The 72,089-nt window shown below is 38.1% G+C and overlaps 2 protein-coding genes across 4 annotated transcripts; one reads left to right on the forward strand and one right to left on the reverse strand.

Annotated features, from left to right (window-relative positions):
- The first annotated feature begins 5,863 nt into the window (after positions 1-5,863).
- LOC145980620 (dnaJ-like protein 60) lies at positions 5,864-44,588 on the forward strand. 3 transcript variants are annotated; one of them, XM_083113656.1, is made up of 6 exons: positions 5,864-6,300; positions 10,734-10,827; positions 16,469-16,662; positions 25,547-25,723; positions 36,677-37,093; positions 44,326-44,588. In XM_083113656.1, the coding sequence occupies exons 1-6, from the start codon at positions 6,206-6,208 to the stop codon at positions 44,483-44,485; spliced, it is 1,137 nt and encodes a 378-aa protein (XP_082969782.1). In that variant the 5' UTR covers positions 5,864-6,205; the 3' UTR covers positions 44,486-44,588. The 3 variants fall into 3 exon arrangements, with proteins under 3 accessions (XP_082969782.1, XP_082969783.1, XP_082969784.1); XM_083113657.1 differs by having other exon boundaries at positions 5,865-6,300; positions 36,677-37,083; positions 44,326-44,460; XM_083113658.1 differs by lacking the exon at positions 36,677-37,093 and having other exon boundaries at positions 5,868-6,300.
- Positions 44,589-57,998: 13,410 nt separating this feature from the next.
- Positions 57,999-58,654, reverse strand: LOC145980883 (arylalkylamine N-acetyltransferase 1-like). Its single transcript, XM_083113966.1, has one exon. The coding sequence runs from the start codon at positions 58,650-58,652 to the stop codon at positions 57,999-58,001; it is 654 nt and encodes a 217-aa protein (XP_082970092.1). The 5' UTR covers positions 58,653-58,654.
- Positions 58,655-72,089: the final 13,435 nt, after the last annotated feature.

Here is a 72,089-nt window from a genome sequence, read left to right on the forward strand (position 1 = left end):
TATGCAATACACATGATCTTGTATTTGATTTTTCAAAATAACTGGCCTAAAAAGACGAGCGGCTAGGGGCAGCATTAGCACCTTGGGAAATACATGCTAACAACACCAAACCTGGCCTGCCTAACCTATCCACGTAGGCATATAATAGCATAAATAAGCATGTAAATAGGTTTGGCAAATTATAATTTGTTTATTTAAGCTATTATATACATACGTGGATAGGTTAGGCAGGCCATGTTTGGTGTTGTTAGCACGTATTACCCAAGATGCTAATACTGTCCCTACCTGCTCGTCTAAAAAGGACCACAGCTTGTACGTATATACAAGGTATATTTTCCTGGTGAATATTACTGTTTTTTGTAAAGAAATATATACGTTCTTGCATTGCACTAGCATATAACGTTGCACGAAACTACCTATCTGAAAGTATATACAGCCTGGAGTTTCTTCTTTTTTCTTAATAAGAATAAAACATGCGTACATACATTACTATTTTATTTTTCCTTTTTGTGCTAAGATGATTCCCAAAATGTACCTTGTACATGGAACCGTTGATTATCGATTTTTTTTGTGCTATTCGAATTTGTTTTGAATACAAAAATTTAATTTTCATCTGCATCGTTATTACTCAACCAACTTTCAATATTAATCTTGCACAAAAGCTGCATTATAAATAAAGAAGAAACCTATAAGATGGTCAACGTTGATAATACTATACCCGCTATTCGCTAAAGAAGGGGTTACGAATTGATAAATTATTAACAGAAACGAATGATAAATTAGTAAGAGCAGAATAGAAGATTGCTCTTCTCATTCCGTATATTTACACAAACTCAGATATGTCAGCCTTGCACTAAAAATTGAATAAATGTAACTTGCATTTGTTACGACTTCGTAAAATTTTGGTCACTGTTTAGTAGTGTTTAATATTTTTAAAAAAGTGACCGTATGTCTTATGCCCCTATCACACGGAACTGGATTTCTAGTTAGTTGGCGATGAACTAACTTTCTGGGTAGTAATCATGGCCGCCTGGCTGACTGCTTGACTGGTTTTGAGGAATAGGACATGTTCTAATTGCTACTAACTTCTTCGACTAGATTCTGTGGAACAGCCAATCAGAGCAAAGTTTGGCCATGTGAAGATATTCTGTGAATTTGTAAAGTAGCCTTTTTTTGTCTGTGGCTTCCGAGTGCATACAACACGAAAGGCAAGTTTACAATTGAAAAAGCTAAAATATTCTTCCATACGTGTATAGTAAACGTTGTAAAGTACGTATTTTATCAGCGCCGTTCTTCTCTACCTAAAACCATTTAATGCGATGCGATATTCCTCTCGGTTGGATAGTTATCGTATTTTAAAAGTGTGAAGTGATACGTTGTTTACATCTCGAGTGGCCGCCATTATGGAAACGAAAGACTATCGACAAGTACGGTATAACAAGTACCGTGTGAGGCGAAAACTAGCAAATGGGTAGTCAGTCCAGCGTCAACTAGAGCATTCCTACTAGAAATCTAGTTCCGTGTGATAGGGGCTTTACTGAAAGATAAGACGAGGAATATTCTTTTTTGCATTATGTTAATTGGAGTACGTGAAAAATAAATTGAAAATTTTGTAAGCTTCCCACTACTTCGAAAGATTACGGGTTATATTGTATCATATAACATACATTTGAATTATATGAGAGTACGACACATGTATTACCTACTTCTATCAGCTGTTTAATTTTATTGCAATAAATATTTAGTTTTTTTAAACATATTTCAGTTGAAAAAGCATGCATTTGGAATTGACAAGCAAACATTAGCACGTAATAAATAAACAAAACACAATCGAAAACACAACTTTCTCCAGTTTCTGTTGCCAGGTCGTACGGCAAGCAGGAGAAAGTTCCACCTTACAAGGCGGAGGATAAAAATGCTTGGTGCAACCCACCGCCGCCTAAATCTCCCGCCTGTCGTTATCCAGCACTTTGTAAAGTGGCAGATTGAGTGGCGATGGTGCAACCGGCCCTTAGTTGGGAACTCCCCCTGTAACGCGTCGCTTCGGTCTCAGCACCTTTCCTTTAAGGAGCTTTCCGACCGAAGTAACAAGTAGCACGCAAATACACCATATGAACGTGTCGTTTCCTGTTTGGACCCTCATGTGCAATGAATGCTATTTTACAGTCTGGAAGTGTGTGTCACTAGTGTGACAGTGTGAACATCCCATGTCGCTTGTCCCATTGGTTTGATAGTTTCATTACACTCATGTCGATGGCACTAAGAAAGATTTGTGGGGTTTCCGTTGTCGTTTCATGCAATCATCGCCGCGATTAGTTTAAAGCGGAAGAAAAGATACAGTATATATCAAAAATACAAGGGGTGTAAGGGATGACCTTCACGTAGTACACCCAAATGTCAACCTCACTTCCACGTTAGTGCACCCTGGAGTGCAGACTAACGAGGCTCTGGCGACTGACCCCATGGCCAGTATAATTTTGTTTGTATTGTGCTGTTCTTTTGTCCTTATGTGTGCTGAGTGCCCCTTTACAGCCTCAGCTTTTAACAGAAGTCAGAACATTTTAAATTTTTTTAGTTATGCAACGTTAGAGTTGTTATTTGTAATGGTAAGGGGCTGGCCCCCTTATAATGTGACGGGAGCAAAATAGCCTAAGTGCTGACGCTCCCAAAATTTTAAATTCAATTCAATTCAATTCAAAAATACAAATGCTTCAGTGTGTATATCTTTAAAAGAAATGATGATGATGATAATAATAATAATGAGCCTAATTCATACACAAAAATTTAGTTGCCAAGAGCATTCCACAGGTACTTTTTCTCCCGTATTATTAACGGAAGTATGATGATAACAGACGTGGTCGACTGTCTAGAATGTTCGTTAATATCTTCGCGACCACTGTACCAAATATAACAATTATCACATTCTGCGCAGCTATAATGGTTTGAGATCAGTGGCGATTTCTCTGGGAGTGTAAGTCGTGTGTCAACGGCCAAAGGAAAATGAAATAAAGAAGAAAGTATCTGTACTTTTATAAATTACGATTTTGATCGTTTTTCTTTAATTGTCAGTTTCGAGCGCCCGGTAGTTTACGAACGCGGCGCAGCGCGCAGTGGTTGTCAGGCAGGCAGATCGGTCCCAGACTGCCAGGACGTTGCAGAGGAAATCCAACGTCTCACTGCCGAAACATAGGATGACCGCGCATGCGCATCCTGCCACCCACCACCATGGTTAGCTTCTCAAGGCGTTGTATTTCTTCCCAACGGTTTGGCTTTCATTCTCCCCGCTTTCCGCGTTGTTTTGCTCGTGATTGTTGTGCATTATTTTTTAAACGTGTGGTGTGAAGTGATGTGATTATTTTAAGATGGAGAATAGTGAAAGTGTTGTGCAAAACTATTTAAATGATTCCTATTCTTCGCTTTCGTATTCAGAGAAGAAACAAGTGATTGACAATGGTCGACCATGTCCGATTCTCACGATGTCAACATATGTTAAAGGAAAAAGTGGTGCTGGAAAAGGTTTTGAGAGACATTTTCGAAAAGAACTCTATGAAATTTCAGACTGGCTTTGCGGGTGTGATGTGGTGAATAAATTTATTGTTGAACATTTTTATTATTCTTAGGGGAGTGCGGGATCCCGAAAAGTCGGCACCGGGATCGGGAAAAAAATTCCTGTCCCGATCCCGACTTCGGGAAATGACTTCCCGACTTTTTCGGGATCCCGACCAGTCGGGAAATACCGAATGGTCATTGTAAAAAGTTGTTAATTCTCGATATTTTCGGCATTGCAAATGTGTGGAACTTATCGGAAATTCTTAGTTTTTGTATCAGAAATGCAAAAATAATCACTTAAGGTGAAAATGACGTGTAGAATTCGATTTTTCAAGAGGTTCGGAAAATTTCGAACATTTCCCGCACCGAAAGTTTCCCGACTTTGTCGAGAAATTGAGAATTTTTCCCGTCCCGAATGTCGGGATTTAAAAAATATCCCGTCCCGACTTTCGACTAAAAAAGGTGTTTGGAATTATCAAGGGTATGCGGATTTGAATCATCTCAATACTGCAGTGAAAAAACACAGTGAGTCGGAATTGCATCTTTCTAGTTTCTTTAAATTTAGTAGTTTTGTTGCCACCCCTACTGGAATTGACGGTCTTTTGGATACTCAACGAAAATCTGAAACAGGACTACACAATGAAAAAGTAAAAAAGAACAGGGAAATATTAAAGAGGTTGATTAACGCCGTCTACTATTTAACAAAGCAAGAACTGCCATTCCGAGGCCATGAGGAAAATGCAGCATCTCTAAATAAGGGCAATTACATGGAATTCCTTATTGCAACTGCCGAGTTCGATCCCTCAGTAAAAGAACATTTATTAAATTCTACAGTTTTTCGCTGTACTTCGGCAGGCATTCAAAATTATTTAATAAATTCAGTTTCGATGTTCTGAGAGATGAAATGTACAATGAAATTCAAAACACAGACTTTGTGGCTATCATGGTCGATGAAACATCAGACATTAGCAAAAAATCTCAGGTGTCAACAGTGTTACGTTTTTTTTCGGCCTCACAGAAAAAAAGTCATAGAAAGATTTCTTGGATTTCATGACATGAGCGCCGATAAAACTGCAGGAGCTCCTTTTAATCACGTGACTGAAATAATGGATAAATATAAGTGTGGGGATAAATTAATTGCCCAGACATACAACGGATCTTCTGTAATGAGTGGTCAGTTGAATTATCTCCATCGAGAAAGAATTACTTTATAAGCTAAGTGAAGGGGATAAATCCAAATTTTATGAGGCGGTGATCAGCGCATTTCTCTTTAAAGAAAGAAGAATATAGCTGGAATTCAAGTAACTGTAAGGAATGAGCAGTTGGTTTTTCAAAATTTACTTTTTGGAAGGATAAATGAAGGGTAAGGGGAAAAACCGGGAATGTGCATTTTAGCGATTTTTCAATGAACGGGTCATTCTTATGTCCACGGTGTTTTTTTTAGGGGTGATAGGAGTTCCACCAACCCCTCTGGTTGCAAACTGCTGCTTTAAAAATTAATTGTATGGCGAAGTATTGAACATTAATTTTCTCGTTTAAACAGTCCTTGCTTGTCCTTACCCTTCAAAAATATTAATATTTCAAATGAAGTATTTACTTCATTTAAAATAATTTATGTAATTTAATGTTTTTCTAAATATTTCTAAATTTACACCAAAAATGTTCGGAGAAAATGAGTAATATTGGGTCACAGAAATGAGAGGGGGGGGGGGGGGTTAACATTCCTTCTTTGACAACGCCTTAAGTTCAGGGTCAGGAGACGCCACTGTTTGAGATGAGGGATATTTTCCTATACATTGCTATCTGCGGAGCAGTTAAGTTAATTCTGCACTTCAGAGATCCATATGACAAGTTACCCGGGCCCCTCTGGCTGAGACAAGACGTCATTACATGATATTACTGGGAACCAGATTTCTGTTTCGCAAATCCATCTTTTTTTTTATTCTTTTTTTTACTAACTGAAATTTCTGCTCTTATATATAATTTCAGGAGCACATTGCGGGGCCTCTATACCCAGGGCATTAAGGGGGGACGGCGGCAGCTACGCCACTGTTGGTAGTTCATAAACTATAATATTTTAGATGTCTGTATTTCTTATATAATCAAAAGTAAAGTACCATTATTTTACATCTCTCAAGAAATTCCCATGACATAGGGGTTGTTACGAACCCTATTTCAGGAATGATGAGAAAAATTAGGGTGATTTCGTGCATAAACTGCTGAACACAGCTCTGCCCTTCGACTTGTGACGGCAGAACACGGGAGGGAGCGATATCCCCGACCAACTGGCAACTACGCATAAACAGCTGAGATTGTGATGCTCGCTTGTTTTACCTTTTCGAAAAAGGCACAGAACAGCAGGACAGTGTTCTTTTGTCTTTATTTTGAGGTTATTACAAGGACATGTGAACAAATAGTTTTAAACTAATTCGTGGACCTTGTCCACTACAAGTAAATCTACAAGTACATTGTGGTCCGTGCAATTGCACCCCTTACAGTCGTGATGAACGGTTGGATGCAAATTATTTATTTTAGTTTCGTGTAAATACCATTATTTGTTGTTTTTGAAGTACTTGAGAATGACAGCCGAAGCCACAACTTGCGGATAATTCAGACCAATGGCAAACGAGCTGTAATTTGTTGCTCGAAAGAAATCATGTTATCAATTTCTTACCAACTACGTAATAGATGCTTAATACTACACCGATTGGAAACTCGGAGTAGAGTCTTGTTACATGATTTTGGTTCAAGGTAAGACGGATGTAACAGTATTATTTTTGTCACACTAATAAATTGTAATTACCTGTTTGCTACTCTACCAATGTTGTTTAACTCTCTGCAGATTAATATTGTGCGAAATTGAAATTACCTTAACTTTCTATGCCTGAAAGTTGTGTTCGACCTGCACACAATTTGTCAGCCACTTGAAGTGCACACCCTTCCAGAGTTTTATTAGGGTATTATCCATTCTGACATTCTGCCTGTCACACTTTGTTGTACAAAGAAGAGTTATCATATCATTTTCAGAAGTATTTTTTTCTATACTGAATTTTATACCTAGTATCACAATGTTTGACGCATTTAACCCGTAACCGGTGACGTGGAGTCTGGGAGACTCCTCAAGAAGAAATCGTTTCAATAATAATTAAACGGTTTCACTGGCGGCAACACGTGACCTAGTACCTTCCTAGGAGTGGGGAGAGTCGGTCTACATGTTATTAGCTCCAGTCTTCGTTCAGCCGTTTTTGACGAAAACAGCACTTCGGAGTCTGTAAGACTCCACGTCACCGTTAACGTAGTGTTTTGCGAATCTGTTGCATTTGCTTTTGGTTAATTTAGAATGACTTCTAGAGCAAGTACGTCACGTAGCATTCGTGTAACGTATCCTGGGTTCGAGGAAGTAGTTCTCGCTTGGTATAACAGCCTAGAATCTGAAGACAGTGATGCAGGTGGTGATTCCGACTGTGAAATAGAAAGTTTTTGTCATGCTTGACATTATAGTTTTTTACTTTATAAAAATTAGTTGTTCTTTGATTAGTCTATTAGGATCTGAATGTTTACTTGGTACCAGTTTCATAGATCACAGACACATTAAAATCTGATATTTTGTGTTTCGCTTGGTTTGTACTTACCAATTGTGTATTGTGGAACATAGTTCAAGGTGCCATTATGTTTTTTTTAAATGCAGGGAAACAATTTTTCACGTAGAGAGTAATTTCTTTTACTTCTTTTTTCGCTTCCATAACACAGAATATGGCGGGCAAATCTTAACTACCATAGTGGGCATGCAGTGTTTCTAACATCCTTCACCGAAACATACCTACTATCTTGTTCGTCACTCGTGCAAATTGTACATTGTGCACAAGTAGCTGAAGGATAGCCCAGGGTGGCTGACGGATAGCCCCACGAACCATTATGCATGGTAGCTGACCGATAGCTCCACGAACCATTTCCGATAAGATTAGGTTAGGTTTGGTTACGTTAGGCAAGCATAGTAAAAAAAAAAGTGGTTTGAAACACTGACTGGGGCTTAAGTCATCAAACGTAAGCAGTATCCGGTTGTCGTAAGGCAAGCAAATGAAAGCAATGGCAATTGTGCGTCAGTGAGATATTTCTCTTGAAAAATACATGATTTCCCGGTCAAATATATTCCACAATGAAAGAAAATACCTCGACGAACGTTCTAAATCTTGGAGAAACTCATTTCCGTAAGTAGTTTCTTGTGTAAAATTGAAGAAATGTGTCTCCGATGTATGAAACTGTTACTGTTTACTTTTCTTATCCTTCTTAATTGTGAGACTCCACGTGACTGTCTACGACACACAAAATGGGTCGTAACCGGTTAAGGGTTAAGGCAGACTGTAAAATATGAGTTAAATTTTATTTCGAAGAAAATGCCAGAGTTCATTCTTTCCATACAGTTGATGGTCCAAGTTCTGCTTGTTTAATTCCAAACTAATGATTGTACACATGCATGTTTAAAATGATTCTATTTCTATTCATGCCTACACATACACACACACACTTAATTGTCATAGTGATTATTTATTGTGGATTTGTGGAGAATGATTTATCTCATCCATATGCTGTAGAAACTTCTTTGGGATAAGCCATTCGTTGAATGCCATTTTTGATACTGACTGCTGCTGTCACCTGCATGGGATTTGAAGTGGTTTTCTGCTTCAGACTTGTCAACGTGTGATGTTTTCATTATTATGTCAAGATGCTTGCAGATTTCGGATTTCTAAATCCTTTTGTTAATAGGTTAGGTGGATCAAGTTTAGGGTTCTTAGTAGGGATGTGACGAAGCTGAAAATTTACCGATGCCGATGTACTCACCGATAATTTTTGGAACCGATACCGATGCTGATATTTAACAGATTCCGATACATAAGATTATTAAACAGAAATGGGATGTTATTTTCAGCATGACAAAAATAAATTTCCTATGTACATTTGTATTGCATATCATATGTATATGCATATATATTCTCAAGAGATGTGAATGTGCATTTGCATCTACAAAATGTTATGTGAACCTTTAAGTAGAACATGGATTCTCAAGAGATTAAATATTAGTACACAAGCAGTTCTTTGAAATGCAAAATGAATTCCTGTTCTGCCAGATTCAACTTCAGAAAGGACGAGATTTGGAATCACTTCAGGAAGTAACCTACTTCTTCTCTTATCTCAAATATGTTCAGCAACACTGAACACTCAATCACTGAATACTGATGCAGCAGGTATGCCCAAGTATTTTCTCAGGACTTGCTTCAGGTTTGAATAACCATTTGTGAATTTCCAATACAACAGCAGATCCTGGTTCAGCAATATACCATTTTATTTCCGATTTTTAGTTAGGTTGATCCTCTGAATGAGAGGTTGCAATAATTTTATTACAAAAACTCTACAATAATGACGAATCATAACCAAATTTTCAATAAATCTTATAAAACTAAAATATAAAACTTATTAGAAGGTAAAAACTCTAGTATAATCTGTACCGGTTTAAAAATCGGATTTTTGTCGATGCCGATGTGTCAATTTTGGCCGATTTTCATACATCTGTAATCGGCTTCGGCACATCCCTAGTTCTTAGCCTTAAAGATGTCCCTTTCTGTAAGATTAGGCAGGCCAATTGGACTCTTAAGCATTGAAATAACATCCCCAAATGCTTTAAGGGCTGTTAATCTACTGTACCCCCTTGAAAATTATGTTGAATTTTTTTTTCAGACATATTATGATGTCTTACGCAATGTAAAATTGGTACCAGCACGTGGAAAACACAAATAACAGAGATATTTGATCCCAAAGCAAGGCCTCCATATGTAAAAACCTGCCAGTACTTTTGCAACTTTTTATTTATAAAAACTGTTTGTATGCACAACAAAATAGCAAAAGAACATGTTGGAAATTGCTATCAACTTCAAATCTAACACTCCTAACCTAACAACATAAAATTATAGTTGCTGTTGTGGAATTCATTTCTGCAAAGCCTTCGGGCTGTTTTGCTTCATGGTAAGGTAACATGCTTAGATAAGGAATGAAAGTCACGGACCCTTCTGGGTTGTAATGATTCCATTGAAAGTCAGTGAATGGCTTTGTTACAACCCAGAAGCATGGACGTCGGCAAAATTGTTTCCAAGGAGGGGAAAGCAAGGTATTTTTTCCAAGGGGGGTGGAAAAGGCTTATTTCCCCCTGTAGTAGTGTTGCCCCCTCAAAAACCACTCCTTCTGATTGAAGTTATCATGTTTCTGCAACACCATAAATTACTGTGACTGAAAAAAAAATATGTGTGTAATATGTAAGTTTATGGTTACATCAATCTTCCAAAAAGGGGGGGGGGGAGCTTGCCCCTCACTTCCAGACATCCATGCCCAGAAGTGTCCACAAATGTATTTTATTTCAGAATAATGCATCTCTGCAAGTCAAAAACAATGGAAAACATTCATAAACGACACAATCTTATTAAACTATGCAAAATATTTCAGTTTCTCGAGGGAGTACAAAGGGTCGAGGGTTTCCATGCTTTCAACAGCTGATCATGTGGTATCTTCTCTTCAAGCCTCACATGAAACTCTGACAGTAGTCAGTAGGAGTGTGCAGGATCCCGAAAAGTTGGGACCGGGATTGGGAAAAAAAAATCCTGTCCCGATCCCGACTTCGGGGAACTGACTTCCCGAGCAGTCGGGAAGTACTGAATGGTCATTTTCTGCATTCCAAGTGTCTGGAACCTATCTGAAATTATTTGTTTTTATTCCAGAAATGCAAAAACTATCGCTTAAGTTGAAAATGACGTGTAGAATTCGAGATTTTCAGAGCTTCGAGAAATTACAAATTTATCCCGACCAAAAAAATTCTGTCCCGCACACCCCTACTAGTGAGTGACAGTAAAGGACTGATGGCTGGGAAGCGTGGATTCTTCTTTTTATATCATATTTTCTCCGATAACTAGTACTTTGTGACTAAACTGCACTAATTACTTTCTCACACCTTCCAACACCTCATATTGAAATCGTAAACATGACATTTGAATTAAGTGGTGTGAGGATGGATTTTACTCTTGTAACCATAAAACCCTCACCTGTAATTATTATTTTTATTGGTGTATCATTTTTGTGTTTAGTGTTTTTGAAACTTCTATTAAATTTTGATCGTACTCAAAGCTCAATACTTTTTTCAGGTCTAAACGAAGAACACACTATGAGGTCTTAGGCTTAGAAAAAGATTGTTCAAAACAAGAGATTCGAGATGCCTTTATCAAGTTATCAAAAGAGGTACGTCTTAAATTAGAAAGTCATGTTCCGTGGTTCAATTCCTATGAATTGAGAGGTTTAGGAGGCATAGAGCTATTGCAAACGTAAGTATGTAACTACAAATAATATGTTTTTGCTTAACAATAGAATCTCGGTTTGGCCAACTCTCATGGTGGAGTCCTCGGTGTAGCATGCTGCGAAACCGATGAGCAAAACTATTTTATATGTACAAGGTTGGACTACGGGAAATGGTGCAAGAGGAAATGCCGATAATTCAAAATGAATATAGGTACACAAAATGTACTGATGGACACATCAAACATTACGTCTATACTTTGAAGACAACAGGCCAATGACCGCCATTGGTGTAACCTTATCTCTCCTTGACTTTAGCTGCTGCAAAGTTGTATGGCTGGAACTGTAAATCACATTTTGGAGGCTGTTTACCCCCTTGAGAACTATATTGATTTTTTTTAAATCCACAGATAGCAATGTTTTACATAATATAAAATTGGTTCAAGCACCCGGAAAACACAAATAACAGAGATATTTGATCACAAGGTATGGCTCGCATAAGTAAATACGTGCCATCTCGGAGTACTTTCACCACTTTTTATTAGTGAAAACATTAAAATAGCGAAAGAACATGTCGGCAATTACTGTCAGCTCCTAACACTACTAACCTAATGACATGAAATCATAGCTGCTGTTGTGGAATGTTGTGTTGGGTGCTATATTCACTTGTGTGAAGCCTTCGCGCTATTCTGCTTCACAGTAAGCTAACATGCGAACATAACAGACATACTTTACTTCACAATAACACATTTCCATGAGCAAAAAACAACTGAAAATGTTCATGTAATCTTTGCAAAATATTTCACTTTCTTGAGGGCGTCAAGGGTACCACATTTTGCAGTATGATGCAGTGAACCGCTACTAATGTGCATTGTAAAGGGTGGTCCATAAAGAAAGCTGGATTTGATGTTGCTATAAATGAAATTTATTTTTGAAAAAAACCCAACACAAAACACATACCATTCTCTTCAGGAGATATTAAGGTTTAAACACGAAAACAATATTGGGCATATGACCCCCTCCCCCCTACTAGCCCTACATGCCATCACTTGGTCCATGAAATTCACCATGACCCGATCACACATTTCCCCATCAAGTGTGTTGAGGACACGTCGAATTTCTTGCTTAAGTTCCAACAAATTTCGGGGTTTGTTCTGGTAAACTTGTGACTTGGTGTACCCCCACAAGAAAAAGTCGCATGGTGTCAAGTCACAAGATCGAGGTGGGAAGGTTTGGTCTCCTCACAGCGAGATTATTCTGTCCGGGAACTTCTCACGCAGCAGATTGATTGTTTCTCCTGAAGTGTGGCAAGTTGCGCTGTGCCGTCTTGTTGGAACAATACATTTTCGATGTTCATTTGATCCAAACGAGTCCAAAGAAAATCAGTTAGCATTGCACGGTAATGGATTCCATTCACTGTCCTAGCATTTCCTTCTTTGTCTTCAAAAAAGTAAGGACCGATCAAACCCCCACTCCAAATCCCACATCAAACCGTAACTCTATGAGGATGCATTTCCTTTTCCTGAATCACTCTTGGGTTCTCAGATACCCATATTCGGCAATTCTGCTTGTTTACGAACCCGTTTAAATGAAAATGAGCTTCATCGCTGGAAATGATGCACTTTGCGAAACCCTCGTTCTCTCGTTCCCTTTCAGGGATCCAGTCAACAAATTGCCGTCGTTTTCCATGATCCGCTGGTTTCAGTTCCTGCATTAACTGCACTTTGTATTCTTTGTACGTGTGCAAGTGCAGATCTTTCGTCAAGATTCTTTGCATTGTTGTTGGCGCCATATGCAGTTCTTGAGCACGATGGCGATACAATTTTGCAGAACTCACAGCAACAGAATCACGCACAACAGCAACGTTTGCTTCACTCCGGCGACTTCGAGGGCATCCAGGGCTTTTGATGTCTTGTGTTGATCCAGTTTCTTCAAATTTCTTGATCAACCTACGAACAGTTGATTCGTTCGGTGCATGAAGATGACCAAGTATCGTACGGAGTTTCCAAACAGTCACTGCAAAACTTTCACCATTCTTGTAGTGCGTTTTGACAATCAAAGCTCGCTGTTCCTTACTGTACCTTTCCATGGCGTTAACAACACACACAAAGAGTAGAACAACTGAAATGCTTCTCAACACAAAACCTCAATGATAACTGATAAGAACAATCGCACAAACAATGCTGCCAACCAAACAAAAAAAAAATATGGCATCCTTTTCAAATCCGGCGTTCTTTATGGATCACCCTTTATTTGTGCAATGGAGCAAACATTGTGGGCTTTGCTGCAGAACAGCATGTTTTCAGGCATACAAACAGTCATCTGAGCTTCATGCTTCCTGTTGGTGACAGGACCTCTTTGTCATCACTGTTTCACGCACCTGAATATTGTTCTTCTATCTGGGATTGGACAATGGTAAACCTTTCCACAGTGTTGTAGGTTTTAATCATTTAGTACATTTTTCAGCTAATGATTGTGTATATTCATAATAATTAACAGACTTATATATTCAATCGAAAAACAAGGTTACAAGCAACAATCATGATGATATTAAACATGTCTGGAAAAATTTAATTTTTGGACTGGAAAATTTGGAAATGTTAGGGAATTTCATAATCAAAAAAATGTATCAACCCTGTAAATGGCAGACCCTTGTGTTTCTCGTGGGCACAGTGGTTTCACCACCACATCACACTTTTCCTTTCTGAAAGGCTACCACTTGTTATACTATTTTTTCATTGCCCACCCAGTATTAAAGCATTTCAAAGGTAGAGGGTTTGGTTTGTGTGGTGGCGTTAATTTTTGGCTATTGTTTCTCATTCTACAGCAGGGTTGTAAGGGGTGACCTTCCACGTAGTACACCCAATTGTCAACCTTACAGCGCATTCGGTTTAGCCTGAGCTCTGGCATGCGCAAAGTGGGAAATGTTTGTCCTCTGCAGAAGACGTCACGTGACTCAAAGGAGCAGTGTTGCAATTCGGGCAAGTTACAATTCCACTAGACATGAAACTGGCAAAGGCTGTATGCTATACTGTGTGCTGAGTGCCTCTTTACAGCCTAAGCTTTTAACCGAAGTCAGAATATTTTAATATTTTAGTTACTACAGGATGTTACAGTTATGTTATTTTAGTTCTGGTAAGGGGCTGGACCCTGTATAAAGTGACTGTTCGGACTGACTGACGCACCCAAAATTTTAAATTAAAATTCATGCTACAGCCTTGCTGGACCTTCCCCATGGCATATTGGTAACGTCACCTTATAATCAATGGGTCCTAGGTTTGATTCCTGATGGAGTAGGGTGACCATACGTCCCATTTTGACCAGGATAAGCCCGTTTCAGAGGCGTGTCCCGGTCATCCTGTTGATATTATTAAAAAAAACAATACTTGTCCCATTTTATAACAGTCTAGGAGTTAGCTTTAGAAACAAGTCTAAATTTGTAGAAAATTAAAACTAGGAATTTGAAACTAGTGTCATAGCAACACTACTGTGGCCAAACAGCCCTGTTATTTAGCTTCATTTTTTAAAATGCATTTTTAACATAGAATTGGATTTTATGGGCCTTAGGCATCAGGAGGGACCTGTCATCTCTGGCCCCCTGAAAAATGGCATCCTTCATTTCAAGTTACAAATAAGCAGAAAACTTGTTATTTTTTATTGCTAATAACAGAAATGGAATTCATTAGTTAGTATCCAAGCAGAATAACCAAAGGAAAAACTGTAATAGATCGTAAAAATTGAATGAGAAATACAGTAACCAGGTGGTATGTCCATTTTCTATCATTTAATAAAAAAAATGGATGGTTCCAGAGTTTCCAAAATTCGAAAAATTATAGTTTTAGGAAAGAAGTCATAGAACTAAACCTTATGAGTAAAATTTCCCCCTAACTTTTACAGGATTTCTTTCAATAAAGTATGTGAAAGTTAATAACAAAATACAATTATGGTGAATTTCAGAACACTCACTACCTGTATGAACTGTAAAAAGAAATATGAAATATTAGTTGTGTCAGATATTCACTTGTCGACTGGATCGAATAGTAAATATAAACACAGTCAAAAAAGTTTTACATCACCCGAGAAATGATGAAAATAGCGTCCACAACATGCCGAAGCAGACAAGAAACGATGAAGCAGAGCTCATTGTGTGAAGTAACGTGGTCGACGTGCAATACCGATCACCACAGACGATTACCGGAGTCGGCAAGCGCATGCGTGTGTTCGAGCGTAGCACCATGGTAGTCGCGAAGGTTAGTTAGGTGTTCCTTGTGTCCAGTTAGCGAAGGCGAGCGAGTGCAGCTATGTTCAAGGCATGCCTAGGCATACGATAGTGCTGTTTGATCGGGCCAGGATCATCACGCTACTGCAGACTGGCATGTCACAATGGGCTGTAGCTAGGGCTGTTGGGCGTTATGTCAGAGACATTCTCTAGACGACTGTGGAACCATTTCATCAGGAAATTGGTGATGAATTTGTCTTGGTGGATGACAATGCCCATCCACACCGCGCACAGATGGAGCACGATTATCTGCAGACAGTGAATATCCGTCGCATGCTCTGGCCAGCGCAGTCCCGACCTGAATTGCATCGAACATGCATGGTCAATGCTAAAAAATGCCATTGCAAACCGTCCTGTGGCTCCCACCAATCTCCCACCAATCTTCGTGAAGTCCTTCTTGGGGCACAGGATGAATGGGATTGTTTACCGCAAGATCACCTTGATCGTCTCATCCTCAGTATGCCACAGCGTGTTCAAGACCTTCTTGCAGCCAGGGGAGGACACACCAGATGGTAGACAATGTTTCTGGTGGATCCGCTATGACGAACGGTCTTCTTGTGACAGTTCTTTGTTTTTTCGCCTCCCATCATGAATTGTGCAATTTTCATTTTAAACACATTTCTGAGAAAATTGTACGTTTTTTGTTCCCTTTTCATTGAACATGTCTAGTTCTTCATCTTTTCTTTTGTATTCCCACTGTCACTGGCAATAAACCTTGTGCTTCATATATGTTTTGTCGTTTTCCGTTCTGATGCAAAATTTTTTTACTGTGTTTATATTATATAATAGTAATAATAATTTGGAAAAAAAATTGTTTCTTTTTATTAGTTTATAATATTTATTATTGTATAATAACAATTATATGTATTTTAAATTTTTTATATATTTTTATTGTCGTACGTATTTCTATTTTTCAAATTTTAACATTGGCCTGACCTCCGCCCCTGCAAAAACATCTGTCGACACTCATCGTCTTAGGGAGATTCCACACCAAATGGACAAGCGATACAGGTCCCTTTAGTCTAAAGCAAAATATTGGCTGTGCATGCGCAAACAGACTGAGGTGATCCATGCAGCTTGTCGTGTTGCTTCATTTGGGAAGATTGTGTTTATTTCTGATGATCAATTTCCAAGCAACATGTGTCACGTGTTGCTTCAGTCTGAAACCTCCATAAGATTATCCACCCTGATTAGTTTGATAAAAAGTTTTTCTTGACATCAAAATATAGGAAGAAATATCAGTAAGTTTGTGTCGTCAGTGGCAATAAACTTTCCTTATCACATTTTAAATTCCATATTATTTTCTAGATTCATCCAGATGTTAATGACAGCAAGGTGAAGAATCATAAAGAATTTGTCAAGATCAATGAGGCATACAGTAATCTTATCCGGCCAGAGAAGAGGAGGGTTTATGATGAAAAACTCAATGCATTTAAACAACGGAGGTATGCAACTTACCAAGAGGAAACTTGGGATGGTAGAGAATCATTCTACAGACCCAGGTATACAATTTTTTCTAATTTATTTACATTTTTCTTGTTATTTTAGTTGCTGTTTATTATTCTATAGCAGTGCCCTCATGGGGTGGTTGGAATTAATTTATTACTTTTTAGACAGAAAGTAATGAAATGAATAGTTACTTTTCTGCACGTTTCACCAATAATGAACAAAATTATGGTTTGATAAAAAAGATGAAAGTAACATTTTAATCTTTATGCATTCTCTTGTTACAGGCAAATATTCTGCGTAGTGTAACTGTGTTGTGATACATAGTTGCGACTAAATCGTCAGATGCACCAGTAGAGCAAAGAATTTAAGAAATTTAATGGCGAAATTTTTTTGTCTAAGATCAGAAGGGAATATAATTTCACTCATCTACCTCACTACGTCATCGATTAATGCACACAAGCTCTGTCTTTGAAGAGGATGCATTGTAAAGAAACGCTTCCACTTTATGCAGATTGTATACACTGGTTCAGCAGTTAATCTTACTTACATAACCTATAACTGTTGTTTCTGGTACGAACACTGTACACATGTACATGAGTAAAACGGCCAATGCTTTCCTGCACTTTTCCCCCGTGCCCCACTTATTGTGTGCTTTTTCGTTTTGCATGCCACAATGAACTCAATCACTCTGCTGGTCAGTCCTGTGCACACCATCCACGTATGTCTGCTTCCGGTGTCTCTGGCACTTAGAGGGGAGACAGGTGTAATTAGGGGCTGAGTGATCGAGTCTGCTAGAGCAGTCATTCTTTGCTGTTGCAGCTCTCCCCCTCCCCCCTTCCCAAAAGAAAGAAAATTTTGGCATGTTGGATTAATGCAAGTTCAGCTTACTTACAGAACCTTCAACTACTGTTTCTGGTATGAACACTGTACACATGTGTATTTCTCATTGACTGGAATGGAATACTCACCCACTAATACAAGAAATATTTTTTAAGTAAGGTCCGTTTTACCAATAATAACTGCATTGGTAGTGAACATTTATTTCTATCAGATTACACATGCCTTGATCTATTTTTCCACATAGTTTCCGTGGTTTTTAAAACATTTGTCATATGATACGATGAGTTTTTGTAGCCCTTCCTCACAAAAGTCAAGGCAAGCCATTCCGCAACTCCCGTTTTCACTTCTTCATTGCTGCTGAAATGTTTCCCGCTGAGGAACTTCTTTAAATGCCGGAATAGGTGATAGCCACTGTGAATCAATCGTCTGTATTCATGAATTTTGGTGTCTACCGCATGCACCAAATTGTCGCTGATTAAAGATGGCCGACCTGAGCGTGGCTCATCATGCACATTTCTTGAACGTTCTCACCCATTTCCACACTTTGCTATCACTCATTGCATTGAGGCCGTACGCTTCACAAATCTGGTGAAGAAATGTGCTGCTGCCAAGAACCAGATCATTGAATGTATCTCAGTCGGCAGACCACTCGATCATCTTAAACATTGCAATTGCACTGTACAAAGCACACACATGGACAAAATGCCTCCAAATGGTGTCTGCTTCTATGCAAGAGATGCTGGGAGTCCGTGCGCAATAAGTAATGGCAAACAGGCCTTGCTTAACCCTTAACCAAGTGCACCTCTTTCACCACCTTAAGTAGGCACGTTGGGATAAATTTGACCCCCAAATATAAAATATTATTTGTAAGTCAGATACATATGCACCAAAAACCAAAAAATACTTTTATACGATTAAATTGACTATTTTCAAGAATTTAAAGTAGTTTTTGAATATAGAAAAGAGGTGCAATTAATTTTCAAAAACAATATGGACAAACATTGCATTTTCAACATTTCAAAACCCTTTCTTGCCATAGTTAAATCAAATGATGATAATGAGGAAAGTGTGGAATAAGCAATACAAAAATTACTTTTTTTTTTGTAGGGTATGCACTTAAAATATTTGCGTAAATTTAGCAATATCCATTTTTTTAAAAAATGCAAATATATATTTTTAGTAAGTTTTTCCATGAAAAACATTGAAGTTCCAATACATATCAATTTTCAAAATCTCAACTGTTTTTCACATCTAACTAAACGGGACCATTGTTATATCTTTTTTTAATCATATATCATGTCAAGCAAACTTGTCTTGTTTTTAAAACTTCATCTTCATCGGCCAATTTGGCATTTCTTTCGCTTGCAGAATATATCCGTATAATTTCTACGTACGTATTGGTATTTTCCACAATGATTGTCACATCTATGAAAAGTGAAAATCTTCGATAGCAGATTTGACATTTTTTGCAGTTGCAAGTGATCCAGGAAGACGTAAAATAATGTTTATACTTATTTTGTGAACATTTGAAACATGAGCAGGGATCTTCATTCTATCGAGTTATTTTGTCTTTTCCCAGGAAATAAGTTTCATCCGGGATATCATTCTCATCATCATGATTTCTCTTAGAATTAGTATAATGTTCTCACTCAGTAACATGATCTGATTTGGAGTCAATTAATCATCTTGAAGCACTTCAGAGCTTTTGAACGATTTCTTAGAAAAATTAAACACTCACTTTAAAACACTGTCACACAACACAAATCAAGTAAAAACTGTTAAAATATTTCACTCACGAAGCACAGTAAGCGAAAGTTCTAAAAAAATGAACAACAAAAATCACATATGTAACTAGGTGCGCAGGGGTAAATTTGACCCCCATTAACTTTCGAACAGCTTCACCTTGCTACAATTACTCTCAATGAAGGAAATGACATCAATAGTTGAATCAGACTGTTAGGTAGGCACGAAGGTACTAGATAAGCTAGCACCGGGGGCAACCAACAAGTGTCTGGGTGTTAAGAAATACCTACCTGGGGGTTAAATTTACCCCCAGTGCCTAGTTAAGGGTTAAAAATATGCCTTGTCCTAATCAATATTTTGAAAAACTTTTGTTACTATAATTTGCCAGCATCGGTATTGGTGGTAATCTGTAGGAGTATATGAGTAAGCCAGTCGTGTTTGTGGAAGCACTAAATATTTCTAGCGCGAGCAATCAGTGAAATGTTTGCTACTTTATATCAAATTGTTGCAGTGGCATAAATACACGGTCTATTTAATTTGTGTACATGACAGATTATCTCCTTTAAAAGGAAACATCATACTCAAATATTATACGCAAATAAGTTCACGAATTTTGCTTTTAAGCAACAAGGTGGCATTTGTAAATATATCAGATTAGTAACTGTCTACAATTTTACTGATGTGTTGATATGGTGTTACGGAGTTTGAGTTTTTGTTTCAAGTCCATTTTGAGCACATATAGGTTAATCGGGACTGGACCTACAGTCTAAATTGGGATCTGAACCACTATGGGCCTCCACTGTGTATTGAAACCATGACCCCTCGATTACAAGGTGTCGACATTATCACTACACCACCCGAGAGGCCCATGGTGCAGTTGGCTAGTAAGACCACTACTGCTAAATCGTCTTTAATCGTCTGTGTCAGGGGCGCCGACATGTCAAAATTATTGGGGGGCTCTGATCACTGAAATAAATTAATGAATGACTCACTCCCTCCCTTTAAGTTTGGCCCCGGTGTTCGGAATCTCGTAAAAACCCACGAATTCCTCAAAAATATTAAAATTTTCATTTACAGTTCGAATCAGAATGTCAGTTGTTCACGGATGGATATGTCACAAATTTTGTCAACCATAATAGCAAAATATTCCCGACTTTTAATATCTGCTACCACGGAGCGCAAAACAGATCTCCCTTATATATCGTGTACCCCGAACGTTCCATCCACTCTCCTAGTTCATGCACATCTTCTTTTGAAACTCTTTTTAGTAAAAATGTTAATACTTAGTATATAGTAATAAGTGATGTGTTTTGCTGTATCTGGTCATAGCCCCCCCCCTAAAGTTGATGGTCTAGAACATTTCAAATGTGTTTTTAAAGTTAAGTTCATGTGGCACAATTCAGAGTAAACTTTACAAGAGAAGCAAGAAGCAAGATTACATTAGATTCTCTTAAGTAAAATTATTTTGGGGCTCCGCTCCCACATCGTTAACATTGGGGGGGGGGGGGGGGCTCGAGCCCCCTCAAGCCCCATGGAGTCGGTGCCTATGGTCTGTGTTAATGTGAATCTTTCAACTATATATTTCTAGTGTACTATCTCTGTAAGGTTCCACTATAACTTATTGGAAAGTTGTGTGAAACTTATAGCTCAAACTGGAATCGAATTTCAGTCACAAATTTATGTAGAAGTTTAAGATGTGGAGATTATGTTGAATGATTTAGTTGGCTGAGCATTGGCATGATATGAAGGGCTCGGGTGTAAAACATGGTAAGTGACAAAATGCATTCGAGATATTGAAAGTTGATGTTTCAAAAAATTCTGATTTACAAATTAAAATAAATTTCTAAATTATTTACAGCAAATATGATTCACTTGTATGTTTTGAATCATACAAGCATGATATTTCATCCGAATTATTTTTTTCGGTGGTGCTACATGCGATTTGTTTGAGGGTTGTTCAGGGAATTGTTGTAGTTACCATGCTTTCATGCAACAATATTATCAAAATGAGAGATCAGAAACTGCTTTATTCAAGCTAACTTGCGATGTCAGTTCAATAATAATATTTTGACATTAGACTTTTTATAGCAACCATAACAATTTATTCACAAAAATGAAAGCCTTTAATAATAATATTTGTATTCAATAAACAATAACTTGAGCTATTTGTTGTAAGAAGTTTTTGCTTTCCTATGTGTATGACTGAAATGAACACCATTAGAGAGTAGATTTCATCGTTTTATTATGTTAGTATTTAAAAAAATAAGTTCTGAATGCTTGTGATTAAAAATATATTTCTTGTATCTATATGGAGATCAATATTTGTAAATATTTTCAGCTTCACATATCTATTTCACACACACAGAGGCTCTATTTATTACCTCAGCATGGCAATCAGAATGCGATTCACAAGCCTCTCTTGATACAAACTGTGTTACGTAGACCACCCAAATTGCATACAATGGCAATATTAGGTTTTTGTGATTCAATTAGCAATTTATACATAAAATAGGGATGGCCTCTTTTTTTCGAAAAAATGAAAATCTAAAAATTATTTTCCCGAAAGTCAAAATTGGAAGTATGAATTTTTTTTTGAAAAACGAAAAACAATTTTTTTTTTCGGAAAACAAATTTTTTAAAAATGATTGTTTTTCCAAAAACTATTTTAAAAAAACTTTTTTTGAAAAACCGAAAAACGAAAAATTTTCGAATATCGAAAAACAATTTTTTCGAAAAGGCTATCCCTAGTTTAAATCTCTATCTCAAGATAACAATTACCGGCCCCCGTGGTGGAGTGGTCAGGAGTCCCGGCTTGAAATTCCGGCCTGGGCATGGATGTTTTTGAGTTCTTATTCATCAATTTCATCATGTCATCACTCATCTCCATCTTCGCAAATAAGCCAAAAGTGACAATTATGACCTTGTAACTTTCTGTTGTGTTTTTCTTAAACTTGACATGTTTGTCAAGAATGATTTGAAATGTATTAAGTTTTTAATAGTTTTCACTGATATTTAGCTCTTATGGATTAAAATAGTTATAATTTCGAACGAAGAAGAAGACATATGTATTTGCAATATCAACAATAAAATAATTTGCTTTCATCAAAGTCACACATATCATAAATACGAAAGTTAATTAAATTACAAATACATTATAAGGTCCACCATAAAAATATTATAACTTTTAAAATGTGCATTATAGATTTATGAAAGAAATATTTGATATGATTCAGATCAAATTACATATTCCTTAAGTGTAGTACATTTTTGATGTTGCTTGTAATGCATGGTATCTTAAAGCAGCCTTGATTGGGCATACCCAGTTAAAAATCAAACGATTTTCTATGTGACTACAGTTATTTATATCCAGTAGAAGAAAAGTATGTGCTTCTCTACTAGATCACAGTTCAAATCTAGATATGAGAGTAAAATTATTTCAAAACTGCCATTATGAGCACTGCTGCATGTAAACAATGGTATCTACTGTAGATACCACATTTTACATGAAATAGAATGTTCGTGGCCATGCCCAGTTTTTGTCGCATTTTTGATTGGCAACCTCTTCATTCTTAGTTGGTGATACATATTCTGGGTCATTATGGGAATCATATGCACTTTCTAACTCGTTCTCATCTTTGCTGTTGCATCAATACTCACGAACTATCTGAGACACGTTGCAATTCAGTAACTGCTGTTTCACCTCCATCTTTGCTACTTACCACCATACTTTACATGAAACAACTGGTAGATACCATAACTTTCAACACGTCTAGCTCTGTCATCTGTTGACGAAACGAAACACTTCGAGTACGATTCGACTCCATTTACGATGGACTACACGATGCACATTGTAACTCCAAAATGACCAAAATGTCACCATGTTTTACACCCGAGCCCTTCATATACTATGGACCAAGGTTCGATTTGGTTGAGCCACGATTTGGATTTAGTTTTACTATTTTTATGCATTCCTTTAGTATATTAAAGTTTGCGATAACTTTTAATTCCTGCACTTAATGGGTGCATACATGTGTATAAAATTAAAGCTAACGTAAGTGGGCATTTGAGAGGTTCAGAGCACTAGTAGTGTAACTCCATTTGTCATGTTAATGGAGTTACATGTATAGAACTGTGAAGTATCAACATTTCAGTGCTAGAAGTAAGTATCTCCTAAGTTTCAAATTCTTGCTTATAGAGGCACCACTATGTTTGTGCTCCAATAGCTAAACATAGTATACTACGTTATCTAAATGTGCATTTTTCTCAAAACTGTCTTGAATTAAGTTACGCCACTAAACCCCTCATTTTATAACATCACCACTCACTCTCTCACATTCTTAAACCCAAAGGTTTATAGCTGCAGCAACACAAGCCTTCCATTTATCCCTATCCTGGGCAAGATCAATCCAATCTTTTCCATCCTTACCCATTTCCTTTAGGTCCATCTCAATGTTATCCCTCCATCTTCGTCTTGGCCTTCCTGCAGGTCTCTTACCATCAGGTTTCCCAACAAGAATCCTGTAAACTCTTCTTTCCTCTCTCATTCGTGCCACATGGCCTGCCCACCTAAGTCTTCTGGGTTTAAGCATTCTAATAATATCTGGACATGAATGCATATTGTGCAGTACTAAATTATGTAACCTCTGCTCACCTGGCTCCTCATCCCTTTTAGGCCCATGTATTTTTCTAATGGATTTTACAGATTGATTCATATAGAACCAGCTTGATGAATTTGCTAACAATGCTGCAGATGAAGCACTTACAATTACTAGATAATAATCTGTGGGCCGTGCTGAGTCGAATGGTGTGCAGATGGTCCTACAGGTGGCAGCACTAATGCTGCAAAGTTCAAGGACACGTAGTGGTGCATGGATGAACGTGTTTGCAGTGCTCAGGCATCAGTCATGCAGTACACTGTTGAACAGCAAGTGTTTCTTATGTGCACGTACTGGGTGACAGGATCGATTGCTAACACACAACATGTCATGTATAAATAACATTAATCCTTTCGGGGTGAGGCCTATAGATGTCAGAAGTAACTCAAGGACGGATGACAAATATTTTGTCAAACAAATATTTTGGTAATAAAAGTTTAATAAACAGGAAAAACACACGGAATCTTTTTGGGTTTAATCTCCAAGCTTTCACCTCACATCTGCCGTCATCGCTGAGTAGACTCTGACTTCATTCCCGTGTCGCCAGGCTGATTGTTGTGGTGTCGTATTCGCCTTCATATAACTTGGGGCAATCAGCGACTAGTGGTGGTTTGCTCTGATCGATGGGTGCATTTCTGCTGACGTCTCTGCGGCCAGTTGTGATGAAAATTCTCCTTGATTTTGAGTTTTTTCTTTTTTATATTAAATTTACTATTTGTATTATCGTTTTGATACTACGTATTCACCTTTATATAACTTGGGGCAATCAGTGACTAGTGGTGGTTTGCCCAGATCGACGGGTGCTAGCGGATGGGCTTGATTTTGAGTTATTTCTTTTTTTATATATATAAAATTTACTATTTGTACTATCGTATTTGAATTTATATAACTTGGGGCGACCAGTGGCGGTTTGCCCTGATCGATGGGTGCATTTCTGATGGAGTTTCCGGTCAGTTGTGATAAACATTCTCCTTGACCTTGAGTTTTCTTCTTTTTTTAAAAAAAATACTATTACTATTATCGTTTTGATACTATGTATTCGCCATTACATAACTTGGGGCAATCAGCGACAAGTGGTGGTTTGTCCAGATCGATGAGTGCTACCGGAGCTAGCCAAACTTTGAAAAAAAAAAAAAAAAAAAAAAAAAATGAAATTCCTCTGTCTGTTGCTTCCAAAAATGGGTACACATTGACATGTTTACCTTACCGAACGAAAGCCTTGGAAGTTCTGAATAAAAAGAGCCCTCATTGGCATTTATCGTGTTACTACAACTTTTTTTAGAAAACATTTTCCAACATGTTACGTTTTGCTTAAAATGAGCCCCGTCCTTAGGGAATTTCCATGGATGACGAATATTTCGTCATCCGCCTCGAAAGGGTTAATATCTGTGGAATATTTTGTATTACATCTCGTTTTGTCGGGCTGGTTCTATAAGAATCACCCTGTGTTTTCAAATACTCTTAATTTGTGTTCCTCTTTTAATGTAATGGACCAAGTTTCATATCCATATAATACTACATGCAAAATTACTGTTTTGTATATTTTAACTTTTAGTTTCTGAGATATTATACGAAAAAATAAAGTAACAAAAGAGTAAATTTTTTATAAATGATTTTTTTGTGACACCCCTTTCATTCCTTCAACAAGAGTAAAATTTTCTTAGCGAGTGTGATTGATTAGCATGTATTTTTTTGGCAGGCCTGGGAGCTATGAAGACCCTTTCCATGTGAGGTACGATAGAGGAAATGTGTTCTATGAGGGGAAGCCATTTGATGGTAGGAAGCGGCCTATAAATCAGTTCAAGAACTCTCACATTGTTTTGGGATGTCTTGCTGTTATGTTCTTCGGTACAATGCTGCAGTACTTTACCTTGTCGTAAGTAATGATTTTTTTTTAAAAAAAGTAATTTCTTTCATGCTGTTATTAATGCTGTTAAGATTGTTTTTTCTTACCAAAAGTGGATTGCAGTTATTTTCGAGTATAATTTGTAACCTTCATAATGGCATATCAATATCTGAAAATACCGGGTCACATTTATTCACTGTTGCTTTGGAGTGAGGGGAGGTTCTGTTGTATAACATGATTTTACGCAGCGCTTGAAGTGGAAAGTGTTAGCTGGGGGGATGTTTGGTTGAGCTTGGTGTTAGCTGGGTGGACGCTCCAATAGTTTAAAATGGTCACAATGAGACAGCTGAGAGGATGCTTTCCAAAAATGTTGCTAGCTGGGGGATACCGCTCTTTGCATCCCCCCCTCACTTCGAGCACTGATTTTACGAGTACAATACGAACATGCCAAGTGTGATGGGGGAGAGTGCAAATGTCTGTGAATTAGTAACATTAAATAAAGCATGTAAGATTAGCTTCCTGACCATTTATCAAATGAATGAGTTAACTTTTGGGTTCTTTGATATGTATGGCCATTTTGCACACTTTTAGGTTTGCAAGGAAAAACCCCTAATCTATATCCCTTACCTTGATGTTAAAAAGGGAATGTAAAGCCTTTTGAGGGAGGTTAAAGAGCAAGGTTGTGAAGGGGCCTGTACAGGACATACACAACATATTGAAAATGGTAAGGATAGTCAAGAACTTCCTCAGAAGCAGTGTAAAAGTCCTGCACATCATAAAAAGGTAAAAACATTTACTAAAACACTGTGCGCATATCACAACATGGATAATGAACAGTTGGAAAGATTAAAAGTCTGTCTGTGGAAAGTAAAGTCAGCACATTCAATTTGCAAATCACTTAGAATATGAGTGCAAGAACCCTCCAGACTTACGTAAATTCGCAGTTACGTAATAACTGTACGTAGCTGTCACAAGACATTTTTTTTATTTAAAAGTGTGATTTCAGTTGGTTCTTATATTCTTTTATATATTTTTCATACTTTTATAGTTTATATCCGAGTAAATACTGCTGCATGATGTTTCATTTATAAAATAATTCTGTGTAAATACAGTAGAGCGTCGATTATCCGAAGTAATTGGGGGACATGGGTGTTCGGAAAACTGGTTTGTTCGGATAATCGAACTGTACATGTTTATTTGCCAAAAAGAATTACTGTACAGTAAATTTATTCATAAAAACAGGCATCTCTTTAAGTATGTATTACAAAGTAACGTACAAAGGCAACTTTAGTAGGAATATATAGTATGTGGTACAGTTTATTAAACAAAAATATGTACATATTACATATGCATTTTGCATGAACAATACACACAGTACACAAAATTAACGTTTAAAAAAATCCTTTATTTTGGTCTGTCTAAGCAAGCCTACACGCTTACGAGCAGCTAAGTCACGTACTTTTTTCATTACAGATATCTGAAAGTGAGCGAGTACACAGTTCGGTTAAGCGGTCGTTCGGTTGACCGACGTTCGGATAATCGACGCTCTACTGTAATAGGGATGGGTCGATATGAAATTTTGGCCGATACCGATAAAGTACCGATATAAAATTTACCGATACCGATAACCGATATTCTACCGATGCGATATAAAATTAGAAATGGTCCTTGAAGAACCTGAAATGTTAATTGATCTACTTAATAAATGTGTGTTTCGTGGTGACTCCAGTGCAAAAGAGTTGAATATTTAGACATTTACTTTTTTAGAAAGAAGGGCATGGAGTTTATCCATAAAAATTACAACAAAATTGCAGAATTTTGCACTAAATTATCAGATATTTATCGATATATCGGATCGGTAAAATAATCGGTCCCATCCCTAGTAAATAATATACATATAATAATAAATATTGCAGTTTCTCACGAAGTTACACTTAGTCAATTTACAAATTTGACTTACGTAAAATTCAAGTTACATAAAGGTGTACGGAATGCATTACTTACATTACTTGAGGAGGTGGGGGTGTTACTGTATTACATACAACACGACACATTGGAGGGTCCAGCCCTTGCAGTTGTATATTGTGATAGTCACACACTTTCGACTTGTGTCTTTGGCTATGTCGTTCGTGTGTGCTAGCAGACTTGACCTTTGGCTATGTTTTGTGCACTCACATGTTAGAGATGGGGTTCCTGAATGCTCTTAATGTCTTTGATTGATTGATTTGCTTTATTTTACTTCGCTTTTGTGCCACTTTTGGCTAATTTGCGAAGATGGGGATGAGTGATGATATGATGAAATTGACGAATGTACAGTCCTAAACATCCACGCCCAGGCCGGGATTTGTACTCGGGACCGCTGGCATCGTAGCACGATGTATTGACCACTCTGCCACTGGGGCCGGCATAATGTATTTGAAAATGTCAGCATTGGAGGAAGGGTAACAAATGAGTATGCTTGCTTGTTTGGAAAGTTAGAACATAACATTGTGTGTGTGTACGTGTTCTAATATTGTACAAATACTATTTTCTTAATAATAAACTGGGTAAGTACTGAGCCTTTCAGAATATTTAGTTTGATGTTTTATGTAAACGAATTCAATAGTAACACCAAATTGGAAAAGCAATATTTACTTCTTCTGTCACTTTTACATTTTCAGAACTAATTTTAAAATTTTCTGTCATTCTCCACAATTTCCTACCTTGCCTCTGTAATAAATTCTGATGCTCATATTTTGAAATGCGTTGTTTAAGTGTTGAAAATTTCTTGGAAACATCATTACTTCATTCCATAAAGGCAAAAACAAGGACTTCAGGAAGAAAAAGTGTGCAGAATTTAAGATTTCTCTACACATGAACACATGCATATGTTGGGAATTGTCAGTTCTGAAATATTAGTGAAATAATGTTATTATATCAGCACTGCCATTTATAAAAATAAATGATTTTGTCAAAATCTTTCCAAAATTTGTTTCATGATATGCTTCTGTTAAAAACCACACATCAATTCTGAGGCCCTCATGGTGGAATCAGAATCTGGGACCAGTTTTTATATTTACATCTCGAGATGTAGAACAGAAATCTACATTTCCTTATGATTTGGTACACACAGGAGATTTACTGTGTAGAAATTTCAATGAAAACTTCAGACTGAACCAGGACTCGAACCTAGTTCATGGGCACACTGTGCCATTTCACTTACAACTGACTTACCGATTAATCCCAGTTTTTTCCTGATTTTCACTATCGCTGTCATCAATACCAGAGCTGACATGGTAACTCAGTTGGTAAAGCAATTGCACGGTATGCGAGAGACCCGCATTCAAGTCCTGGTCGAGCCTGCATTTTTTGCTGAAATTTCTGCACAGATATACATGTTGTTCAAACTCCTCAGTAACAGTAAACATTTCCATATTTTGTTGACCTTTTGAACTGTGCACGCTGCATTATTTGAACTTGTGGAACAATAACGAAATAATTGTTTTGTCAGAACTTCCACTCTCAAGTTGGTAAAGTCATCAACTTTGTGACCACAATAACTGGCATAAATTTAGAGTTGAGCTGAACCCAGGGCTCGAAATGAGAATTTTTCTGAAACGGAGCACTTTACTTTCATTGATGTCTGTTTTTGTATCCTATTATGAAAGTGACGAGACGGAATGGGAAGGTTCAAGATATTCACGAACTGGAATGCCACTCTGGTTTACTTCGACCCCTGGCTGAACGATACCAATGCCAATATTTGTACTCATTCTGCCGATGCATGAAAATTGAGTCATTCCATGCCAAATCAACACAGATATGTGCAATTTCCAACCTGACCATCTCCGATTTTCATGAAATTTGGGGAGTTGAAACTATGAATGGAACTTAGTAACTATGAACATTTTTAGTTTCGTGCATCGTGTAATTGTTAAATTATTCAAGGTCAAAGTTTTCATAAATTGCCCTTTTTGAGCCCGCTTAGCTATACTAAATATGCTGTAACTCCGCCCCTATTTTGCCTAGGAAGCTCAAATAAAGCTTATTGTACAGGGAATTAAACAAGCTTTCCAGTGATATATAACAAGCCTACCTTTGGATAAAAATATAATTTTGTCACGTGACCTTGACCTTGATTAGCTCAAAACATGTCATCACCAAAAATCGTGAAAAAAATATATTAGGTCTCTCATACCATACTCTAAAACATATCAAAAAATCATTCTGGGACTGCGATGGGATCAGAAGATACAAAATAATATGTGTAACTTAAAAGCCCCATTATATGAACTATGACGAGTCAAATGTCCCTTAACACTCCCTACTAAATGTAAAGGAGTTATCCTGGGTATAATTGGTCATGAAAGAAATAGGTTAGGCACAGGGAGATCCCTAGCTGTGTGTGTCAAGCGCAGATCAGGCATATTGTTGACTGCCATATTAAATTCAACCCAAAAATTTCAAAGGAAAGGGGGTGACGTGATATATATATGAAATCAGGCTAGAATTTTACGAGAAATGAAGTGACGAAGCCTTTTCGAGGTGTTAAAAACAAAGCATTGGAATGCTTCTAACGTGTTAGGAACTCATTGAGATCACGGTGACATCTTGGGAGAGAAAGAAGTATACGCACCATTGCATATGATTTTAATCAGCGACATTCACCAAATAGTTGAATAGTGAAGAATATTGGGAAAAGTCTTCTTCTTCTTATAAGGCGCTACAGCTCTTTATGGGCTTTGGCCTGCTCAATTACATCCTTCCATTCTTCTCTACTCAACACACATTTCTTCTAGTTCTATGTCTTCAGTTTTCTTATGTCATTTCTGACATCATCTATCCATCTGGTTTTGGGCCTTCCTTGTGATCTTGTAGCAATAGGTCTCCAATTGTAAATTTGTTTCACAATTCTTTCTTCGGGCATTCTTTCAATATGACCCAACCAGCTCAATCTTTGTGTTTTGATAAATCTTCTTATATTCTTACTCTTTATTAATGTTTCAAGCTCTTCGTTTGTTTTTATTCGCCATATATTATTAGATTGTCTCGTTGGGCCATATATTTTCCTTAGTATCTTTCTTTCAAATATCATTAGTTTTCGAATTATATCTTCTTTCAGCACCCAGGTTTCACAGCCATATGTAACCACAGGTCTTATTATGGATTTATACAGCTTTAATTTTATTTTTCTGGAAACTAGTTTGGATTGGAATATCCTCTTATTCGCATAAAATGCTCTGTTTCCAGCTGCAATCCTTTCTTTAATTTCTTCTTCGATTTCATTGTTTCCATTTACTATTGACCCGAGATATTTAAATGACTGTACCTGCTCTATGTGCATTGTATCTATATCCTCTTTTTGTTGTTGGATTTTTCTTCTTGTACATCTCATATACTTTTTTTTTTTTCGTTCACTATTAGTCCATATTTCATTGCCTGTTGCTTTAGTTTCACTAGTGAGTCCACCATTGATTGCTTAGTTCTTGTAGTAATTACTATATCGTCTGCATATGCACAGATCTGTCTTAATCTTGTTGAAATGTTTCCTCTGATTTCCAACTTCTGAATTATTTCATCCATGACTATGCTAAATAAAGTTGCTGATAATGGGTCTCCTTGTTTTACTCCTCTATTTATTGCAAATTTCTGACTAAAATCATTGTTTCCTTTTACTACTGCTGTAGTGTTTTGTAATGTCAGCTTTATTAATCTTATTAGTTTGTTTATGACATTAATTTTCTTTAGACATGTAGGAATTATATTTCTATTTACTGAGTCAAATGCTTTCATAAAATCGATAAATATGTTATGCAATTCAATATTATATTCATAACATTTTTCATATATTTGTCGCAGTATGAATATATTATCAACTGTAGATCTATTTGGTCTAAATCCCATTTGATATTCACCCAATTTGTTTTCTGTAATTTCAGAGATTCTATTTTGTAGAAGAATTGCAAAGATTTTGTATGCGACATTCAGAAGCGTAATTGGTCTGTAGTTATTACACTGCAACCTGTCTCCTTTTTTAAAGATTGGGCAAATGATACCATGTAGCCATTCTTGTGGCATTTCCTCTTTATTCCATATGTTGAGTATCAAGTTATAAATTTTATTCCTTATCATATATCCTCCGTGTCTTATCAGTTCTGCTGTGATATTATCTGAACCAGGTGACTTATTCATTTTTAAGGATTTTATGATTTTATTTACCTCCTCATATGTTGGTATTGGAATTTCAGTATCATTTTCCAATTTTTCGGGTATTTCATCTTCATACGGTACGTGTTCCCAATTTAATAATTCCTGAAAGTACTCTTTCCAACGGAGTAATACTTTTTCTTTCTCAGATATTATTTCTCCAGATGCATCTTTACCTAATGAAGTTGCATGAGTGTAGTTCCCTACATGAGATGTCACAGCCTTAAAAAAATTTCTTGAATCCTTTCTTCTATGGTATTCCTCAATCTCTTTGATTCTATCATTTATCCATTCTTTTTTTCTTCTTTCTGCATACATTGTTGGCAATTCTCCTTTTATTCTCATATTCTTCACAATTTGCCCTTGTGTGTCTCTGTAAACATCTTTGTCGTGCAGCATTTTTCTGATTTATTACCATTTTACATTCATTATCCCACCATTCATTCCTTGGTTTACCATCTTGCTTTTGTATTACTTCAGTTGCTGTTTTCAGAATAGCTTCTTTGAGTTGTTTCCAATCTTCATTTATATCTTGGGTATCAATAATGTTTTCCAAATTTTGACTCATTTTTTTCCTATATTGTTTCAGGATTTCTTTACTATGCATATTGCTTTTATTCCATTTTATCTGTTGTCTTGGAATACTTTTTCGTACAGGTATTAATTTCTGTTTGATTACTGCCTTGACCAAAAAATGATCCGAATCACAATTCAGACCCCTCATTGTTTTTACATCCTGCACCATTTCCTTTTTATGTTCGTTTACTAAAACATGGTCAATTTGGTTGGTAGTTTTCCCATCTGGGGACACCCAGGTACCTTTATGTATCTTTTTATGTTCATACTGTGTACTCATTACAGTCATATTATTTGCAATAGCATAGTTACATACTAATTCTCCATTATTATTGGTTATCTCATGCAATGTATGTTTACCTGTTACTTCTTTAAATGCATCTTTTCCTATTTTTGCATTTAAATCTCCCAACAGGACTATCAGGTCATGTCTCGGGGTTTTATCTTGCACTACTTGCAGTTCTTCATAAAACTTATCTTTAATGTCATCATCTTTCTCTTCTGTTGGAGCATACACGTTTATAAATGTCACATTACAGAACCTTCCCTTCACTCTAAGTTTAGATATTCTTTCACTACACGGTTCAAATCCTAGTACATGTTTTACCATTTCTCTCTTTACTAGGAATCCAGTTCCATGCTGACCCGTAGTTTCTTTACAACTATAATACACAGAGTATTTATCTTTCTGGATTTCTCCTTGTCCTTTCCATCTTACTTCGTGTAATGCGACTATCTGCAACTTTGTTGCTAAGACTTGGTCAGCTATTTCTTGCATTTTTCCAGGTTTTAGCATAGTCATGATATTCCATGTTCCTACACAGATTATATCTTTCTTATTCCTTTTCATATGCCTAGGTCGTCTTCCATTAATCCATCCGGCTTTCTGTAATTGAGCTTTTTTAGCGGAAGGTTATTTTTATGAGACCAGGGTGCTGGCCTAGTGCTCAACCCCCATTTCTTTGGAGGACCAGGATTTTCTGTTAGGGTTTACTCCCTTAGCTCATAACATCCAGTTTAGGCGCTGGATACTCGCCTTCACCCTCCTCCGTCTGCTACAGCATCGGCCCGCCGAAGCGGGCCGTATGATCTTTTTTGCTGCATTGCCCAGGGGGTCACGGGGCTAACAGCCTTCGGGGACGTGGAGGTAGGATTTGTTGGTAGTATTGGTAGTTGTTATACCCAATGGCGTTCCTCAGTATTTACAGAGTGCTCATATCAGCATCTGAACACTCCCTGAGACCATACCAACCTTTGACCCCCATTGGGAAAAGTATCTCAAACAATTACGTGACACTTTCTTTGGAATGAAAAATACTTCAGTGACGAGGCTAATTTTTATGTTCACGGTGAAGTTAATAAAAATAATATGCAATACCTGTGATTTGCCCAGCCGAATGGTTGTTGCTGGTAAGCTAATGATGTGGTATAGTGTGTGGAGAACTGGAATGGTTGGTCCATATTCAACAACGGAACCTTAAATGGTGAGGGCTTCTTGGATTTGTTAAGTGAACAGGTTTTTCATCCTTGCTTATGGGATATGGCACTTTTCCAGAGTTTTGAAGCAGGACAGAGTGTGACATTGTGGCAATTTCTTCATGGTAAAGTTCTAGGTAGATTGATGGGCAAACAGGGATCTATTAAAAGGCCTGCACATTCCCCATTTATAACATCTTAGGAGGACTTTTACTTTCAGAAACATTTGAAGAGAATGGTGCATGCCCTAAAAGTCCATGATATTGACCATCTGAGAGAAGGCATAGTTGCTGCTTGCTATGTTGTTGCACCTGCTACATTGCTAAATGTTCTATGTGAGTGTGAGAGACGTCAACGAGTGTGCTCACAAGAACATTGACAACATTATAATGTGCATCTATCGTAAGTGAAAGATATGCGTATAACTTTTTGCTGGCTAAAGATACGTTGGAAAAACCTTAGTCACTTCATTTCTCGTGAAATTCTAGCCTGATTTGATATATCTCATCACCCCCTTTCCTTTGAAATTTTTGCGTTGAATTTAATATGGCGGTCAATAATATGCCGGACCTGCGCTTGACACACACGGTTAGGGATCTCCCTGTACCTAACCTATTTCTTTCATGACCAATTATACCCAGGATAACTCCTTTACATTTTGTAGGGAGTGTTAAGGGACATTTGACTCGTCATAGTTCATATAATGGGGCTTTCATCAGTCACATAGTTACACATATTATTTTGTATCTTCTGATCCCATTGCAGTCCCAGAATGATTTTTTGATATGTTTTAGAGTATGGTATGAGGGACCAAATACTTTTTTTCCCACGATTTTTGGTGATGACATGTTTTGAGCTATTCAAGGTCATATGACAAAATTATATTTTAATCCAAGAGTAGGCTTGTTATATATCACTGGAAAGCTTGTTCAATTCCCTGTACAATAAGCTTTATTTGAGCTTCCTAGGCGAATTAGGGACGGAGTTACAGCAGATTTAGTATAGCTAAGCGGGCTCAAAAAGGGCAATTTTTGATAACTTTGACCTTGAATAATTTAACAATTACAAGATGCACGAAACTAAAAATGTTCATAGTTACTAAGTTCCATTCATAGTTTCAACTCCCAAAATTTAATGAAAACCGGAGATGGTCAGGTTGTGGGGTGTGTTGATTTCATATGGAATGACTCAATTGTAACAGTTCAAAGTAGTTAAGAAGAATTATAGATTTTAGTACAATGGAATCCCAAATTTATGTTCCCAGATTTTACATTTTCCCGCAATGTACATTCAATCTTGATGGTCCCAATGTATCAAAATGTTATTAAATTTTCCTCAATTGACATTTTCTTGCATTTTAAGTTTTTCTGGTCCCTGAAAGAACTTTAAAAACGTAAAATAGAGGTTTTGCTTCCATAAGTTTTCCATTGGTACTGTGTACGGCTGTTGATTTAGCCCTTAGACACCAGGGTTGATTTCCCCAGTTTAGGCCTTAACGATGGGAGCGTTTTCAAGCAGGAAATTTGAAATTCAAACAGTATTTGAATAATACTTTTTATCTTTGAAACTACAAATGCTAGAGTTACAAATGAAACCTCATTTTGTTCAGTAAAGATTAGGCTATAACCCTATGGTCCAAAAACCCAAATTTCCCTTCAACTAAAAGAAGAAGAAGAACAAAGTAAAATAAAAATTATGAAATTTTAATTTTATTGGGCCCCCATGTAGGCAACGCCAGGACATGAGGGTTCAAAACCGTACACCTTTTAAAATGCCAAATGAAAAACCCTTGTTACATATCCTATACCATGTTATGGAATATCGGGCATGTAGTATGGAATTGTCTCTACCAATGCAATCTGTTGCTTTTGAAACACTGATGACGTTGACAGTGCCTAGTTTTTCCCAGCGTAAATTACCAGGATGTAATGGTAATATTGTCTTGCACCCTGACCGTGTGGTAAAAGGTGCCATGCATTGGTCTCCAGCTACGGGACACATGCAGGTCCGAGTGTGTCTTCTGGGGGATGCTAACAACTTTTCTTTTGAGATTTTGGCCTATGTATGGGACCAGTGGCCACTCGTCGTTGTGCGGAAATTGGGAAGCTACGAACGAGTAGCGTAATCCGGTCACGGAAACTTACGATGACGACGGGGGGTTTGTCGTGCTGACCACACATCACTCCATAACTGGTTCGATGATCTCCCACCCTCCTGAGGTGGAAGTGGTAGGCCAGGGTCCTCAATGGGCTGTTGCGCTATGGGTTGTTGTTAATGGTAATCAAGGGGTTCCAGGTTCCATACCTGATGGAGGTACATTGCACAGTAGTGGTTCTGATCCTGCTTTAAACTATAGGTCCAGTCTTGGTTAGTCTATCTCTGCATAAAGTAGTTGAAAATTTACCTTATTCTTTGGTGCACAAAGAATATGTAATTCAAAGATATATCGGAAAAAAAAAAACATTTCTCATTAGCTTAGCAGATAGATAATGGCATGGCATGCCAGAGACCCAGATTCAAGTCCTGACCGAACTTGCATTTTTCGCCGAAATTTCTATGTAGCCAAAAGTGGCAGAGAAAGGTGACAAAATAAGAAAATTTAAAAATAATGACATCTTTAGATAACAGCAGTTATTGAAATGCTTACTTGTACATTTTTAGCTTCCTATTTTCATATATGGAAATACTATATAAGTAATCAGAAATGATATTAATTTTCATTTATTTGCATTAAACAATTGCCAGGGGTGCTGCGCCAGTTGCATTGCCAACCATCAATATTCCTCAAAATACAGAACATACAAATTCTGAACAGAAAACAATTGGAAAACAAGGCCAGCATAGGAGAACCAAGAAACGCTTCAAGAGTTCAAAACAAAAACCGGTCCAGTACAGAGTATTGGGAGAAAAAGAAATCATATCCACAAGAAAATCTCTGCCGAGTCCAAAACAAACTCAAAGTGAGATGATCAAATTCATGAAAGAAATGGAAGGTATGCAAGCAACTGTAAAAGTCCTGCCTGGTTCAAATTTAAGACAGGAGAGCAAGAATATAGACGAAACGGAGTGTGCACAATCAACCACACAGTCTTTTGATCAAGTCCAAAAAAGATACAGAGACAAACAAGATAAACCCAAAAGTGGTAGACATGGTAAGATTCAGTAGATAGTAGCTAAGTATATTTTCATATACAGGGTGTACTAGAAGTCATAGCACAAACTTAAACTGAAAATTACACGATAGTAGAAGCAAAAATGTATCTGTAAACATGGGGTCGCAAATGAGCTGTTTCCAAGATAATTACGAATGTATGGTTACGATCCATCACTGACTTGATTGTTTGTACACATCATATGCTTTTCATGTGTGAGGTGCCATAGGCCTACTCAGTAACAAATAAGAGAATTGAAACGTTCACCTCACTAGACATTACTGTTGCTTTTATTACCAAAGACTATTGTACTGTACAGTATGTTACATGTGTGGCAGTGCTCAGTTTTAAACATTGAAAGGACAAAAGCGTAAAACTGGAGAATTTTTTTATACTCATGCTGTAGAAGTTTCATTTATGGTTTCTGATTACTCGTTTAATACTGATACTTTTTAAAATATTTTTCTTTAATGTTTTATTTATTTTTATACAGGGTGGCCCAAAAAAGGTAACTGAACGTAAGGTAATGGTTCTATGTTTAGGTTACATTTTTTGGGCCACCCTGTACTAGGCAACCTCGAATGCCTCGGAATGTGTAACGAGACAAGCGTATGATGTGTACAAGCAATCAAGTCCATGGCAAATCATAACCATACATTCACAATTATCTCGCAAACGATGTGTACAAGCAGTCATGTCCGTGGTGAATCATAACCATACATTCACAATTATCTGAGACTTTTTGCTTCTACTATCGTGTACTTTTCACCTTTTCAGTTTGCGAAATCACTTCAGGTACACTATGCACAGTACTGTTTGTGAAAATTGCAATGCCACAGGCTGTTGCGCCACCAGGGAGGGGTTCTAATAAAAACTACACCATATAAACTAGAGTTTTGCTTTAAAATATTCATAATTCACGTACGATAATTATTTAATCACAAAATCCATTTCTCCCTGCAAATCTCTTGCAAAAACAATGAAAATTGCACATTTTGCATAATTTTCAGAACTTTAGACTTGGCAAATGTGTTGCCTGGAATTTTTGCGGACCCTGCAATATTCCCAAACTGAAAAAGTATTGGCAGGTATCATTCATTAAATTTGAACTAATGATGATAAATAGATCCTGGATGTTTCGCAAAATGCATTTTTTTTCCTGCTGCATTTATTGATAAAGTTTTTCCAAATATACATTTCCTATTGCAATTTTGGAGTTTTTAAAATAAGATTTCTACATAGGTCTAACCCATTTTTCTTTAAAAAAACATCCAAGCCTCCGTGGTGCTACAATGCCAGGGGTCCCGGGTAAGAATCCTAACCAAATCTTTCAAAAACGTTGTTAGCATTTATTTTTATCTGGTTTATTATATCAATAATTTTCACCTTATTTAAGTAACATTGGACTTACCCATCTTTCAACAATGCTGAAGGAGAAAAGTGTGAGAAGAGAGTGATTCATACGCCTTTGGGTTAACTTTTTCTTGCAAACCTGAATATCAGCTGCTGTATATTATGCTCACAAACTTGAAAAAAATTCGGTGAGGTGATTGACACTCTACCAGAAAATGAACCTCCTTCAATTCATGAAGTGAAATTAAACACTGCTTTGTTCAGAAATGAAGGATAAACTTTCAATTTTATCGGCGCATTATGGTGTGTTGCCAGAGACACATGCAAAGCTGATAATTGATTGATTGAATACCAAATTTTGGATGCGTCAGGCTATTTTGCACCCGTCACATTATACGGAGTCCAGGTCTTTACCGTAATTAAAATACAACTAGTACAACACAACTGTAATGTCACAGGACTAAAATATTCTTACCTGGGTTTAAATCTGAGGCTGTAAAGGGGCACTCAGCACACTTAACAGTTGGGCTGAAAAGTTCGTAGGCTAACATAGTAAAAAATATTTTTTTGACAAAATTCGATTTTATTATTCAATATAGTTGCCTTCGAGGGCGATACAACGATTATAGCGGTCATACAATTTTTCGATGCCATTTTTATAGTACGATTTCTCTTTAGCCTCAAAATAGGCCTCAGTTTCGGCGATTACCTCTTCATCAGTGCTAAATTTCTTTCCAGCGAGCATTCTTTTAAGGTCTGCAAACAGGAAAAAGTCACTGGGGGCCAGATCTGGAGAATATGGTGGATGGGGAAGCAATTTTATTACGGTTGAATATCGCTAAACATTGCTCCGAATCATCAAAACGTTATTGCTTTTGATCGATTGTGAGCACGCGCAGCACCCATTTTGCACACAGCTTTCGCATGTTCAAATATCCATGCACAATATGTCCAACACGTGCCTTTGATATTTTTAAAGTCTCAGCTATCTCGATCAACTTCACTTTACGATCATTTAAAATTATTTTGTGGACTTTTTTGATGTTTTCGTCGGTAACAGCCTCTTTGGGGCGTCCACTGCGTGCATCGTCTTCGATGCTCATTTCGCCTCGTTTAAATTTAGCAAACCACTTCTCAACGGTTGATTTTCCTGGTGCAGAGTCCGAATAATGTTTATCAAGCCAAGCCTTGGCTTCAACAGTATTTTTTTTCGCCAAAAAGCAATGCTTTATTAACACACGAAATTTATTTTTTCTCCATTTTTTCACAATAACAAAAGCTGCTTCACTCACAATGCTATATCTCACGAACTAATTATCCGGCAGCTGTGAAATTTATACACGTATCTTTTGAAGGTTAGTACTAAGTGAAAATCACATGGATTTAATTCTAGTAACGCCATCTATGAGTCAGCCTACGAACTTTTCAGCCCAACTGTTAAAGACAAAACACAGGACAACACACACAAAGCCCTACAAAGGATTATACTGGCCTTAGGTCCAAATGCCAGAGCCTTTTTAGTCTGCAGGGTGTACTACGTGGAAGTGAAGTTGACATTTGGGTGTATTCCGTCGAAGAGTCATCCATAAAGCTGAAAAAAAGTGTGAAACTCTTATCCATGAAACTATCATCGATGAAAGTCTTCGAGGAATGTGTTCAGCAGCTGATGGAAGTGCCAGAAAAAAAAAAGGGGCTAGCTTTTGCAGAAAAGTAATGAGTGCAAATGTGGACTTGGAAAAGTTGAGACCAATTTTAGATGTTAAGAATTGTAGCTTTCTATATTCTCCTTTTCTCTATTCCCTGATGGTCAGAGCAACGTATCCGCTCGAAACGTTGGAAGCCAACATCGACTTAATCTCGCTGGTAACCTGAGAACACTTGGTCGAATTTGAGATATTGTTAAAGGCGGAAATTTTTTTCTTGATATGAATCCAGCTACAAATAGCTTGTTTCATGAATGCTCGAATTAATCCTGTCAAAGAAGAGAGAAACAGTCTTTCTGACAGACATCTATGAAACCAACCCAGGTATGCTCGTGACATGCCACTTTTTCATTTAATTTTGCCTATTTCCTTACTTTTGTGCCTATTTTCCACCTTTTGAGTGCCTATTTAAACCAAAATAAATGCCTGAACTTCAAGGCTCTACTGATAAAGTTGGTATCTACAGATACCAGTACATCGGCATCATTATTGGATCAGTTGCAGTTTTGTGGTCAAACATTTATGAAGTGGCACATCCATGATTACAGCTATGGACAGTACTCGAAGTGGAAAATGTTAGGATGTTTTCTTGAGATTTGGCGCCAGCTGGGGGATGATTGATTGATTAATTTGGTGTTTTAAGTCCACTTTATGCACAGTAAGGTAATCGGGAGTGGACCTACAGTTTCTAGTGGGATCCGAACCACTATGTGCCTCCACTGGGTATCGAACCCAGGACCCCTTGATTGCAAGGCGATGATGCTACCACTGTGCCATCGGGGAGGCCCTGTATTGGGGGTAGCTGGTGCAGGGTCCTCTTTTCCCCAAGCATGTCCACTTTTTAGATTATGAAGAGGGCCTGTAGACGGATCTTCTTTTTAGATAAAAATGTGCTGGTTTTCTACAAATCCTTAAAAAGTATGTTAAAATTAAGCCTAACAAATTGCAAAATTTTCACTAGCTGTCAAGCTAGTTTGAGTACAAATAGGAGCATTGTCAAAATTTATATTCAGGTGCTGTTGATATGAGAAACCTGCAGAAACTATCTCTCCATAGAAATTTCAGTGAAAAATGCAGGCTCAACCAGAACTGGAACCTGGGTCTCTGGCATACCATTCATTACTCTACCAGCTGAGCTAGGGAGGTAGGCCTGGTTTAGCTTGATTTTTCGCTCTTGCTATTTTATTTGCCTGGAATTTTCTGTGTGTGCTGAACAGTAATGTAAACATAGGCGTTGCCAGAAATTTTTTCAGGGGGGCTGTCAGGCAAATCATAAAAGTTGAATGGTAGAAAAATAATAAGTATTATTACCACGGTTATAAATGTTATTATACAATAATAAATATTATAAACTAACAAAAATAAATTTTATTCAAAATAATAATAATTATTATTATTATTATGTAAATGGGGAGACTCGATGCACCAAATAAGTGAATACCAGCACAACTATTTTGTAATTTCCATTATTTATTTTGCATTTTATGTAGTTAGTACAGATTTAAAAATCACGAACACGTTCTCCCTGTGCTTAATCAGCACAAAATTCTCAACATGGCAAGACGGAGAGAATTGCACATGACCTGCATTACTTGCAATGTTATAAATAAAAACATCCCGGACTATCTGAGTGTAAAGCTTAAAGCCAGGAGTGAAACGCACTCTTACTCCACCAGAAGCGCCGCTAATCTCCATATACCTCGCTGCAGAACTTCTGTTTCGCAATCTTCATTCAGTTATATGGCACCTAAAATCTGGAATGCACTCCCGAGGGAAATAAAACACCAGAACTACAAACACTTTTGTAGGGCAGTATATGATTCACTGATTGATGATCAGAAGCAAAGTAAGACCACATATGATTAAAAACTGTTTCCTGTGAGTTATTGAAAGAAACTGGACAGAAACTAAGTAATAATACATGTATATTATTATCTTTTCATTTATTGGCACACACGCACTGTATATATTTTGTAATATATTTTCTTTTTGTGATTTTCTTTGTGTAGTAGTAGTTTTTTTTATAGTTTCTTTTATGTTATTTTACTTATGTAGTGTCTTATAATCTTCATGTATAATAATGTACCTAGGTACTTTGCTACATTTTTCTTTGTCAGGTTAGGTGGTAGATCAGCATTTGCTGAACCTCGCCCAAGAATAAAGACCATTGAATTGAATTGAAAAAAAAAATGCATTTTGGTATTAACTTTTGCATGTCTCGTTCAAGAAAAGGCTTTAAATTTTAGAGGGATTTTTTTTTTTCATAAACTTTGTTGTGTGACTTCTCACCTTCAACTGCAATTACATGTATTAGAATTTTGAAAACTGTGGAACCATTTGTCCTTTGGATGAAATGGTAGAATATAATCTTGTTCCTGTATTTTTCACTCAATGTTTTCGATCCGATGCATTTTTACTTTGATTATTCTGTTCGAATAATAACTAAATGAACTTTATTTCTGTTGTTAAAAATAAGAGTAACAAAATTTCGGCTTTCTTGTATCTTTAAATGAACGACGTCAATTTCCAGGGGTGTCCACCGACCCATTCACCCCCCCTCCCCTTTCCCGATGCCCATGAATATAAACTATGTCTCAGATTTGAACTCGTATCTACATTCATTTGAACGTGGTTCCTTGTAGAGTCTAGTACATTTAGCATGCTTTATTGTAGTCTTTTTATAGTTACATCCGAAAGTTGTGATAAAAAGCAGGGTTTACCACAACAATTCAATTTTTCTGGCAATTTCGATATTTTTCATAAAAATTTCCCTTTTCACCAAAAAATGGACCTTGGTTTTCCTATATGAAGGAAAATTTTCTTTCGTGTATAAACATTGCATCTGCCAAGTGTGGCACAGAAACAGAAAGGAACAAGCAGTTGTCTCCAGCCAATGCTGTTTCCAGTGGAACTGAGCACGTAGGGTGCATGTTTTTAAATAGCAACTGCTCACTTTTTCTTCAGCTCCCTCACCCTCCTTGCATACAATCAGGGAGGAGACCTGGTCATCAGAAGGGTGTGATGGAGAACGATCAGTGATGTACATACCAGTATCCAAGTTCTTGAAATAATTTACTTACACTTGGATTTACAAGCTTGTTTTAATAGTTTGCATGATACAGGGTGTTTTACTCACTTATAAAAATCAAACTATTGGTCATAATGTAATGAAATTTGCTATGGGCATACCTTGGTGAATGAGAAGCATGGTGGCTTCATTGGAGACGGTGCCACAGTTCTAGTCCTTGCGTGTGCATGTGTGTGGGCAATTCTGCCATTAAATGCCAATTCTACAGATGTGTGCTTTCAGTCTGAGTTCTTGGCTCTGCTGTTGTGATGCACCTGATAGTGGTTCGTGTTTGTTCAGGTTCATCTTCTGACAGTTTTGGGTGCACATGCAACAATGTTCAATTTACAGTTTCTTCACCAATATTGAATGGATAGACTTTGCAGGCAGTTTCCAAACCCCAAACTGCAATAATTTGTCGCTGACACTCCTTTATGAACAATAAACACACGCTATCCACTGAGTACAGACTTATACTGCACTGGTACTGTACTGTAATCACAAACTTTCAAATGAACCCCAACAAACAGAAACCTTTATCATGTGCATCACACCAGCAGGATCAAGAACTCAGACTGAAAGCACACGTTCGTACGATTGGCATTTAATGGCAGAATCGCCCAAACGCACGTACAGGCCCACACATGGACTAGAGAGACTGTGGCGCCATCTCCAATGATGTCACCATGCTTCTCATACACCAAGGCATGTCTGTTGCAAATTTCATTACATTATGACCAATAGTTTGATTTTTATAAGTGAAAATCAGGGGCCAAGAACGAGTGGAACACCCTGTATATAATGAACGATTTTCCGTATATTAAAGCTAAATGAATAAAAAAAAAATATGAATGTAGAAATGTAAAATGATGTTTAATGTATTTATGCCGAAAATTAAAAAAGAACGTCCTCTTTTTTGATTTCACGAAATACGGTAAACCGGAGCGGGGGGCGACACTTTGCCTAATTTTTCATAGCAGGAGATACCATGCCCCTGCATCTCCCTCCATTTTGAGCACTGACTATAGATTTGAACTGAAACGGTAGCATGCTATTTTACATATGTACCGATGTTCTTTTAATGATACACCCCATTGATTAAGCCTTCTGTAATCACAGGCACTCGTTAGCATTCTCAAGGAGAAGATTGGATGAGCAGAGTCAGGAATATGCCCGAGTACATGCCTCACTGCAAGCAGAAGCCTTGAAAAATGGGAATGAATTACAGTTGAAGAAACTTCAGCAACGTCTTCGTCATAATGAAAAATCAGAAGAGTGACTGTAAGAAATTAATAGCTTGTATAAAGTGTACAGTAACTTATATTTCAAATTATGGTTGTTGCAAACACCGATATTTTTATTAAATAGTACCAGTTGTTTAATTTTCTTTCATTTAAAGTTCAACGTCTTCTTATACCCAGTGGTATTGGAAAAATTTATGTTCCATATATAGTAATTGATTTTTGATCATAGTCTTTAGCTCCTGTGTGTTGAAACTGGAGTCTGAAAATTATGTGTTTTTATATTCTTATCGAGATGCATGCATGCATATCCAGAGCAAAACTAGAAGATACGTTTCCATGGTAATGTTATAAACAGGAAAAATATTTCTATGTACTACAAGAGAGTTAGAGTAACTGCAGTTGGTAGGGCATGTGACTGCTACATGGGAGACCCGGGTTCAATTCCCAGGGTGGGTGATCTAAGTTTGGAATTTTTCCATCCTTGTCCAGGCATAATGTGCCTCTGGGGCTCACCCAGCCTCAGATCAATGACTACCTGGGGAAGAACTCTGTGGGTAATTGTGGCCAGAGCATGGTGCTGATCACATCACCTCCAGAATGTCCGAGATCGAGAATGTGTGGGTGTGTGGGGCCCTACCACCACATCCCCTTAATGTGCCTTCATGGCATGGTGCTATATGTGCTTTATTTTTTGTTACCAAAACAATGGATTACTAAACTTTCTTTTAAGTGCTGAAACATGTATATCCTTCTGTTGTCCCTAAAGACAGATTTGTATTGACTGAAGCCTCAGTATTGTATGAAGTAATGCAAGTATATTTAAAATATGCAATGGATTTCACTGCTAAAGAAAAAATAAATATGCTGATCAAGGCAGTAATTTATTTTATTAAAAACATAAACTAGACGTAACCTTTCAACCTTCTAACAAGGTCTTCTTCAGACTCTGTATCAAGTAAAAAAGTAACAAGATACAAAAACAGGGCATTATATACACACACACAAAACATTACTCCCTCCAGACTATTAGAAAGTTGTTCTGGAACTTTCTAGCAGGTGGCTTTCACTTGTCAACTGTACTTTCACCTAAAAGGCTAAACATATTTACTGTGCGTTCATTTCGATCTTCAGCCGAGAGATCGGGAGAAGCGTGGTGGGCGGCGCTCACGGAGATGCCAACATTTGAGGCCTGTAATGCCCACTTATTTTTATGGACATATGCAGACAGTTATATAAATATTGCAAAACGAGCACTAACCTGTGTTATAACATGCAAAAGTTCTGTAATTCATCATACAAATAAATATGCTTTAGAAACGATGTTAAGAGCCACAGATAATAAAACATTTTAATCTTAGTTTTGACCAGTAACGTCCTGCTTAAGTTTATATCCTTGAAAGAGTTTTGTGTCGATGGGGATCGTTTGGAGGTTTCGAATGTGCAACACTGTATGAAGATTACGCTGCGGACGAAACCGTTAAAAGTCAATAGTGTTCGTGAGCTTCCTTGCAATCCGAAATCTCCGAGTTCGAATTTTTTGTTCCTTCGCGACTAGATGAAGACAGAGCTGTGAATATAGTGGTGAGCAGATGTAATCCAAGAGCGTGTTAATTTCATACTGTGCGCAAGAGTGTTATTGTTGGTTACTTGCCGTTACTTGTTTGTGTTATTGCAGTGTGCATGTGTGTTGTGTCAATGAGACGATTGGAATGCCAGCTGCATGGTTCACATTATGAGGGGAATTGATAAGTTCTCAGCCCGACCCAGAAGGACTTTACCTACAGGCACAAAGTTTCAGGCTATTCAACGTATTCTCCCCGAAGGTCTACACACTTGGCACTTTGTTGCTCTAACCCCTCCAAAAAAAAAAAAAAGCTTTCTCCTGGTCTGCAAAAAACTGTTCGGCAGCTGCTATAACCTCGCTATCACTTCTAAATTTCAGTTGTTATCAAATAATGAGAGACAATATGGGTATTTTCAACAAGATTCGGCCACAGCCCATACCGGTGTTGATTCTTTGGGCGCTATTAGGCAGGTGTCTGATGAAAGAATAATTTCTAGAGGTTTATGACCTTCACGTTCGCCAGATCTTACCGTATGTGATTATTATTTGTGGGGAACCTTAAAAAATAGAGTCTACCGAAATAACCCTCAAAGCATCGACGAACTAAAAAACAATATAAGGGCAGACAGAACTTGGAAGAATTACGGAAGAAGAACTTTTGCGTGTGTATCAAAATTTCATCAAACGATGCCAGGAATGTGTGAATGTAGGTGGACATAACTTTGAACAACTCTTATAACACAGGTTAGTGCTTGTTTTGCAAAATTTATATAACTGTCTGCATATGTTCATAAAAATAAGCGGGCATTGCAGGCCGTAAATGTCGGCATCTCCGTCAGCGCCGCCCGCCACGCTTTTCCCGATCTCTCGGCTGAAGATCGAAATGAACTCACGGTACTTCCATATAGAATGTGGTTGGGCTTTATATCTCACACTCTTTTTCCTTCATTTTCTTCCTTCTCCTCTCCTCTTTCTCTCTTGTCCTTTCCACTCTTTCTAACACCTTCTTCCATTCTTTGTTTAACTTCAGTCCCCCATTCCAGTTCATTGTGTCTTCTTCACCTTTCTTCTCTATTTCCTTGGCTTCCTTCCATTTTCTCACTAGCATTCTCTTCTCCCTTCCTATCTGCTTAGCCTCATCCTACTCTGTCATGTCCTGTTTCTCTCATGTGTTTAAATATCGCATTTCTCTCTCTCTTAAGTCGTACATCATCCCTATGTTATTTCAACCTATCTTTCAGTCTCTTTTTCGTTTCTCCTATGTACACACACTGATGAAGACCTTGCTAGAAGGTTGAAACGTTACGTTTAGTTTATGTTTTTAATAAAATAAATTACTGCCTTGGTCAGCATATTTATTTTTTCATAATCATGGAAACAAGGCTTAATGGTGTTATAACACTGCTAAAGCTTGAGCTCACATTCACATGTTAGAATAACAGATTTAAAATAAACAGAGGGTTCAACATGAACAAAATATAGATGGTATTTAACATAAGAAGGCAAAATGTAGCAATAGCATGAAGTATGAATATGATGAAAAATAATTGAAAATATAGAAATTATATTTGAAAGTAACTAAAATATTAAAGTATGTGCTAAAAGCTGACATATGGAAAATAAAAATAGCATTTTTGGAGCTTATGTGCCATGATTCACAAAGGTAATACAAAATAGCATTGATTTTAACATCCTGTGAAGATGTAGATTTACATATAAATATCTGTTTCCTGGTTATAAGTTTTAATATATGAATATGCAGAGAATATTTTAAATTACTAATATTGGTTCAAAGATATAATCCCTTAGGCATTTCTTCGATAAAAATAGTGAATGAGGATCAGAAACGTAATCAGTAAGAGATGAATTAAATTTCATATGTAAATGATCTTACAATGTGATATGACTAGGGTGACCGGACGTCCTCTTTTATCCGGACATGTCCTTCTTTTTAGGTGTCTGTCCGGCGTCCGGGTGGATTTTTTAGAATTCTGTAAATGTCCTCCTTTTTTGGAAACAGTATAGCATTGCAAATGTGCTGCATAGAGAGAATGCTTCCACGCATAACAATCATCATATCATTTGGGGCACATTAAGTATTCGAGCAATGCTCACCTAGCATCTGGGAGCTGAACACTAATACTTTCCTGACTGAGTCATTAGTAGGTGTGTGCAGGATCCAGAAAAGTCAGTACCAGGACCGGTAAAGAAGAACTTCCTGTCCCAAAATGATTTCCAGACTTTTCAGGATCTCGAGCAGTCTGAAATCCTCCAAAAAGTCATTTTTAAAATTGGTTAATTCTTGATGTTTTCTGCATTGAATGTGTCTTGACACACTTCGGAAATCAGAAATTACAGGAGGCAAAAACTTAAGGAAAAATGACGTGTAAAATTCGTGAAAAATGTCTCGGCTTTGTCTGGAAATTGTGAATTTTTACCCACCCTGAACGTCTGGATTTAAAAAAATTCCCGTCCTGACAAAAAACGTTCTGTCCCGCAAATCTCTAGTCATTAGTTCGTATTATTCTAAATCGTTGCTTCGCAATCGGAGACTTTTAAAACGCATATAATCTGAGCAGTTCCTTTTTGTTTGATTGGTATAGTTTTTTTTAATTCAGTTTTTTGCCACTTTTGACTAATTACGAAGATGAGGGTGAGCTATGATATGATGATTTTCATGAAGGGACACTCACAAAAAACATCCATGCCCAGGATGGGATTCGAGCGCAGGACCTCTGGCATTGTGGCATGGTGTGCTAACCACTCTGCCACAGAGGGCGGCCAGTTCATTTTCGAGTCATACACACGCGATACAGAAACGCGTAGTGAGAATTTTGATTATTAAGTAATATTAACTTTTATGAAACAACAAAGCAAAAGCGTAAATTCAACAATGCTCTCGCAAGAATATATCCATCTTTTAAAGGATGGAAGAAATGAATATGAGGCCAAAGTGTAATTTGGTGTCACTTTCCCCTGCTGTTGAAAGACTGCTAGAAATGTTCCTGGCATTAAAATCATATTTCTTGACCCAATCTAAACTATCTAAAATTTAAATTCGGTTTTTGGAAATAAGTTAAAGCGAATGGGCAGAGTTTGAGCTTTTCCTTTGGGCGGGCAGACTCTGGGAGAAGCATATGATGTACCTGAGGGTTATTGAATATCCCCTGGTTTATAAGGGGTTCGGAGGCCTTCCCCCGGAAATTTAAAAGACAACTACTTAAAAACACTGAGTTTCAGGCCTTTTAGATTTGAAAATGTTAAATTTCCTCGCTTGAGTAAACAAATATTAATTAGTATATTGGTTGTCAGTTTTAAAAGAATTGATTATTGCATTTTGCATTTCATTAAATTATTATTGATACAATACTCGTATTACTTTAAAAAGTTATGGTACAATAGTAAGCTTCAGAAATTTTAGAAGAATTAAATTGAAAAGTTCTTTTGATGCCTCAGCAGTAACTGTAGACTCAACACAAAGCCATTTTACGTTTCTCTTTCTTCAAACTGTACACATCAATCAAATCGACTAGGACCCACTATTGCGGCGCAATTACCGCACATGACATCATGCCAAATGCCAATATTTGCGGTATGGCTTCATAACAAAAATGTAGTAACTGAACTCAAAAACACCGCCTATGAACTTACTTGTTACATTTGGATTCACTTATGAGGGTATTGCATTCTAATATCCAAGAATTGGAAAAAGAGTAACATTCTGTTCTACATATTATAGATATTCTTATTTATGATTTTCATGTGTTAAATAGTAGATTAGGAGTCTGCTTTCGTTGTTTAAAGTTAAGAGGAAATTATTGAGAAAATGATCAGAATTATTTGTGAGCAGAGTGTTGGTATTTTTTTTTATATATTGATTAAATTGTAAGTTATGGAAATATGAGTTGCCATTTTTTGCGGTGTCCTCTTTTCTATGACTTTGTCCTCCTTTTTCACTATGCTCTGTCCTCTTTTTTTGAATGTATGTGTCTGGTCACCCTAGATATGACACAGATAGCTTGGTAATAATGCTGCTTGCAGGTCACGCAAAGGTTGACGGGAACCATAAATGAGGAGAATGGAGCAGTGGTGCTCAACTCTTCTAGTTCTTCAACATTAGTCTTTTTTTACCATTGATTTTTTTTTACTCCTCCCTACCCTAGTATTTCCTCACTTTCCTTTTCATCTTTGTTCCTGGTTTGCCATGCCTTCATATTTATATAATGGGGATGTGGAACTTCTTTGTTCTTCTCACTTTGTTTGCATTTCTCCATTTGTTCCTGTGCTATGCTTCATTTCTCTGTAGCTTTCGCAGTTTACACCTTGAGCAATTTGATGTATTTCATCCTGGGCTCATCAAAATATTGTCTTCTTTATATTGAAATTAACTTGATAGACTGAAAATGGCTGTATCTCACAAACCAATAGTCTGGTTTTGCTGAAACTTCTAGCAAGGTATCTACTAATTTACATTCTTGTGTGCAATGAATATTCTTCATTGTAACTTCGTTAATGATGAACTCACTAATAACTCAAACAACAGTAAATAAATAAAATGTACTAGTCAGAGAAACAGGGCATAACGTGCTGCAGACAAATGCCTTTCGAAATCTCTCATATATGTTCTGGAGCTTAATAATTGTGTCTTCTGGTATATGCATACAATTCTAACTTCTTCAACTTTATAACACAGCTATAGAGCACCATTAGCCCCTCTGGGTTCAGTACCTGGTGGAGGCACATAGTGGTTCGGATCCCACTTTAAACTGTAGGCCCAAGCCCGATTAGCCATTATGTGCATAAATCGGACTTAAGCTCAACCAAACCACTGGCTACTTCTTTTCCTCCATGGCTTCCCATAGATCTCTGAATTGCTCGACCCCCAGCAGCCGCACAGCTCAGAACGATTGTCTCTGAATGAGACCTGGGAAATTTATGTTTTTATGTGGAGGGACGTTACATTTCACCTGCTATTTATAACATTAATAATACCAGCGTTACTTACCATGATTTATTTCTTAAACTTCGTACACACAGATATAAACTCAAAAAGTTCTAATATGTTCCTATTACAAGAAATGTCTAAAGGGTATTCCGACTCAGTCCATATGTTCTCTAGCATTTGAGGCATCACATTGTTCATGGTAGCACGAATTCTTTCGCGTACGTCTGACATATCTTGAACTTTTGTAACATACACCTGGTCCTTAACAAAACCCCACAAGAAGACGTCAAGCACAGTAAGACCTGGTGACCATAGTAGCCACGTCATGAACCGCGATCCTCTCCCCAGTTCACCCTGCATTCAAGTGGTTATCTTAAGAAACGTCTAAACTTCCTTGGCAAAATGGCATGGGTCTCCATCTTGCTGGAAGATTGTTCCTTGTGGAAGGTGAGGCACAACATATTTCTGTAATTTTTTGCATTTACAGTGTGGTCTTAAAAGAAAAATGTACCGATGATGTCATGTCCTTCATGACCCCATACCTCACATTACTTTAGGGAGTGTTCCATGTGGATTTTCCGACCCTTAGAACCGACAGTTTTGTCTGTTTACACATCCAGACTTAAAATATGTAATGCAGACATGGAACGTTGCCTCGTTGGAAAAGCACACCCTGCCCATCAATTTTATCAAACATTTTTACATCAATTTCATACCTTGATGTTTTGCACTTAGCTTTACATGCTCATGAATTGGGATCTTGTAAGCATGTAAACACAAACTTTCATGGAGTACCCTATGCACTGTGGTTAGTTGGATTTGAAGCTGCACACTTGCTTGGATTTTCTAGGCCTTCTGCTGAATGCCTCTTCAATCTGTTCAACTTTTTCCTCTGGATCTTTCTGCTTCGCAGTCATCGGCAACAAAGATCCAGTTTCTCCCAATTGTTTGTTCTATTTCTTAATCTGCATGTTTCACAGATTTAGATTCTGCAAGTGCTAAAACACACAACACCTTCTGTTGTGGGATCCACAAGGTGGCTGATGCTTTCTCGGCAGTTTGAATCTACAGTTCTTGCGCATGCACAACCTGTTACGGCATGTGACGTTTAAAACTTTTTCAGTTACTCTTGACAGTGATACCAACTTTTCATCATTCAAACTCGTTGTTTTAGTGTTACGAATTAGGGTCTCCCGTCGTCGCCTTGTAATCAAGGAGTCCTGGGTTCGATTCTTGGTGGAAGGCACATAGTGATTCAGATCCCACTTTAAAACTGTAGGTCCAGTCCCGATTAGCCTTACTGTGCATAAAGTGGACTTAAAACACCAACTCACTCACAATGATACAAATTTTTATTTTATTATACTCCTAAGTGGAACACACTGTATTTCACATTGTTGCTTTCCTGTTACCTCTTTTATCAAATTGCGCACCAATATTTTCTTGACACGGCAAAGAAAAGCAAGCAAAAATCCAAGATGGTGGTAGATAAAAAAAAAGCTTTTTGAGTAAATAACTAATAAGGGTACCTATGGTTAAAATATAAAAAAATTAACAAAATAATCGAGCAACCAGTTCCCATAAAATTGGGTGATTTCACGGAATGCCCCTTGGATTTCACATTGTGCCATGGAAACATAAGTAGATTTTCCTATTCTTTTTATGGGTGGAAATAAAGCCATGTATTCATGAATATAGGTTCTTTAGTTCAAGTGAAAACCGGTGTTTAAAGTAAGCAGCACTGTAGTCGGAGAGGGAAGATTAGGGGGAAAGCCATGGCCTTGAAGTAAATTCAGCTCTCATTTTTCCTATTATTTTCAAGTAGGCTATTATTATGCAATGTCTGGTATACATGAAGCACTGCTATGTGGAAAAAGAGAATTAAAATTCCTTTTGAAATATTACAATGAAAATACTCATGTAATATCATAATGGTAGATTAAATTATGTTAATAATTGTGATTAATTTCCGATTTTTATATAATATTAATGACTAGATTTATGTATTATTAATGCTCACAATCCCTAAGAAAAATAATATTCCTATTGACCCTCACAATATTTTATTATTATTAAAGTAGGGTTACAATTAAGCTTACATTTTTTTTACATTGATTCTGAACTACAAAAACAGCTTTTTGCCCTACATGAATTAATATACAGTTATGCTATTTGTTTATAAGTATACATACAATGGAATATTATAAATTTATATAATTGAAAAATATAAGAAATAGACTAAAATAAACATTTTTTGCAGCTACGTTTTATGAAGGAAGAAATGAGGTACAATAGGCACAGTGTCAGTATTCCTAGATTAATGTCCTAATCTGTTGTTTAAATTTGGCCAAATTTCTCTCCTTTCTGCAATTTACAGGTAGTTGATTCCACGCTTTACTTGCCAGTGATGACAGGGATTTTGATCCGTATCTTGCCTTGTTACATTTTGGTACTCGGATACTGTTGGTGTTGTTGGATCGCAGATTGGGATAATGTATATTACTAGATATCATTACTTTGTCCTTTAATAAGTGGTGGTGCTTGTTAATTGCCTGGTGAATTTTTAGTAGAATTGCATATTTTCGTCTGGATTTCAGCGTGGGTAATTGGAGTTCTTCTCTGCTTGCACGTGAGGTCGTGTGCGCTGTATTTCTTATGCTACGAATAGCCCAAATTTGCATTTTCTCTAGTTTTGTGGTGTTATTTCTATTAATCCCATAAAGTACAGAGGAACAGTATTCAAGTAACGGCCTAATAAATGCTTTGTAGAACGCTAATTTGTGGGCAAGGTGTACATATTTGCAGACAAATTGAAACTGCTTGATTCTAGGTGCTGCGCGTGAACACATTCTTTTTACATGTTGTGAAAAGGATAAACTTTTATCTAGGTGCATACCGAGATATTTTAGAGATTCGCATGGTTTTATATTGAAATTTCCTATTTTAATGTTGTCAATTAGCGTATTGTTATTATTTTCACTGGATAGTATTAATACTTGCATCTTAGACTCGTTCACTTTCAACATGTTAGATTGATACCACTCAAGAACTTCGGGCATATTTTCCTCAATATTTGCAATTACTTTTTCTAATTTGCTTGACGCGCAGTACAGGAGACAGTCATCTGCGTACAAATATAATTCACACCCAAATTCCCTGTCTGCGATGTCATTCACAAACATGTTAAACAGTTTAGGACCTAGAATAGAGCCCTGTGGTACACCGAAAGATACATTTACACGGTTTGAAATCGAGTTGCCTACTTTTGTGTCGATACTCCTATTCCATAAATAACTTTCGATCCAGTTGCATGCAAGGGCAGAGAAATTAAATTGCTGATGTAATTTCTGTATTAATAAATTTGGTTGAACACTGTCGAATGCTTTACTGATATCTAGAGAAATAATGCCAATGTATTGCTTTCCTTTACGATCTAATATATTTCTCCAGTTATGTATCAGTTCATGCACGAGTAATTCTGTCGATCGATTTTTTCTAAAAGCAAACTATCTGTCTGTCAGTATATGGTTAGAATGTAAGTATTGTTCTAATTGCTTGTCTATTACCTTTTCAAGAATCCTGCTTAATGAGGAAGTAATTGATATGGGGCGATAATTATTAACTTGCGTCGGGGACCCCCCTTTAAATATAGGTGTGACCCTTGCGTGTTTCCAAATGTTAGGAAAGATTCCGCTTTTTAAGGATGAATTAATTATATCTGTGAGAGGTTCGACAATCCACGGGGCAAGTAGATATATTATGCGATTACTTATTTCATTGAAATCTGGACCTTTTCTGAGGTTAAGTTTTTGAAGAATTTTCATAACGTCATCACTTGAGACGGTCTTAAAACTGAAGCTGGTTTCTTGATATTTAGCGTCTTTTTCATTTTGTTTGCTACTTTCATTTTTCTTCGCCCTTAAATTGTTAGTGAATGTGTTGGATATTGACGAGCCGACGTTAGCAAAGTGGTCATTGAGGACGTTCGACTCCCTCGCATCTTCCGTAATTGTTTCATTGTTATGTTCAATAGATGCAATGGATTGGCTTTTGCTATCATTTCCAGTTAAGAACCTGAAAATCTTGAATTTGTTATTGCCTGAATATTTATCGGAATAGATCTGCGGAATCCTTTATGATCTTCTTCTTCTGAAGCACCAACCGACGAGTCCTGTAGGACACGAAACGCACGACCAGCGCCCTGCTCCTCCCGTCGCGCCGCTTCGCTCCCAGGTGGTGGCATCTCTGGATCTGGGATGCATCGACGGGAACCTGCACACCTTGTCCCGGAGGATGTCCAGCACCTTCACCTCGCAGTTCTCCCCCTCAGATTCACCCACGCCATGGATCACGAGGTTCAGTCTTCTGTCATATTGTTCGATCGAGTTTATATGCAACTGTAATGTACTCACCGTCGACCTAAGAGCTTTGATTTCGGCATCGTATTTCTCCGTTGTTTTACAAACGGCTTCCTCCACCGCCTCGGCTATCATTTGAGTCAGGGAGCTCTTGATTAGCGACTGAACCTTGTCGCTAACAAAGGCCAGGGCTATCCTCTCGTCCAGATCCCCCAGTTGAGAGTTCAGTTCTTTGGCAACAACCCTTTCCATCGTGCTCTCGATTCTGTTCCATTCACCTTTTGTGATGCCCATGTTGCGCGAAAAATATTAATGCACAAAAACTTAAACACTCAAACACCGATGGCTGCTCCTGCAAAGATTTGCATGCACAAAAAAAAATCACGTTCACTGCAGCACAACGTTCACTCCCTTCAGAAAATCACTTCACCACATTTTGTTCACCCCTGCACGCGGACCTAAGGAAAAACACGTCCGTCCTCTATGAACAACCGAGACCCGGTCTTTCCATATCATCTATCTATCTCATGATATGGAGCTTGAACAGATCTAGAAATTAATTTAATGTAATTTATTCCATTAATTTTTATAACAACAATAATTACATATTTGTGTCAAGGTACAATCTGAAATAATGGTATAAAACAGTAGCTATTGTGCTATATTTGACATTTGCTATGCACGGAACTAAAAATAATGAACTATGTTATTAGTATTTCACATTGAAGTCTGAGGTTATATGAATAATATTGTATGTAAAATGATGAGTTTGGAGACAAGATTTTATCCAACCTTTACTTTATTTGAATGATGTAAACAGGTAATTATTAGATTAAATGCAACCATTAGTCCGCCGCCGTTGCATATATGCAACAAAAAAAGTATGCCCATTGTAGCCGCAGTTGCAGATATGCAACAAACAGCTTTAGATACAATTATCGAGAGTTTGCCACACTGATATTTGTATATTGAGGTTGAAACACTGACAGTTCGTTCGGGAACATGTTTAGCAATCGTGTTTACGAAAATTCCAAAATTCCTCCCCCCCCCTTTCTCGGAATATGTCACGTGTTTCCGCTCCTTAGTTGATAGACACAATAAATGCTTGGTATTTAGGATGCTGTTTTCTTCCAAGCTTCCAACGCTGTGATTTAGCACTGATAAGGAACACATTCTTCTTGATTTAGCACTGATAAGGAACACATTCTTCTTCGTGTTTGGACCTGGTGATCCAGCTGAAGTATTGGCTGGAAGGGGGGGGGGTCAAGGAGAGGGGGGATTGGATGAGGTTTTGCGGTGTCAGCTTTCTGTCGCCTCTATGTTAGAAATGCAATGAAGCTTGACGATAGCCAGAGGCCAGAAGCGTGAGTCTATCCAGAAGTATAGACAAAACAAACGATTGCAAGGGCTCCCTCCCCTCTTCTGTTAGGAAAGGCCTCGCATTAATCAGTTCTGAGCAGTTCGTATCATATAACAGCTCATGGATCTCCCTAACGCACATTCGTTTCCTTCCGGACATTTCCACAAAGAGCCGAGTCAACAGGAAAGAAATAGATTCACAGTAGCTACACAAGATGCAAGTGCGAACAAAAAAAGCAAAAGTTCGGGTTTCCTCCCCAAAGTAGCTGGAGAAGAGGGGGCAAACTCCACATTTTTATGTTTTTTTATTAAAATTCGGGGAATGCAGCCCCCGCCCGTAACCCTCCCCCCCACGGTTGGGGCATCCAAATTTTACATGGTTACATGCACTGATGTTCTACCTGCAAAACAAAACTTATCCGAAGTAGATTGGGCCCATAGTTGTCAGAGTTATAACAATTTTATGAATAATATGCAAATTGGCTAAAATTCGCTGTTTTGAGTAAAAAGAACAGAGTTTTACGTTTTACCTTATTATTCAAATTGTATTGCACCCACAAACATGAATCAAGTTTCATTATGTTGCGGAAGGTCCATTATTTGAAAAAAAAAAAAGCAAAAGTTCCGGGTTTCTCCCCAAAGTAGCTGGAGAAGAGGGGGCAAACTCCACATTTTTATGTTTTTTTCATTGAAATTCGGGGGATGCAGCCCCCGGCCGTACCCCCCCCCCCCCCCCGCAGTTGGGGCATCCAAATTTTACATTGTTGCATGCACTGATGTTCTACCTGCAAAAGAAAAGTTATCCGAAGTAGATTGGTCCCATAGTGCCAGAGTGATTACGATTTTTCTCCATTATGTATACGAATTCAAATTTCGCGCTCAAAGCCTCGGCTACACTGGGCTTACTTTCGTCAGACCGCGCTGCGTACTAAGGGTATAAAGTAAACCCATTCTAATAATAATGCACACATGTTTTGCAATGTTGGTAAGGTATGAAGTAATCTATTTTCTTTATTTTAAAGTGATTAAAATAAATAATTAATTGACAAAGGGTCTTTAAGCAAGTATTGTGTGCATTCTTCGATGTCTTGTTCATTTCAATACAGTTTAGGGACTGTGCATTAAAAATACGACACACACATACTTTTACATAGTTTATTTAATACAGCATATTTGTACTTAAAACTAGCTCATCATATATATTACACATCATCCAGTCCACTTTGGATCTAAAATAAAATATATTTTTATATCATACAAATCACAGTGATATGTTTTAGTTTTTCTGTGGGTATTACTCATCCTTGTATTTTGGAAACACACTATAGTTCCAAGACGTAGATCCTGACTTCCGTGTGCGGATGGTCCGGTGTCAATTCCTGGATTCCGTTCCTTGTGTGTTCGGCATACTTTAGTGAGTGTACCAACTTCAGCCCCATGCTGGAAACTGCTCGTGCCGAATAGTGACTAGTGCAGTCGACTTTGTAGAGGGGGAAGCCCTTGTCACGTGCCAACTGAAGACTTCTCTTGAAGAGATTGGTGGCAATGCGTTGCCCTCGCCATGCACTGTCCACAGACACTATCCCCACCTCGAACAGGTGCTCCACGTTGAATCTGTTAAAGATGTCCGCCTCGTGTCCTACTCTGGCCAGAAGGCGGAGGATCTTCTGGATCTTCTTGTTCGGGCATTGCTCTGCTTCGTCGTGCATCGCTTTCTCATCTTCTGGTCTAATTTCAACGTTGAGGCAGACGCCGACTATCCGGCCACCCTCATTGGCCACTGCCATCAGGGACAGTCCCTGCGTCAGAGACTTGTTGCAGTAGTCCTCCAGTTCTGCACATGTTGAGGAGTCTGCCATCAATGATACAGCCATGTGGAGAGGTTCATCGTGAAAGAAGAAACGACGGAGAAAATCCAGCACTCGCTCCCTATCATCCTCCCTGATTGGAAAGATGCTGTAGCTCAGTTTGGACATCTTGGTTCTGAAATGAGAGGTAACATTTTGCAATTGAGTTACTAGGAAAACATTTTAAGATTAAATTTTGCAAAGGAGCCGGCTGTTAGTTGTGAGACTCCCTTGGTGGAACCTGGAGGTGTTTGCTTGTTAATGCACACAGTAATACAGGCACGTTGCGCACACACAGCAGTCAAAGCTCGTCCCGTGTCGAAGAGAAATGGATGTATCGAAGCAGCTTGTTCGTGTGTGTTTGTTGTATGACTTTAAAGTGGGCCTGTCAGCTGCCGCATCAAGTCGCCACATTTGCCAGGCATTTGGGGAGAATGCTATGAACGAACGCACTGCCAGGCATTGGTTCCAGAAATTCCGTTCGAGAGATGTGAGCCTTTCGGATGAACCTCGGAGTGGACGACCACATGTGTTGGATGACGAGGCCCTGAAAGCAGCCATCGAGGAGGACAGTGGTATTACGTGTGATGACCTTTCAGAAAGGTTCCATGTTACCGCTGAAACAGTCAGACTGCACCTGTATGGGATAGGGAAGTCATACAAGTTAAGCAAGTGAGTACCCCACACATTGTCGGCAGCTAACAAGGAACAACGAGTGACAGCCTGTTTATCCTTGCTCACTCGGCACCTGAACACACCCATATTTGATGGCTTGCTCACTGGTGACAAAAAGTTGGTCCTCTATGACACTCCCAAGCGTACCAGACATTGGTTGTCGCCACGTGACCCTGTTCCTCACACCTCAAGACCACGTCTGCACCCACGAAAGGTTATGCTCTCTGTATGGTGAAATTGTCGGCAAGTGGTGCATTACGAGCTCCTTCCACCTGGTCAGACCATCACTGCTGACCTCTACTCTCAGCAGTTGCAAAGTGTGCACCGTGCATTGCGGCAGAAGGAGCCGACATTTCTGAATTGGTATTGTGTGCTGTTCCTGCATGACAGTGCCAAGCCACATGTGGCAAAGAGGACACGGGAGACCCTTCATCAACTTGGCTGGGAGACACTGTGTCATCCACCATATTCACCGGAATTTGCACCAACAGATTACCACCTGTTTCATTTCGGTCGACAACCACCTCCGTTGGAGATCCTTCGCAAATGAGGGAGACCTGCGGAACGCACTCACGGACTTCGTTGCATCCACGCCCGCCGAGTTTTATCACCAGGGTATTGTGCAGCTGCAGGAACGTTGGCAAAAGGTGTTGGATGCTGATGGAGATTACTTCGAAACCTAAAAGTACGTACCGTCCACTGTATTGCTCTTTGTTCATCACTGCTCTAGAACGGCAAGAACTTTTTAAATTTTTGGTTACCTTGTGTGTGTATAAATATATATATATACACACACACAGACACAGACAGACAGACAGACAGACTCACTCACTCACTCACTCACTCACTCACTCACTCACTCGGTGGCAAGCGGCCCTGCATCAGAGCTTGTCTCCCGGTGAACGGGTCCGGGATGTTACAGCGTGTTTTTTTTCGCTCTCCCCTGCCTTCGCTCTCTTTCCCCTTCTGTTGACGTTGCAGACTGACGCCAGTATAATCCTCCCTCGGAAGTTGTGTTGTGTCTGTGTGTTGAAGATTGTGGCACCACAAAAGTTTACATTACAACAAAGGATTTATCTTGTCGAGTGTTACTTCGGAAAGAGGAATTGTGGAGAAGTGCGACGATGTTTTGTAACGAAATTTCCTGGTGTTCCTGTTCCACATAGGACCACTATATTAAACCTCGTAAAAAAGTTTAGCGAAACATGGTCAGTTCTGAGTAAAAGTGGAAAGAAAAATTGTGGAAATAAAGTATACAAAAACAATCCGCACACCATCCGTGAGTTAAAACAAAGTATTGTATGAGAAATCGGGAGAATTACAGTAGAAGAACTTGCACGTGTAAATGCCAATTTCCTTTGGAGATGCCAGGAATGTGTTCCAGCAGAGGGACATCATTTACAACACCTTCTGTAGTGAAGGTTAGTACACAATATGAAAAGTGTAATTTTAATAGCCGACTGTCGTGGACCCGTTCACCTGGAAAGACAAGCGCTGATGCCAGGCAGCTTGCCGCCGAGTCTCGTAGCGAATGTCAGGGAATGCTATGTATGTATATATATATATATATAATCAGGCACGTATATTCTAGGCTATCGCCGAAACCCAAATTAAATACAGAAAATAACTTTACTTTACTTTACTTAGTCGATCCTCTTCTACCGTCAGGTGTAGAGGTTTTGCAAAGAGCTCTCCATCCTTCTCGGTCCCTGGCTAACATTTTTGCCCTGTTGGTATCCAATCCTTGTCTCCTCAAAACTTCTTCCATCCAGCCGTCCCAGGTCTGCCTTGGTCTTCCCTTTGGTCTCTTTCCATCTACTTTAGCTTGCCATATCTTTTTAGGTATCCTTTCTTCACTACCGCGGTGGCTCAGTCGGTAACGCATCTGACTACCATGCTCAAGGTCCCGGGTTCGATCCCCGGCCGGTTCAAATCCGGGAACTTTTCTAACAGTAAAAGCGGCCCCGGCGCCCACCCAGCGTCGAATAACATGGGTACCTGGGGGAAACCCTGGGGGGTAAAGGCGGTCAGGGGCCTGATGCTGATCACATCACCCCCACTCACGACCGGATCAAGAAAGTGTGAGGCGTTACCCCCACACCCCCTATACGCCTTCATGGCGTGGTGCTATGCACAGGGGAACCCTTTACCTTTTTTTTTTTTTTCTTCACTCATTCTGTGAACATGACCAAACCACCTCAACTGCGACGCTTCTATTTGTTGTTGTAAAGATTGGGTCTTAAGGCTCATTCGAATTGTCTGATTCCTTACTCTATCTCGTTTTGTTTTTCCTTCTATTCTTCTTAGGTATGTCATTTCAGTTGCTTGAAGTTTGCTAGAATAATTAGTTGTTAGTGGCCATGATTCACACCCGTAAATTAGTGTAGGTGCACACGTTGTTTTGTAAACTGTCAACTTTGTTTTCTTCGTAATTTCCTTTTTATTTATGAAGTTTCTATTTAGAGCATGATATAATCTTCCTGCAGCAGCAATTCTATTATTTACTTATTCATCTATTTTCCCACTGCTGCTTATTATAGACCCTAAATACTTGAACTTTGTTACTTGTTCGCTCTCGCCTTCTATCTTAATGGTATGAGGTCTATGTTCTCTACTTATTATCATTGTTTTTGTTTTACTGGTGTTAATTCTCATATTTACCTTTTGTAGTTCTCTGTTCCATACATCTAAATTATATTGTAAGTCCTTTTCAGTTTTAGCAAATAAAACTAGATCGTCTGCAAAAGCTAGTTCTGATATTTGTACAGGTCTCGTGAGCCAATTCCCAACAGTAAAGGGTTTGATCTTTCTTTTGAAAATTTTTGTAATTTCATCAATTAAAATTATGAACAGAAGTGGACTTAAAATGCAGCCTTGTCTTACTCCAGTTGATGTATAAAATTCATCAGATTTTATGTTACTTGTACGGATGTAGTTACAACAGTTATTGTAAAAGCTCTGTATGCTAGCGGTCAGGTTATCATTCACTTTTCTTCTTTGCAGCACTTCCCATAATTTAATCCAAGGTACTCCTTAGTAGTGGTATTTTTGATAATACTAGGACGAGAAAGTATGAGCCCCCCTCAGGCTGATTTGGTTACACTTAAAACTAGGTCAAGATGTCCATATGAGCTTATTGCTCAAGTGTGCTATTCTGTATAATCCAAGACTTTTGTAAAAAAGCCCTCGGGAATTTCCCGTGAAAGTATGACCCCCCTCAGATTGATTTGGCTACACTTACAAAAGTTGCATGTGCCAGATTGTTGTCCATAAGCTTGTTAAAAATATGCCCCTCTTGATATTGTTTTTGCTACACTTAAAACTAAGCCAAGATGTTCATAAAACCTACACCCACTCACACCCACACATATTTACTACCGGTCCACTTCCGGTTTACTTCTGGTCTACTTCCGATCCACTTCCGGTTTACTTCCGGTATAAGTTCAGAGTATTAATATGTTAACCTGAATATTTTAATTGGACACCAGGCCCAACTTGTTTATCTAGTACTAAGACAATGTAATATGCAGAGGTCTTCTAGAATTGCTCTGTGACTCTCTCATTTCTTACATCATAAACATATGATTTTTCACCTATAAGAATAACACTAGGTATGTCTGCAGAGATTACGGATTTTGTAGCGAGCTGCAATACATGCCGAGCTAATGCTCCTAAGGTCCGCAACGGACCTGATTCTTCATGGCCTCTCGCTTCGTACGTGAACGAGAGATGGCATATAGACCACTTTTTCTTTGCAGGGCGTAAGTTCCTACTGATAGTAGACGCCTTCAGCAAGTGGACAGAAGTATGGCCTGTACACACATTGGACACAAAGGAAACGATCCGCTGGCTTATGCAATCTTGTGCCACGCTAGGGATACCAAATACTATCGTATCCGACAACGGCCCAACGTTCACTTCTCTCGAATTTCGTAACTTCTGTCTTAAGAATGGTATCAAACATGTTACTTCACCGCCTTATCACAGCCCTAGCAACGGCTTAGCCGAACGATACGTTCGTACTGTCAAAACCGCTCTTGTCAAGCTTATAACTGACAAACCCAATCTGAGCACGCTTGAACTTGATATGGGGATCGCCAACCTTATTTTCATCCTTCGGAACACGCGACTGGGTGGAAAAGGAAGCCTACCAGCACTTTCGGTCTTGAAACACCGACCCAGATTTTGGTGGGAACCAAACAATGTGCCTCTGTCGAGTGAATCTCCGTTCAAGCCGAGGAAGTCAGCAAAGTTTCGGAACGACTCTTCGTCGAAGTATGGTACTTTCGCCATCAACTCAGCAGCTTGGGTTCAATCACCTAAGCACGGTACTCCAAATTACATCCCAGGAGTTGTCATTCGTCGAATTGGGGATAGCATCCTCTACGAGATAATGTTGGAAGATGGAATCAAACGAGTGGTACATCCCAGGTGGTTGAAGAGACGTGTTTCACGTGACAATGCAGATGACGACGACTTCAACGTTACAATACCAAATAGAAATTCAACAAACCCCGGTGGAACAGTATCAGAACCTACCCCAGGCAGAGCCGGATACCCAGGACCAGGTCCTAGCACATCTCACTCATCTCCGAGAAGGTCTACCAGGATTCGCCGCCCAACAGATCGGTACGGTCATCAGCATACCTGATTTTTTTTTAATGGGACACCTGGAGGGATGATACGGTCCAGGTATTAAGCGTATGGCTACAAGGCTTGGTCTTCACGACCAGAAGAAGATAAATCATAAGCAGATGTATTCTGTGTGTATTCTTGCTATATCATGGGTTCAATGGATTTGAATGTTTCGGACATAACGTCCAGTTTATATTAAATATGTTAATTGTTCACCGTCTGGTTTTTATCTTGTGCAACGTATATTAATCCACATTACCATGTCCTTCACTCCGAACCTATCAATCAGGGAGTGTATCATGGAATTCACATATAATTTTAATGTTTGTCCTGTCATTAACCACAACCTGTTTCCTTTTTGAGGTGTTGATGACAAACATGGGTCTCTGTGCTTTGAATTCATCTGGTGAGTAATACAGGTCGGTATTCCCGGTTGTAACTCTTTTGTATGCTGTATATGCCTCGTATAATTTGAGGAAATCATCCGTGGAAATGTTTAAATTACAATTTTCTCTAGGGAACACCTCATTTCTGCCATTTTTAAGATATATGTTTTTGATGTTGCAGTTATCAAATTTACTTGAATTTTTTTCTTGGTTATTGTGTCTTCCAGTCTGAAACAGTACCACCACAAAATCTGGCATGTCATATTGTATACTGGAGAATGAGTTTGTAGCATCAAATTCATAATAGCTACCAGTGGCAGGCTTCTGCACACATTGATATGTATAAAATTGTAAAGGTACCTGTGGATTTTTTAGTATATCTGCTTTGTATTTAAGAGCATAACTAGCTTCATATTCAACTACTGGAATTCTTAGCTCCATAGTCTGAATAAGGCATTTGCCTTCATCAGGTAGGGTATTAGGCAGAGCTGCCCCAGTAGAGTTTAATGAACTGTACCTCATCAAAGCATTATTATCATTAGCAGCTCTTCTAAATGTAATTCTTAAACCACCTTTCCACATAATATCTTTGTAATCTGAGAAGAATCCTGGCAACAGGTGCATAGGAAACAGTACTGTGTGGCTCTTAGATATTATTTTATCACCAGCCTCAAATCCACCTATTTTGTAGTAAGAAGCCTCGGTCTTGGATAATTTTAGTGTGGCTAAAGCTGTAGAGGTAATACCAGGGTAGTCTACTCTGTTTATAACAACACCATGTTTTCTAATCTCAATTTCAGAGAACAGATGTGGCACAAAATTGTCTACCAATCTTATATTTGAGTTAGCCGGATAATCTGTACCATCGAGCTTGACAACATCAAACTTGATATATAGGTCTGCTCTGTGAGGGTGTATAAACCCATCTCCTACATCAAGGTCAACCTCAATCTCTGTGTTGGCTTGATTTAAATTTGCAAAGGTCCTCTGGTTTGGAGGGAATGATTGTAGCTCATAACTCAATATTTTTCATTTTATTTATTTATTTATTTTTTTGTATGTATTTTTATTTAAATATTAATTTCTATGATAGCAGTTGTTGTGGCTCCAGCAAAATCAACTAATTCTTCTTTTTCATTAGTGACCATCAACTCAATATAATCTATTCTATTATGGCACACAGGAAAATATAATGTTGGTGATGGAGTGTAGATGATTGGCTCCATAAATTCAGAGTTAGGTTTGAATGTTGCAATGATACCAGTTTGTTTGTGAGTACCTATGCCATCTGATTTGGTGATCATACCCTCGGCCACATTACAGTGAATATTTAGAGTTTCTATAGCTAAGAATTTAGGTATATTAATAGCAGTGTGTTTAATGGCTGGTTCAAGTTTTGTGTTGTTCTTGAAGCCTAACAGCTCTCCTATAGTACCCAGATCTATTGTCTCTGTAGCAGACACAATCTCTACTCTGTGAGTGACAGAATTTTGAGTTAATACTATACCTCTAGGTAACTGAGCATTTAAAGTAGACAGATTATACTGCCCTGGGGTGATAACAATTTTTTTTTCACCAACTGTGATTATGTTGTTGTGGTGTGTAATATTAGGGATCAAGTACATGCCATAGAATGCTCTGAGAGCTATTGTTTTAGGATAAACTATATCATCATGTAATCTGAGCTTTAATATTGAATTTTGGCTGGTAAGATGGAATATTCCCATGATGTTTTAGATACCACAAAGCTTTTTGAAAATTTTCAATTCATGGTTTATTTATTTGAGACAGATATCTAAGAACAGATAAACACAGATGTCCACAATTAACATCTTTGAAGTTTTGAACACGGGCATTATTGTAATAAAGATTAGTTGATTTTAGATATTTTACTAAATTTTCAGGTGGAACACCTCCAAATGAATCAAACACAAATGCCTCATTGTTTAAATATTTAAGATAACAGATCCAGTGAGTGCCCTGATTTTTGTACTTATCTAAATTGACTATGCCACACTTTTTTTTGAGTGGTTGTTCTGGTAAAGAATCAGACATGTATACACCTCTAAATTTTTTGATGCCTAGTGGCTTAATTAAAGCTTCAATATCTTGGTTTGTAAGCAGTTCTTGTTTTCTTTAAACTTATTCATGGCTCTCTTAAGACCTTTGCCTTGTTTTTCCATAGCCAGATTATGGCGCCTTTGTTCATCTAATTCTGCCCTATTCTTCTTGGCATCTATTACTGTTTTTGCTATAGCAGCTGATCCCCCAGCTAAGCTGCCAATTGCACCAAGTGCTGCTAAGATAGCAGGGATACTAAATATAAAGCCCCCTGTATGCATTTTTTTTCTAGATTGCTGTAATTTTTTTAATTGTGGGGTACTAAGTAATAATTTCATACCATGGCCCTTGGCAAGACAAGAACTTTTTTCTTGCGCTGCTTTTTAGTTAAAAGACTATCAATAGTTTTAAGAGATTTAAGACCTGCATAAGGTATCTGATACATAACACCCTTGGCCTTCATTGTTGGTTTATTATATACATATTCTGGGATTAACTAGTTCAATTAAATTGCAACTAATTTATTTAATTTATTACAACCCCCACCCCAGTTTTTGTTTGGTGTTCATAGCTATGGTGGTCCCCAATGCTGCTATTCTCTCACCCAAAGAAGCATCTTTGCTTACAAATCTACCAAATGCAGCTTCTTCTAATTTTTTGTCTGCCACATGTCGCTTGTCAAGATCAGTATGTGTGTTGTATGCTATGTCATGGTCTTTACAAGCAGCATCTAGGGGATTAACACCAGGGTCCCCTCTGTTTAGTCTATGGTCTAGTTTGGTACCGGGATCACAATACTGATAGCCTGGTATGTGTAGTTCAAATGGCAGCTTGTTTATGATGTCATTAACCAGCCCCCGACCCTCAGAGATATTCCAAAATTTAGGTGGTAGAGTATTAATAATTTTTATAAGATATCCAATCTCCTTAGTGTCATTTACTATAAAATTAGACAATTTGGTGCTTATCATGTCCATAATTCCAACCTTTTCATTGTAAAAATTGTGGTTACCGGCATTTTCTTCCCCAGCTATGACCAGCAATCTATCTACAAGTTTCCTGACATCATCAACCCAGACAAATTCTTTAGGCAGGTGTTGTACTGTTTGATCCCACTACCTGTCTTAATTTGTGACCATATGGGCTTGATTAAGTTGCTGTATTTTGCTCCACTGCTAGACTTGACTCTTTTTTGTGTGGGATCATTGTTCTGGTATAGAGCATCTGATTTTATTAATATTTCTTTGTAGTGCTCATAGTCTTGATCTGTATAGTTGCCAGGTCTTTTTCGAGTCATCAGTTCCCACAATCCAGGTGTGCCAGGATACTTAACAAAACCACCTCTTTCTCCAAGATGAGATTCTGAATATACTATTAGATCATCTCCCATAAATGTTACTCTAAAATTGCCAATTCGTATGATGCTACCATCAAGCTCTGTGTCAACATATAAACCAAAAACCTCATCTTTGTTGTCTTTAGGTGTGCTTAAATATTTTTGAGCAAGAAGACCCAATTCAATAGGATCCTGAGTAGCTTCAATTCTTCGAGGAGCAACAGGACTAGGTGTATGAATACTAGAAAGTGGGGTGATTGGATAATCTAATATGTTCCTAGCAGCTACAGGTACAAGCTCTGTGATCAAATTTTGATTTTGCTCTGTAACAGTTTTGATATTTTTACCTAATTCACTAATAGCATCAATAATAGGTTGTTCTGTGCGCTTGTGTTGTTCATAGATTCCTCGGTTCTCTGATTTCCATCCCTTAAATCTTTTTACAAGATAGTCTCTTAATTTAAGATCATCAATGATTGGCCTTTTCATGGTTATTTATATATGTTTCAATGTCTAGGAAATTGTTAATTTTATTTCTGTATTTACCACTATTGGGCTTTCTTGTCATATCAATTGTGACAAACCCATAGCTGTCCTGGTTCCAGCAGCTACTGCAAAACTTAGAAAAATCATTGTAGCTTAAGTCACCACCTACATATTCATCATGTATGTGTTTGAGGTTGGTATGGTCTTGATGAAACACACATATAAAATTGCTGTTGTCTCTTATCAGCTGTTTTGGTATTTTGGAAAAAGTTTGTGCCAGGTAGAAGCAATCTATGTTTTTGTGTCGGCCCTGTGTAAAAAAATTTCTAACCTTGTTTTGGTTTTCCAGTATAATATCATCAAATACAACAACAGAATTATCAAGACAGTCATGGAGTGGCTTAACATCTGATTCAAAAGTGGCAATATCCAGTCCATCATATAGCTTCATCAGCTGCTGATATTTTAATTGTTCCAAGCTCTTAGAGAAGACATACAAGTGCCTGTTTTTCCAGTCTAACCAGTTGGGTGCCAATAAAAAATTATCAATCATTAGTGTAGTTTTACCACAAGCCGATGGCCCAACAATAAGACATCTAATATTATCAGGCAGCAGCTTTCCATTTCTCTTATTCTGCTGTTCAGGATCTGGTAGTCTCTTTATAACATCCCAGGTGTTCATAGTATCACTTTGTCTGCCTCGATCCAGCTGTGTTCTGGAAGTCCTAGCCATTTGACCAGTATTTTATTGCCTTTTTTGCAAATAACTTTTTCTATAAGATATGTGTCGGGTTGCTTAGTTTTGTTGAGTTCTTCTTCATAAAACCTGCCTTTGAGAATTTCTCCTGGATGGTCTTTTATTATACACTCATGCTCATAAATTAAGGATAATGCTGAATCTTGTACAAAGAAATATTTGATGTGCACGTTGCAGCTTGAAATGATGTCTGGGTACTGTACCAAAGAACCTGTGTTGACTATGACCTTGATCCAGTGTGTGGTAGCGCTGTAAGCAGACAAATGACTCGCAGGAGCGAAACTGCTGACCAGAGTACAGTGCCTATAGGAAGTGTGCAGTTGTGTTCGGTTGTGCGAATGGTGAGTGTGTGTGTGAAATGGCTCAACAAACACATATTGATGATGTAATGAGGGGAAGGATGCTTGGGCGGCTAGAGGCGGGCCAAAGACAGCAGGTCGTGTCACAGGTGCTCCATGTGCCACAAAGTGTCATCTCACGATTATGGCAACGATTCCAACAGACTGGAAACGTGTCTCGGCGCTACAGCAGTGGACGTTCACAGTGTACAACACCACGAGAAGACAGGTATCTCACCGTTAGTGCCCGGAGACACTGACGGAGTACTGCCAGGGGCCTTGCTCGAGACCTTGCAGCTGCCACTGGAACAGTTGTTTCCAGACACACTGTGTACAGACGACTCAACAGGCACGGTTTATTCGCCAGGAGGCCTGCAATTTGCATTCCACTGTCACATGGTCACAGAGTAGCCCGTAACAACTGGTGTAGAGAACACAGGACATGGACAATGGAAGAATGGTCTCGGGTACTCTTCACTGACGAATCCAGGTATAGTCTCAACAATGATACTCGTCGTGTAACCATCTGGCGTGAACCAGGAACCAGATACCGACCTGGTACCATCGTCGAAAGGGCCCAGTATGGAGGTGGTGGTGTCATGGTGTGGGGTGGCATTATCCTGGGTTCACGTACACCCTTGCATATCTTCGACAGAGGTACTGTAACAGGTCAGGTGTACCGGGATGTTATTCTGCAAGACTACGTTCGTCTTTTCAGAGGTGCAGTCGGTCCTACGTTCCTCCTGATGGATGACAATGCCAGGCCACACCGAGCTGTTATTGTGGAGGAGTACCTTCAAACAGACGAAATCATACGAATGGAGTGGCCTGCCTATTCCCCTGACCTCAACCCAATCGAACATGCTTGGGATGATCTAGGCCGACGTGTCGCCGCACGTGTTCCACCTCCTCGGACTCTTCAGGAGCTCCGACAGGCACTGGTGCAAGAGTGGGAGGCCATGCCCCAACAGCTGCTCGACAACCCCCTCCAGAGTATGCCAAGCCGTTGTACTGCATGTGTCAATGTGCATGGGCATCACATTCCATACTGAAACCTGTGCACATGCTCAAAGAACTGTGGAACAACATTTTACAATCTCCCTTGCTTTGTATCATATGTGCGCTCTTTGGTTTTTTCTCACGTTTTCTGCAATAAACAGGGTTAAGCAGGGTATGTGCATGTCTTTCTTGTGTGTTCAACATGTGTCTGTGCTACCACAACTAGTTTGTTTCAGTGCTGTATCGTGGGGCACCAAAACCTGTATTATCCTTAATTTATGAGCATGAGTGTATATGTGTTACGGGTCCCAGGTTTAACTTGAACCACTGTAAATAATTCAGTACTCCAGTTTCTTGTAAAACCTCTTTTAAATAAATGCTTATATTTGCTAATTCTTACTTGATCACCAACTTTGTATTTAGCTTTTTTTGTTGTTGGTTGGTATTTAGGATAATAAACAGTACTGATCAAATTTTGCTCATCAGATGAAGTTACCTCAGAGGGCCTCATGTTAATTGTGGTGTGAACTGAATTATTATATTTATCTAGAAGTTCTGGTAGGATATTAAGCCACTTATAATTACCTTGAAGAGTAAATTGTTTATACATATGATTTTTTAGAGTTCTGTTGAATCTTTCTACAATAGAGGCCTTGAGATCACTGTAACTCGAGTAATGTTTTATTGAATGGCTTTTAATAAATTGTTGGAACACCAAATTATAGAATTCTTTGCCATTATCTGCTTGTAGATAGCGTGGTGATCTTCCACTCTGATTAATAATTGTCCTGAAGGCTTCTGTAACACATTTTCCAGTCTTAGATTTGAGGGGCAAAGCCCAGGCAAATTTTGAAAATGTATCTATAACAGTAAGTATATACTTGTATCCTTTGTTGACCTTGTCTAAGTTTTTCAGCTGTCCACTTGCCATCTCAACCAAGTCACACTGCCATAAATCATCTATGCCTTTTGTAACCACTGGCAATCTCTTAAAGTTATGTCTGGCTGGTTTGTGTAATTCATCAACAATAATTTGTCTAGACATAGTATGTAAACAAGAATATTGCAACTATAGGGTGTTCAGCAGCTGATACTACAGGATTTTCTAAATATAATTTGTCTTCTATTTGTATATTAAATTCAAGAGAACCATCATCTTCAGCATAAGATGTTTCTAATGTATTGGGGTCTGTAAAATCCTCTAACTCTACACTGGTGACCTTTAGTTTGTTGTCAGCATTAGTTATTGATAAGGTAGGGTAGTGGTGTGCCTGTGGTTGTAGCCAATATTTGATCTTGATTGGTCTAAGTGTGCCCCCAACAAAAAACTGGTAATAAAATTGTGCAGGGGACAGCTTATACAGTTTACCACCTGGTGTAAATGGTGAATCATATTCTTTGTTGGGGATACTGTACAATTCAAGGATTATTGTATGCTTAGGATTCTCGATTAGGCCAGTTATTTATTTTTCTGCTGTAAGCAATCTACTCATTACAGATTCAAGATGCTCATTGATAGTCCTAACAACATCATTGTGGCCTGGCTTGATCTTTATGTCCACAGCAAGTTTTTTGTATTGTTGCACAATCTCTTGAAGCTGGGTGGCAAAAACAGACAAAGCATTTGCTTGGTTGGATTCCATGGTCCCTAGCTGTTGCTTGATATTAGCTACAATTTGCTGTAGATTTTCAACAACTGCCAATTTTGAATTTTGAGCAGTAAGATCATGAACTTGTCTTCTGATATCCTCAAACAAAGCATAAAGTTCATTAATATGTTGATTAGTTGGTAGAGTGGCCACTGTTTGAGTAAGCTGTTTGATCTCTGTCTGGATATTCTTGATATCTTCTGATTTCAATATGCGATTCACAGCTCTCTTAATATTTTTAAGT

Source organism: Lepisma saccharinum, chromosome 28, assembly GCF_977018435.1.
Source record: "Lepisma saccharinum chromosome 28, izLepSacc3.1, whole genome shotgun sequence".
NCBI lineage: Eukaryota > Metazoa > Arthropoda > Insecta > Zygentoma > Lepismatidae > Lepisma > Lepisma saccharinum.

What these genes read in the sequence shown, in the direction of transcription:
- LOC145980883 (XM_083113966.1), bottom strand. Translation starts at nt 58,652, where the DNA reads ATGTCCAAACTGAGCTACAGCATCTTTCCAATCAGGGAGGATGATAGG.
- LOC145980620 (XM_083113656.1), top strand. Translation starts at nt 6,206, where the DNA reads ATGTTATCAATTTCTTACCAACTACGTAATAGATGCTTAATACTACAC. An exon ending in TTACATGATTTTGGTTCAAG is followed by an intron (nt 6,301 to 10,733) that starts GTAAGACGGATG and finishes TACTTTTTTCAG; the next exon opens with GTCTAAACGAAGAACACACT. An exon ending in GAATCATTCTACAGACCCAG is followed by an intron (nt 16,663 to 25,546) that starts GTATACAATTTT and finishes TTTTTTTGGCAG; the next exon opens with GCCTGGGAGCTATGAAGACC.